The 72089-nt window shown below is 43.0% G+C and overlaps 2 protein-coding genes across 3 annotated transcripts in view; both read left to right on the top strand.

The window, feature by feature from the left end:
* LOC142150211 (hepatitis A virus cellular receptor 1 homolog) overlaps nt 1-484 on the top strand; it is a 21775-nt gene extending 21291 nt beyond the window's left edge. The window contains exon 5 of the mRNA XM_075205417.1: nt 127-484. Coding sequence (XP_075061518.1) covers nt 127-186 — 60 coding nt within the window. The 3' untranslated portion in view covers nt 187-484. The remainder of the gene's footprint in view (nt 1-126) is intronic.
* Nucleotides 485-42179: 41695 nt separating this feature from the next.
* Nucleotides 42180-66696, top strand: MATR3 (matrin 3). 2 transcript variants are annotated; one of them, XM_075210300.1, is made up of 15 exons: nt 42180-42314; nt 46600-47636; nt 49081-49142; nt 49244-49270; nt 50681-50808; nt 51491-51534; nt 52318-52437; nt 53233-53358; nt 53993-54172; nt 54292-54423; nt 61350-61396; nt 61722-62091; nt 62634-62994; nt 63490-63611; nt 64337-66696. In XM_075210300.1, the coding sequence occupies exons 2-15, from the start codon at nt 46746-46748 to the stop codon at nt 64379-64381; spliced, it is 2655 nt and encodes an 884-aa protein (XP_075066401.1). In that variant the 5' UTR covers nt 42180-42314; nt 46600-46745; the 3' UTR covers nt 64382-66696. The 2 variants fall into 2 exon arrangements, with proteins under 2 accessions (XP_075066401.1, XP_075066402.1); XM_075210301.1 differs by lacking the exon at nt 46600-47636 and having other exon boundaries at nt 42186-42314.
* The last annotated feature ends 5393 nt before the right edge of the window (nt 66697-72089 follow it).

The following is a 72089-nucleotide window of genomic DNA, read 5'->3' as shown; positions in this document are numbered from 1 at the left end:
CCAATATATTGTTGAACGAGATTTTTAAACCCAACTTAAAATCTCGCTCAACGATGGAACGATTTTGTTCAAATTCAGTAGTGTATATGCATTCACCTCACGACTGTCTTTGTCCTGTCCTCGCAGAGGCTCCGTCACTCCAATAAGAGGCGTCCAGCCCCGAGGTATAAAGAAATGCACCAATGAGCTGGCGGCAAGGGGCGGGGAATGGAGATATCACAAGAGGGATTGGGCGATGAGACGAGGATTGTGATGACGCCATTTTGCAATGCACTTTGGCCCTCCTCCTAGTCCAGAACTTTAACTAAGACTAGAGGAACTTAGTGAGTTATGTGTGATTACTCTGTAGAAGAAGAGAAAGAAGAGATGTATTTCTTCACATAGGCATCTGCATTTACATGATCTTATCACTTCTCAGTAATGTCCAGCACATTTTATCAGATATGTGATCATTTTATTCTATTTTCAACCACCTCACACTTCTCTATTTCTATTGATTCATATATCTGCGCTTTTACTTGCTAAATATTCTGTATGAAATACTTGTAGATGTGTGACAAATAAATATAAGTTTAATGCACTAGGAAATTGCGATGGGGCTTCCTGGTTGCCCCCCAGGGCTGAAACTTGCCAGCCCGCCCCTGAATGTGTCCACATGAATCAGCATTTTGATCGGGACTTTATTTTTGTGGTGTCATTGGTAAAACCACTAAAACTATCGAATCGCTAGAATATTCTTGTAGTAAGTACCCAGCCTAAGGCTGGTCAGAGTATAATCCTGGGTTCGCATTTGTGCCATTTTAACTATTCACGCAAAATGTAAATGAAATGTTACGTTTGAGGTTATTGCATTATCATTAAATACGTAGGGGCTCATTCATTTATAAATTGAAGCAATTAAAAAAAAAAGGGCATTGATGTGCATATGTTCTCAAGATTTGTTTAGCTCAAAATAATTAGCATGCAAAGGCAGCTTGACAACGCTATTGTTAAATGCTAAAGTCACAATTATTGTACGCAATACAATAATGGCATGAAGTGTCATATACACAGGAGAGAATATTGCCTGGACATTTATCAATACAATTACATTTTCAATATAACATAAATAAATGTACAAACATCTGTTGTTTTCCCCTTTGAGCAGTTCAAACGGAAATGTCACTTAAATAGTGTTAATATAAAGTAACAATAATAATTTAAGTACTGGAGGGACCAATATACAAACAGCCAGGGAGTGATGCTAATAATTATCATCATTTATATAGCGCCACCAATTCCCCAGCGCTGTACAGAGAAGATTTGTCCCTCACATCAGTTCCCTTTGGAGCTGCCAGTCTAAATTCCCTTACACACACAAATACTAGGGTTAATATTGCCAGCAGCCAAATAACCTACCAGTTTGTTTTTGGACTTTGGGAGGAAAACTTCACACAGATAAGGCCCTGGTTGGGAATCAAACCCATGACCCCAGCCTATGAGGTAGAAGTCCAACCACTGAGCCACCATGCTGATTATCATCATTGTGTAAAGTTACAGCAGCAAGAGCAGAAGTGCTCCTACACCGCTCAGCCAATCACAGATAAGAGGCAGGTCCTGGTTGGCTGTTTGGCTATCGAGTAGATGGGCTTGAGTCGGGTGCTTCTTGGGTGCAGTCCATTCTGTACAATGGGTTTTTTTTCTTTTCCATATGGATTATCTCTCTTCAGTTTGGATTTCTTCAGAACAAGAACAGAAGATGCTTTAAGGTTTTTATTAGAGATGGAGATTTTCATTGAAAATTATGGGTGTGGTATATATATGATTTGCATCAAGATCTGAAAGGAGCAGTTCAGGACATTTTATTTCATTTGAATTACAAGGAAAAATAAGATGAAATAAGAGGTCTATTTGGAATTAGATGGAAATAAAGTAGTGAACAAAGGATTGGGGGAGTATATAATCTTAACACTCTTGACCACGTGGTCTTTTCCTCCTCCCTTAAAACACTTCTCTCCCCCTTAGACTTTCAGACATGTCCCAACCTGGTGACCTCCCTCTACAACCACACCCTATCTTCTGCCCTTGACTCTGCCTGCCCCACCACTGCTATTTCCCTCTAACGTTCCAACCCCCAACCTTGGCATTCGAAATTCACTAGTTTCCTCAAATTATGTTCACGGATGGCTAAACGCCAATGCAGAAAATCTCGCTTTATGGCTGATTTTCTCCACTTCTATCCTCTCACTAATGACCTTTTATCTGCCAAATCTAAAGGCCACTACTACCTTCTCATCCTCTTAGAACTTTCTGCAGCCTTTGACAAAGATGATCACCCTCTCCTGCTTGATTCCCTTTGCTCTTTTGGCCTCTCTGACACTGTCCTCTATTGGTTCACTTCCTATATGTATAACCACTCCTTATCTGTCCCCTTATCTGTCTCTTTTCTCTGGCTCCTCTTACGCCCCTTCCCCACTTCCCGTAGGAGTCCTTCAGGGCTCGGTCCTTGGCCCTTTGCTCTTTTCTTTGTACACTTCTTCACTGGGTGATCTTATCAACTCCTTTGGCCTCCAGTAACACTCCTATGCTGATGACATCCAAATCTACCTCCCTTATCCTGTCCTCTTTTCTTCCATCCTCAACAAGGTATCCTGGTGCCTTTCTGCCATTTCTTCATGGATGTTCCAAAATTTCCTCAAACTCAGTATGGCCAAAGCCAAACTCATAATCTTCCTCCTTCTCTAGAGACTCCTCCCCTCCCGCCCTCTCCATCACCATTGTTTCTATCATAATCTCTTCACCCCAAGTTTGTTGCCTGGGGGTCACCCTTGACTCCTCCCTCTCCTTCATCCCTCACATACAATCCCTTGCCCAGTCCTTCTGCTTCCACCTCCGCAAATATAGCCCAGTTCAGACCCTTACTCTCCACTGATGCCACCAAAACTCTCATCCTCTCTCTCATTATCTCCCGCCTGGATTACTGCAACCTCCTCCTTACTGGCCTTCCCTGCCCCAGTCTCACTCCTCTTCAATGCATATTAAATGTTGCAGCCCGATTTATCTTCCTCTGCCTCCCCTTTCTGTCAAGCTCTACACTGGTTCCCTCTCTGCTTCAGAATCCTCTTCAAACTCCTCGCCCTCTCTAATGCCACTACTGCTTACCTCTCCAATCTCATGTCCACTCATACTCCTACTCGCCCTCTCTAATGCCACTACTGCTTACCTCTCCAATCTCATGTCCACTCATACTCCTACTCGCCCTCTCTAATGCCACTACTCCTTACCTCTCCAATCTCATGTCCACTCATACTCCTACTCGCCCTCTCTAATGCCACTACTCCTTACCTCTCCAATCTCATGTCCACTCATACTCCTACTCGCCCTCTCTAATGCCACTACTCCTTACCTCTCCAATCTCATGTCCACTCATACTCCTACTCGCCCTCTCTAATGCCACTACTCCTTACCTCTCCAATCTCATGTCCACTCATACTCCTACTCGCCCTCTCTAATGCCACTACTCCTTACCTCTCCAATCTCATGTCCACTCATACTTCTACTCGCCCTCTCTAATGCCACTACTCCTTACCTCTCCAATCTCATGTCCACTCATACTCCTACTCGCCCTCTCTAATGCCACTACTCCTTACCTCTCCAATCTCATGTCCACTCATACTCCTACTCGCCCTCTCTAATGCCACTACTCCTTACCTCTCCAATCTCATGTCCACTCATACTCCTACTCGCCCTCTCTAATGCCACTACTCCTTACCTCTCCAATCTCATGTCCACTCATACTCCTACTCGCCCTCTCTAATGCCACTACTCCTTACCTCTCCAATCTCATGTCCACTCATACTCCTACTCGCCCTCTCTAATGCCACTACTCCTTACCTCTCCAATCTCATGTCCACTCATACTCCTACTCGCCCTCTATGGTTTTCCAACAACCACCGCCTCACCTTCCATCTGGTCACCACCTCTCACATTCAAGCTTACTCCCGTGCTGCTCCCTATTCTGGAACGATCTGCCATGTTCTATCACACTCTTCCCCCAACCTGCTTCACTTCAAAAGCTCCCTCAAAACACATCTGTTAAGATTAGCCTATCCTTCCTCCATCTAATCCTGCCCTCCTCTAACCCTCTTCACTACCCCTCTCCACTTACTATACTTTACTTCCCCCTCACTCTTCCTCTGCTCCTTCCTACTCGCATTCATCTCTTCCCTTAGAGTTCTTGTCCACTCACCCTATCTTCCCTCTCTGTGTCCCCTGCCAATCTCCCCCTCTCCCTTAGATTGTAAGCTCCCTTGAGCAGGGCCCTCTATCCTCATGTCCTCTTCCTCCTGAGTACCTCTGCTCCTGGCTCCCTCCCTTGCCGCTGTCTCTCCCCTTCTCTTGCCTCTACATCTCCACCCATGCCCGATCCTGTTAGTGGCACCACTCTTGTGGGCTCAGGCTCACTCTCCTTCCCACTCTATCTGTGCACCTGCTCTCTGCAGAGTTTGTAATTTTTTTACTGTTTGCACCATATTTACACTTTTTGTACTTATTGCCCTTTGTAATGCCTGTATGCCATGTACCGTTACCCTATACTGTTGTCCCTTACTCTATATATGGCACTGCCGAACATTTGTGGCACCTGATGATAATAATAATAATAATAATAACATTTAATTTGATTAAAGTAATAACCTTATAGTAATAAAGTAATAACCTTATAGTAATAACCTTATAGTAATAAAGTAATCCCCCTTATAACCTCCTCCCACGCGCGTATCCAAGACTTCGCCCGCGCTGCCCCCCTCCACTGGAACAAGCTCCCTCCCTCCATCAGAACTTCCCCTAATCTGTCCAGCTTCAAACGGGCCCTAAATACCCACCTTTTTCTTAAAGCCTTTCTGTCTCCCACTTAACTTCCTACCTTATCTTCTGCCTCTGTCCCCCTACTCTCCCTCTCTCCCCTCCGTCTCTCTGTCTGTCCACCCCTCCCCTTAGATTGTACGCTCCTCTGAGCAGGGCCATCTCTCCTCCTGTTTCCACCACTTCTAACTCTGCTCTCCAGCTACTTAGCCCTCCTCCTCAAAGGTCCTCCACCCCACGTCCACTTTCGCTCCCTCCTCCCCCCTGGGGGTCTCCCTGTCTTCCGCGCCCCCCTTCTTGGGCCCCGTCATTTTCGGATCCTCCCTCCCCTTTCCCCGCCCTCTCTAGCTGTGCATTGAGCGTACTGAGTTGCTGTGTTTACTGTACTGTGCTGTCTCCCATTGTATTGTGATTTTGTTTGTCTCTGTACGGCGCTGATGTCATCACATGGATTGATTCTTTATATGTTACTTTCAAAGTTTGCTTATTTTAATTTATTAATAAATATACTTAATGTTTATTTTTATTTGGTTGTGGATTATCTTTCTTTCCTTGTCCTTTAGATATTGTGGTATATACAGTATATTGTATTATTGGGCAGCACGGTGGCTTAGTGGTTAGCACTTCTGTCCCACAGCACTCGGGTCATGAGTTTGATTCCCGACCATGGCCTTATCTGTGTGGGGTTTCCTCCAGGTGCTCTAATTAAATTATTTTTTTTAAAAAACACATACAAATAAATTGTCCCCGGTAAGAAATCATTTTTGCCCCTCAACAACAAAAACATGGTTTATTGAAACTTTCATTGTGCTTCCTGTTATATCAACATTTCCCTGCAGTGTAACTTATAGAAAGCAGCGTGTTGTATCTGGCTATTCTGAATTCAAACTCAGGCGAGTTTGTGTTTAATCTCCGGCGAGTTTGACTACAACATGGGAGAGATAGGGGTTTTAAAATCGACACAATTCACTAGAGATTGCATTTTGGAAAGTCAAAATCGTTACTTAATACACATGGCGATTTTGCACTTCAAATCGCCGGTTATCTCTCGCGATTTGAGGTGATTTTAAATCGCAAAAAAATCACAGATTGATACATTTACCCCCAAGATTACTTCTACACCCTGGAAATCTCTTCACGTCCTTTAATATTTTAAAGAAGCTGTATTTCTGCTATAGGGCAGCAGAATAATCACAATGCAAATCATGTTTATCTTCAGTTGAAGTGTATGAAATAAAAGAGTATTTGTTTGCAGCCTGTAAAGGAACTCAGGGAAAATGTGGATAGTGAAAAGTCATGCGACAAGTTCATTAAAAATGTTTCCTACGATACTTTGTCTTTATAAAACCAGTTTCAAACAAAGGCCAAACCTGGTGTTATAGTGAAGAAAGTAAAATATCTTAACGCGGCTTTGTATAGAGATGGGAGAGCACTGTACATACTGTGTAAGAGAAATCCATTTACGCCATTTGTCCGTTTTCGGAATGTATGTCATTATTTTTTTAATTGTAAATTGACAACATCAAAAAAAATTCAGTAAGTGAAAATTTAATTTAATTTTCATGTTGCAGGTTGTTCCCTACAGTCACATTAAACGGAAAAAGGTGAAACGTTTGTTGAATTCTGACATCAAACATAAAGAAGATAATGAAAACAAGATGATAATAAAAAAAATGTCGGTCACCCACTTGGATTGTTATTATTCCTATGTTTATACATTAACTTAGTTATATTTGAATAATTCAAAATATTATATTTTCAAATATTTCACTCTTGTTTGTATAAAATCTGCATATGTATTTGTTTTTAAAAAATCAGGGGGACAGAGGCTCCCACGGAGAGAAATTCCCAGGTAGACCTTGTTCATACTGAAAACAGGTCTTTCCGGGTCTCCATGGCAACATCACAAGAGGAGTTCTGATTGGCTCCTCTTGTGATGTGGTTTTTGTTTGTTTTTTCAACTTTTAAAAACCCGGGTCTCACCATTCATAGTGCAGGTGACTCGGGTTGGACCCGGAAATTACCCCACCAAAAGTCCTGAATCACCTGACACCATTCATACTGCGCCTTGAACCAGGTCATCTGGGCTTGCCCCGGCAAAAACACAGGTTTTTGGTGCAGTATGAATGGTCACTTAATTGTCTGCCTATTTCTCACATTAATTTCCTGTTGGACACATCTCTACAGTTCTGTTACATGAACAATGATCTGATCTTTGAAGTCTTCCCACAGAAACTTGGTGCTTACACTGCTTAATATGTGTAGATGAATATAGTGCGTAAATGCCAGGGTACTAAGGTTACATATCCAGGTGCTCAAAGCAGTCATGTGTCACTAGACTTAGCCATGAATGCCACTTAAACCTCTGCATTTATGAATTAATATTCTGAACTGGCTTTGAAATTCCCTGAGTTGAGCTTAGACATGTGGTCCTTGGAGGTGGATCGGGGGCATGTAAGCGTAACTGATGTACAGTATGGCCATACACACATAAGTGTTGCACTCCTCTTGAACATGTGGCCTATTCTGGGTAGACTACATCTCCAAGGAAGGAAGAAATAAATATTAAAAATAAATAGATACCAGCTCCCATGCTTATAGCCTGGGCTGGTTACCGCTAATGTGCCAACGTAGGAACTAGCACCAGGGCCCACTTGTCATAGTGGGAACCAGCCCCAGCCAGGCCTGCACATGGCTGAATTCCCCAAAAAAGCACTGGGGCTCTTCCTCTTCCCTTTGGGGTGGTGGGGATTGGGGTAATGTGTAACAGTATCTGCACTCATCTTATCATCTCACCCTACAAGCTGTCCACTCAACCCTATTCCCTCCAACCTACTCCGCTCCCTCGCCTCCACTGCATGCCCACCTCTTCAACCTGTCTCTTTCCACTGGCACATTTCCATCCTCCTTTCGCTCATCTCACCTATTCTAAAGAAACCATCTCTCGATCCAGCCTCTCTCTCCAACTACTGCCTTATTTCTCTCCTCCCCTTTGCCTCCAAACTACTTGAGCAATTAGTGTACAAACGCCTGTCTCACTTTCTATCCTCTAATTCCATTCTTGACTCTCTGCAATCAGGCTTCCGCCCCCAACATTCCACTGAAACTGCTCTCACAAAAGTGACGAATGATCTACTTACTGCAAAATCTAATGGTAATTTCTTCATACTCATTCTCCTGGACCTCTCTGCTGCTTTTGATACTGTTGATCTCCCTCTTCCTCCAATACCACCTCTATGCTGATGACACCCAAATCTATATCTCTTCCCCTGACCTCTCTCCTTCTGTACTATCTTGTGTAACTGTCTTTCTGCTATCTCCACATGGATGTCCCAACGCTACCTAAGGCTCAACATGTCCAAAACAGAGCTTATTATCTTCCCTCTTGTCAGAGTCACCACCTGCCCTCAAATCTTTCTCACTGTCAATAACACTACAATTTCCTCAGTCTCCCAAACCCATTGCCTTGGTATCACACTTGACTCCACCCTCTGCTTTATTCCTCACATCCAGACTCTCTCCCAGTTCTGTCGACTCCACCTTAAAACATTGCTAGAAAACACTCTTTTCTTACTCAACATGCTACCAAAACTTATCCATTCTCTCATCATCTCCTGTCTTGACTACTGCAACCTCCTGCTATCTGGCATTCCTGACTCTCATATATCCACACTTCAATCCATCCTAAATGCTGCTGCAAGACTGATCTCCCTCTCTCACCACTCCACATCTGCTGCACAACTTTGCAAATCACTTCATTGGCCCTCAACAACACTACCCCTGCATACATCTCAAATCTCATATCAAAATACTCTACCTCCTGCCCTCTTAGGTCTACCACTGACCTGTGTCTTGTTTCGTCTCTGATAACCACCTCTCACTCCTGCCTACAAGACTTCTCCAGTGCTGCTCCCCATTTATGGAATTCCCTACCACGCTCAATCAGACTTTCCCACAGCCTTCAAATCTTTAGATGCTCTGTGAAAACTCATCTCTTTTTTAGAGGTGACCTTATCCCCGATAACACTATTCACACTAATGCACCCTCACAACGATCCCAATTTCCATTCTGAAACAAATTTACTCCTCTTGTTTCAGCTGTGCCCTCTTCCACTTAGAATGTAAGCAGGGTCCTTCATACCCTTTGTTTTCATGTCTGCATTTATTTTGTCTACCTTATGTATGTCCTGTTTTCTCTTTTGTACGGCGCTGCGGAGCATTGTGGCGCCTTACAAATCTATGATAATAATAATAACAGTAAGACAATCATTAGTTTACTGTGCTCAACACTTTGAATGTATTTTAAATATACACATACAACACCTTTATTACAAATAAAAGCTCACCAAATCCCTCATTCAAATCTTTATTACACTCCTAAATCTATAGGCATCTTCTTTTCTTCTGTCCTGAAGTAATCCATAAGTAAACCAAGGGTTAATAGAATAAAAACCCTAAAAGGAAGATGCAGGAAATGTTGCAAGTGAATCTGCAATGAAATGAATGAGAAGGGAACTGTCTGGAGCTTGCCTCTGACTGGCAGAATTATGAGGAACCTGCTGTGATTGGTTACTCGGGTATAGACCCCACATGAGTTATGAAAGAACTTTGTTATAGCACTAAATATACCATTCAGAGTTATATAGTGAATTGAATATCATGTTAGACATGGTCTGGATGTCTCAACTAATATTTACCTTCTGCAGAAAACTGATTCATACATGAGCATTGCAAAAACTATATTTGTTTTAGTTACACAACCAATCTGTGCTTCCTGATAGTATTTCCTGACACGGCAACTCTTTCCAACTCAGTTCCTATTGCCCTCTTTTAATAGCATTATGATGTCTCAAATCATTAACACATAATATAGACCTGTGTATCCCATAAATTCCTGCTTTGTCTTGTGCTTCTCAGGTAGGATCCTGAACACTCCATCATAACAAATACTTCTTACATATCAGGCACAAGGCAGGAGAAGGTGGGACAGAAAACAGATCATTGCTAGTGTTATGACGAGTCACCACACCTCGCTCATTAGATTATTTTTCCATTGTACTTAAACGCTAGTTTTTAAGTCGCGCAATGTTAGAGCGCAGTTAATTGCATACCTGCCAACTTTTCCTCATTGGCTTCAGGGAGATTCCGGGGGAGGTTTGCGTGCGGGGCAGTGCTTGACGAATTGCATCTTTTGATGCAATATTTGCGTCATTAAGTCCCGCCCCCGCCACTTATCTATTGCTGGGGCAAGTACAGGGAAGTTGTCCTGCTCGCCCGGGAGGTCTCCCAGAAATGCGGGAGTCTCCCAGACATTCCAGGAGAGTAGGCAACTATGCGTTAAAGAAAAGCAGCTAATGAATCTCTAGAGACTGAAGTGTCTTTTACATTTCTGTCTCCATTACTGAAGTCATGTTGTCTTACCTGTCAGTCTTTGATCAAAACTTGGTCTCCATGAAAATGGCCACCTCCATAGGCATCAATACATGGACATAGGACACAATTTCTGAACAGTGTCTTCATGCCACAGATGGCGAAGCCAACCACGTCTTATACTGGCTCAAGATCAGGGAGAATGCCAGACTCTTCCGGGAGTGAGGGAGATCACCCCTATATCGGGGAGTCTCCCTGACATTCAGGGAGAGTTGGCAAGTATGGTTAATTGTCCACATTTCTCCTTTCCTCCAAATCCCAATATACTGGAGATCATGCCTAGTGATGCATGACTCTACCTGCCCTGTGAGCAGCTTAAAAAAAGTGTTTGGCAGATTAGGGGTAATTTATGATGAGCGTCGCTTTACACCTGGTCATGAAATAGGAATATATTTACGTGTATGTTTACAATGTGTATAAACGTGATCAATCTTGAACCCTACCTGCATCCAACATATCTACTAGCACAAGTCTGCAGAATGTTTCCAAATTATTGTTGGCTTACTTTTTATATCACACATTAAACTGACTTAAAACTCTGCGCAGACCAAATACAGTAAGGGTGTGTTCATATATGACACAATTAGATGTGTGCAAATTGTGAGATACGCCTCATGGTGCAACAGGTGCTGGATGCCTGTGCAACGAAACACAGTAAGTATGACTTGCACGATATAGCCGCTTGTAATTAGCTGATTGTGCATTGACAGATCCAGCTTATAATACTTAAATTGTGAGTGTTGTGGCTATATTGCATGAAGTCACTACCAGACGTCTATTCACAATACGTAGTTGACATTTCCATTTGGACTACAGCAGGACAGAAGATTCTAATTTGATTTTTAAGGGGAAAAACAGATCTGGAGTTGCTTGCATTTAATTTTATAATGAAAGTGCAACATTTGCATTTAGGGCAGCACGGTGGCGCAGTGGTTAGCACTTCTGCCTTACAGCACTGGGGTCATGAGTTCAATTCCCGACCATGGCCTTATCTGTGTGGAGTTTGTATGTTCTCCCCGTGTTTGCGTGGGTTTCCTCCGTGTGCTCCGGTTTCCTCCCACACTCCAAAAACATACTGGAAGGTTAATTGGCTGCTTTCAAATTGACCATAGTCTGTCTGTGTGTGTGTGTATGTTAGGGAATTTAGACTGTAAGCCCAATGGGGCAGGGACTGCTGTGAGTGAGTTCTCTGTACAGCGCTGCAGAATTAGTGGCGCTATATAAATAAATGGTGATGATGATGAAGATGATTAATTAATAAATGTTGTGTTACCCCCACATGGTCAAGCCACTATGGTATATTGGGGTGTAATTATACACATTTGTTACGCCTAATATATACTTCTGCACAAACACTACTGTTTTTGAGCTAGATGCATCTTGAGATATGTCTAACTCAACATATTCACGTACGTACAATATTTTTACATGTGTCTTTTACTAAGTATTGTTACAGTTCTGATGCCTTAGTCAGTATTTGCACAGGCTTACCTAGGGCGCGGAGTCTAACGGCCTTCCGGTCTTCACCAAGAACCACCGCAAGGTAGGGTGGACTTTGCTGCCGAAGAACCGCAGGTTGCGGCCCCCAGGTTAGCCTACTGACGTAAGGGAGAAGGCTCTAAGTGATGGGTAGTCAAACAGGCAATATGACAAAGTGATGTAAATACAGGTACTAACCGTGAATTCCAGGGTTTGAAGGTCTGGAGCAGTAACCGGTTAGATGAACGGAGTCGGTTGAGTGCGTAGCAGGAGATGGGTCCAGAGGAGTAGAAACACAGCCGGGTCGGTACACAGGAGATATCAGGTATACGGTGCCAGAGGGAAATCCAGAGAGTAGTCAATAACACAGCCGGGCCAGTACACGTGATGGTCAGTCCAATTCGCGGTGCCAGGGATTAAGCCAAAGAATAGTCAGGTCACAGCCAGGTTGGTACACAGGAGTAAAAGGAATATGGGAGTACACAGGGAGCAGGGTCACAGGAGTCAGATACACAGGAACAGGTAGCCAGGAACAGGAAACACATTGCTCTGACACAGGCAGCGTGTCAGAGCAGGAATAAGTCACATGACCCCTGCTGCGAGAATCCGGAAGTGCAGCGGCGCCATCAGGGAGAGCACTCACCGCTGAAGATGACAAGCTGCCAGACCCGACAGCGCAGCGGAGCGGGGAACAGGTAAGATCCTAACAAGTATGTTCGGGGTGCAAATGGGTCAATCTATAAATGAGCCCCATTGAGAGGAGTTACCCGCTCACTAATTATGCAACCACCTCTTTCACCTGAGGAGCCGTTATCAGAACAGGTATCGCAGTGGCGCATCTTGTTGTATAGACTTCCCCATGCATCATTATCGAGGCAGTTACCCTTTTCTTGTATTGGGTGATGCGATAACAAGCCCCATGTTTTTGACAACATTATGGCTTTTCCCAGTTTGATAAATAGGCCTCATTGTCATGCAGTAATAACCCGTGTAGACCATTAGATATTACGATCACGCAAAATGAACGTATTGTGATTTTTAAAAAAAGGCGTGTAAATCGGGCATACGCACATCCGTATTCAACTACAAGCGGATCAGAGGAAATGTCTCTCAATGAATATGAGTCTAGGTATGCCTTACATATATGGCACTTGCCGCATTGAGACAGACACAGCAGGATACTAACAAAACATATCATCATCATCACCAGTTATTTATATAGCACCACTAATTCCGCAGCGCTGTTCAGAGAACTCATTCACATCAGTCTCTGCCCCATTGGAGCTTACAGTCTAAATTCCCTAACATACACAGACAGAGAGAGAGAGAGAGAGAGAGAGAGAGAGAGAGAGAGAGAGAGAGACTAGGGTCAATTTTATAGCAGCCATTTAACCTACCAGTATATTTTTAGAGTGTGGGAGAAAACCGGAGCACCCGGAGGAAACCCACGCAAACACGGGGGGAACATACAAACTCCACACAGATAAGGCCATGGTCGGGAATCATGACCCCAGAGCTGTGAGGCACAAGTGCTAACCACTAAGCCACCGTGCACCATACGTTCAGTAGATAGTCCCAGCAGAACACACATAAAAAAAAGTTTCAATTAATATCACCTGTTAATATAGTCATTAACAGATTGTTTTTTGTTATTTCAATAAAATACATTTATCAGGATGCTATTAATGTCTACTGTACAGAAAATGCATTTTTACAGTTGTTCTTGATTACAAACACATGTTGTAGCATGCATACACAGCCGTCATCACTAGTAATCAGCACTTACACCCGAACTGTAACTGGTGCAAGTGATACAGCTGAAAATCCTGTACCTGAGAGATGCCCAAAGCTTGAATCGGACAAATGTGCATGCGCTCAACCTTGGCACTCCCCTACTGTACAATGAGAACATGTATACATCCCTACCCTCCCTGTTCCACTCTTCAAATCGTAGGCTGTCGGAAGTGTTATTTACATGAGAACATGAATTGCGTTCTTTGGCGTATGTGTCTATTTTGCGCATGTGCATGGTGAAAAAAACGCAAAACATGCCAGGTAAATGGACATACATTCCTTAATGAATCAGGCCCTAATCGTCTAACTCAGGTGGAGGTGGCGATGTGTCTAAATAAACTAAGATTGATGTCATGTGACACAGAAGGAACCACCCACGTGTTCTAAAGAAATAAAGTTCAGTAACAGACAAACCACTATTTCTCCTAATTATGGCCAACCTTCATATGACTGTCATAAAGATGGAACCAAAATCTGAGCCTGAAAATTATAGAGAGGTAAAAGTAATAATTGAATTTCTTCATTGTTTATTTACAAAATAAAAGCTTGTCCACAGATCAGACAGTTCTTTTATCAGTAACAAAAGTAGGTTGTATTACCATTCACAAATGTCAAATTACAATTGGCTGAGATGGCATATAGGCGTGTCTTGGTCCTTTAGGCTCTCCTGTACACAATGGAGATTTTGGAGAAATTCTTGCAAAAGTCTTTGTTCACCAACTCTGATTAGAAACATCTGTTCTTCAAATTAACTCTTTCCAGTGCTGCTCACAGCTCTGTCCTCAGCTCACACGAACAGATCAAAAAATAACACATTGAATAAAACAAGACAAAAGAAATCTATATATATTTCTTATTAATATATTGGCTTCATCCAAAATTTACTTTGACACCTGAAATTAGTTGTGGATAAATATTTAAGGAATGTGATGCTATTCAGAAATATGTTGTAGAAAATAAACTTTTAGCACTGTCTTGTGGGTGCGGAATACTGTATATTCAGAATGATCATGTAATAAATGCACATGTAAGAACCCTTTGGTTACATATGTGTGGGAGACAGAAGTTATCAATGGGAGGGTATGACGGATAGTGTGGGTTGGGATCGGGTTTTTTTTAAAAGTAGCTCACTCCAGTCCCCGTTAGTGTGCATTTAATTTCAAGTTCATCTGCCTTTTTAGTTATCCCTAACCGTGACTGTTATTGGATGTTTAGACTTGTGCCACAAAAGTAGTTCATGGCGGCAGTGAGACCGAGTGAGCAGATAATCAACGTTAGTCTGAGTTCCAATAGTGAGACTGGAGAGATGCTGAGTGTGTAGGAGCTTAAAAAAGGAGATAGGTAGTAAGAATAGTAAACATGACCTGTCGAGGTATCGAGTGGTAAGGGCTGAGATGCCCTGGCAGAGATTGAATGAGAGCAATGGCAAGCTGCAGAGACTGGCAATGTAGCTGGTAAAGTAAAGGTCCAGATGAAAAGACTGTGCACTGCCCCCATGTTTATTTTAACTGTGCAGGACCAAGTAAGAAAGGAAAAGTAATAAAGTGAAATTATTTCATTAAGAGAGATGGTCTAGCCCAAAGGTGTACAAACTTGTAGGTCTGAAGGCCTCATTGGGAGAGAGTACTCATTTGAATGGGCCGCATTAAAACTTAACTTGCTTAATTTAATGCTGGAAAAGAGAAATCTCTTAGCTGTTATTCCATAGCTCTCAACATACTACAAAACCACACATGATACTGAAATCCAAACGAGCTTATTAGGTTTTCAAGAGAAGTGGTATAGGTAGAAAAGAGGAAAAGAGGAGAGGACCAAGCACCAAACCTGTGGTGATCCAACTTAGAGGAGAAAAGGTGGATTTAACGTAATAACAAACACTGAAGGAGTGATCTGATAAGTAGGATGAGAACCAGGATAGGACTGTGTCCTGAAACCTTGAGATTGTAGTGTTTGTATGAGAACAGAATCGTCAACAATGTCAAATGCAGTCGAGAGATCCAGGAGAATTACTGGTCTTTAGATATAGCAGTGCTCAAATCATTGACCAAATTAGTCAGTGCAGTCTTTGTAGAATGTTAGGAATGAAAGCCTGACTGAAGATTGTCCAATAGTTTGTGTGAGAAAAGGAAGTCTCAGAAGAGGGTTGGCAGGCCTCTCAAGAAGCTTGTAGGGGCATGTAAATTGAAAAATGGGACTGTAAACTGAGAGTTTGGGTCAATATTCGTTTTTTTAGAATAGGAGTGAAAACCACATGCTAGAATAATTATGGAAATATACCAGTGGAGAGAGAAAGAGTGCAGATGTTAGTTAAGGCTGGGGTAAGCACAGGAGGCAGCAATCAATTGATTTATTAAAGGATAGGGTCAAGTGGATAGGTAGTAGAGTGGGAGGAGAAGAAGAGAATATATACGTCCTCTTCATTTGAAGGATGTAATGAAGAAAAGGTGCCAGAATTTGGGAAAGGAATGAGCAGATTGTTATTCGAAGAAGTTGATATTGTCTTGTATCGGACCTTGTTAGTATTGTCCTTGAAGTAGAAACCAAGATTAGGTTCACTGATTGTGGTCACAGGATTGGGGTGGTAGGAATGAGAACAGATTTAAACATATTAAAGAGCCATTTGGATGGGAGATTGAAAATATGTTTGACTGTGTTCAGAGCTTTTTGATAGGCAGGTTAGGTAAAATATATTTGAGGAAGTCATGAGAAATATGAGAATTTTGCTGTTCAATGCTGTACTGCCAGATCTGGAGTGGAAAATGTAGATACTGGGGAGAGAAGTTTTCGTAGGGGTGAAAAGTTGTTGAAAATTAATGCAGTTGAGATTTCTGCAGGAATGAGGAGGATTGGTGGAGTTAAAGTGCAAAAAAAGTTAACATGGTGGAAGAGAACTAGCTGGTGATAGGGGGATAGCTGGAGAGGGGGAAATTAGTATTAAAGAATTCAGAACACTGAACAAAGTCTGTAGAAGACAAGGTCAATGCAGGGGTCATCACGATGAGTAGAAAAGTCAGTTCAGTGGTAGAGGCAAAGAGAGGAGGTTAACAGAGTAGTTCGGAGGCACAAGAAGAATGTGAATAATCAACTGGGATGTTGACATAACCCATGATTTGGGGGAAGGTGTCAGATGGTAAGAAATTACTAAGTCTATGCATCCAGAAAGTACCTTAAAATATGGGAACATGAGCGATGGAACAGTTAGTAGAACTCTGAATATGCAGCCTGGGGAAAGGAGAAGTCCATCTCTTGGTCCTTGTCTCCTATTACTGGTAGTGTGGGTGGTCATGAGAAAGGGCTGCAGGAGAGGCAGTATATGACTGTGTGAGCCATGTTTCTATTATTGCTAGAAGGACGAGGATGTTTTAGCAGAGAAATTTATATATATATACCGTTAAAGGACCTTCACCTACACATGCTTTAGTCAGATTACACATCCCCCTATCTCCCAACCACATAGAACCAGGAGTAGTCAGTTGTCTTTATTCTACATAAATGCTGAAAACCAGTTGTATGAAGTAGCACAACACAACCTCACAATTTACATATCAAGGAAAGTCACTAATTCCTGAACAAAGGCTCACACACACCTGAACTAATGTAGACAACTCTGTGATTGTTACACTAAGAGAATGCTGAGAGAATGCTAATACATTGATATGGGAATAAATGTATGGGAATGATTAATTTACATATAGTTCTCTCTCCATTGACTTCTAAGAGGATAGGATGAAATATCACTATCTCTTCTACTATTCCCCTCATTCCTGCATGATTCTAGAAAATAAGGATACGCACAAGGGAGAAGTATGGATATGGGAACACTGTAGGACAATGGGAAGAACTGTAATGGATAAGTAATCTGAGATATGGATATGGGAATAGGCATATCGAAATGCTTGATATATAATGATATATGAATACTGACAGCAGGGAATTGTACACATACATGTAGACGTGAGGACTGGAGTCGTAATGGAGACAAAAGAAGAGCTCAGTAATTGAAGTTAATGTACCTACACATCATCATCATTTATTTATATAGCGCCACTAATTCCGCAGCGCTGTACAGAGAACTCATTCACATCAGTCCCTTCCCCATTGGAGCTTACAGTCTAAATTCCCTACTATAGACACACACTCACACACACACACACAGACAGACAGACAGACAGAGAGGGAGACAGACAGACAGACAGAGAGGGAGAGAGGGAGAGACTAGGGTCAATTTTGATAGCAGCCAATTAACCTACTAGTATGTTTTTGGAGTATTATATCATATATGTTGAACTGTTATATGTTCTGTGTATAACATGTTATTTTAAATATATACCGTAACATTCTTAAGTAAAAGATACTACTGTATACATATATAACTATGCGCCCCTACACTATATCCAATATTTTTTTCCCATGAGGATTAAGGTGTTCCACCCTCCTTAAATTTATCTTGGAAATTCCGTAAAAGTGTTTCATGAGTCTATTTGAACCCTACACATGGTACAAGGTCATTTTTAAATCTTTTTTTTTAATAACTTTATTTATAAAGTACCAACACACAGTGTATACATACAATGTAGAAAGCCATAGTAGGCCAAAATAGGTGATAGCATATACATCTGGAAGGGGCTGTTTGACAGCCCTGGTCCTTACACAAAAGAACGTACAAGAAAAAGGTGACAAAAAGGCAAAAAAAAATACACGTACCATTATATGGTCTGAATTGTATCAAACTAATAAATACCAAACCAATGAGTGAGAAATCAGAGTGTGTGGTCTATTTTCTGTAATGTAATAAGGGAGGTAGGGACAAGGACGTGTGTGGGGTGGAAAGGGGTAGACTGAGACAAGACATGGGACTCCAGGTAGCTAGCATCCCTCTATTTGAGGAAAACAGAACCCAGATATAACATCAAATTTGACAGGCTTTAAGATGAGGGCTGAAGTATCCTGAGCGTTGGAGCTGGTGTCGTGTGAACTGGAGGGGCTATTATATATAAACCAATCGCACCAGGTTTGGGAGAATATGTGGGATTTATAGTTTAGGTATGTCAAATTTTTTTCCATTGATGCCAATAACCATATTTTATTGATGAGGTGTTGTCTAGATGGGGGATCCGATATTTTCCAGTTCTTAGCCACTAGTCATCTGGCTGCATTAAGGATTTGTATGGACAGCTTCTCTGCATATCTATCAAGAGCCTCTAGTGGAGAGCCCAAAAGGAAGGACCAGGGACATTTGGTAATTTGAGTCTGTGTATCTTCACTTATTAGAGCAGCCACATCATCCCAAAACAGAGCAATCTTTTGGGCAAGACCACCAGATGTGGAGAACCAACCCTCGTTCGCGACACCCCCTCCAACATTGATCAGATGTGGTCCCGTATATTGTTTTCAACCGAGTCGGAACAAGGTACCACCCAAAAGAGATTTTGTAAGCGTTTTCTTTCACACGAGAGGAGATAGAGGTTATTGAGACTCGCTCTCTGATTGTTGACCAGGTGTCATTTTTAAATCTTTAAACATTATAATCAGAGTTTTCACTTATGTATTACAATATATATGATGCTTATCCTCTGTGAGGCTTTGTGACACAGTATATCTGCTCTCCAACAAGACACCAAAAAGATCTTCTGTAACACTGATAAGCCTTCACTATGTTATTACTTGGTACAACTCACTGAACTTATCTATCTCACCATTGAATGCCCCTTATTTCTATTGATCACAAGTAAATAGCAGTGTTAAATAGAAAGGACCGTGGAATAAAGCCTGTCCTAGACTGGACCTTCTTGCAGCTTTTGGGGGGGGGGGGGGGCGTGACTCCCATGCAGTTGGTCACCCCAGAGTAGCTGTAATCAGCCCAGGTTATGAGCGCTGTTACATACTTTTGAGGTGGCTTTTATTTATTTTGAGGATGGGGTATATATTTACTTTCTATTTCATTGAAATACAATTAAACCGTCAGTCACCAGACTTAAAGAGAAAGGAGAAGTGAAAGGCTTTCAATACTTATGTCAGCATTTTCAGCTATATATAATTCATTTGAAAACGGTCTTATGGTTACTTCCAGTTCGTTTAACATTAAACCCTGCAACAAACTTCCTCTATTTATGATAAAAATGTTCAATAACTTCATCGTCTTATGGTGTCGAAAGTAACTCCTAAACATTTCAAAGAAAGGGTAAAACATTATGGGAAGCTTTATCTGATATTATCAAACTGCATTTATGTAATTAGAACATTGGCATTAATTATGAGGTTTCATAATATATTTTACTGTGCAAGAAAGACATTCCTGTGGCACCGCAATGGGTATTAATATTGCCCCATTATTCACAGTTACTTTGTATTTTAGCAGCATTGGTTTGTAGTGCTTTTTATCTCAGAACACCTCCTTATACTGGCATGATTACATTACAAAACACCTCCACTCCCCTCCTCACATCATGACAGTGACCCTCTCACATGAGGCCCTAAATTACAGAAATGGACAGGTCACTCACTTCCACAGTATCAGCAGATTAATATCCTAAAATGATAGTTGCTGATGTGAGTATTCTGATGACCTGGTTAAAAGTTGTTCTACTGGTCCCCATCCATCCCAAAACTGGTTAGTCATTGACGAACAGGATATGTAGATTGAAAACAACAGGTGATTGGACACTAGACAATTTCATCTAAAAATATCTATTTTTAAAGTGTCTTTATTATGATGGTTGGTTATTTATTGGATGGTTATGATGTCTTACTCATACTGGCATTTTTTGAAGGTCGGTGTAAAGGAGGAAGTCCAAAAACAATGTTTGAGCTAGTGACAAGTTGCCTTTGCAGTCCCCAATTGTTGCCAAATAGAGAACTTCAGGAAAACAAACCCCACCAAAGAAGTTAATCAGTAAGCCAAAAAATAGTTTAAAATAGTCTGTAACTATTTTTTAGTCTGTAAATAGCATGAACCAAATCAGTGGTATATTATAACTTTCAGGGTGTTCAAGTAACATTTTACAAATTTACTTTTTTTTTTGCAAAGAAGGATTTTTATTGGTTCTGCAAAAAAGATTGCTTTAACAAAACTGACCACTAGAGTAAAACATATTTATTAATACAACAAACAACCTCTTTTTGACCAACTGTGGGACCAGATGATAACGCTATAGGTCTTCCCACTGCATTTGAAATTGGGGTTTTCCAACTCACGCCTGTGGATGTGAAATAACTCTGTACAGTAAAGTATAAGACAGACAGATTGCAAAATGGGCTTGTGCTTCCTCTGCGTGGCCGTGACTGCCTTGTCCATCTCTGGTAAGACACCAATTGCTGTTTATAGCAAAAATGTAGTTAAAATTGTACAGATGGTTTATTTTCTTTAAAACAGTAAAATGTACTTATATGTAATAACTAGTTTGTGGTCCTACCTGTACTAAACTCTACAGCTTTAGAATCAAATATATGGTTGAATTTTTTTATTCTCAGCCTTTTAGAACTAATAATAATTATAATACCTGTATATATGGTGCAATTTTATTAGCAATAAAACATTCACATTTTCAAGCACAGAGGGGGTCATTTATGAAAACTGGTGCACAGGAAGTTAGGACAAAGTGTTCCGGAATCCATAGCAACCAATCAGATTCTAGTACAGGTTAGAAAATGGAAGCAGCTGGCTGGTTGCTATGGTTACAGCACCTTTTCTACACTGTTATACGCTATTACTAGTGCACCAAATTCCATAAATGTGCCACATTATGGTTCTAATGTTGTCCGCTGTATGCAGATAGGAGATATTGCAGTGTGTGGTTCAAGATAGTTCATATAGGAGACACGCGGTATAAAGAGTTTTCAAATTAACCGATAAAGCAAATTTTAGATGTTTTATGGATTCTGCTGAGCTAATTCTTCTGACCCCATCACACACACAAAATACAACGCACCATTTTGCAGTTTGTGATTGGGAGGGGAGTGGCTGCCACTGTATAGAACTACAGTGAAAGTCAAAGTACAATTTAAGACAGCTAAAACTACCATAAGCACTGGTTCTCAAGGAGAAGATACCATTTTCAATATTGCTCACACACTTACGTACCTCACAACTGTCCCGATTTTAGGGGTCTTTCCCATTGTCCCGCGGGTGGAACTTTTGGGGAAGAGAGAACTCTAATGGTCAGTCTAGTGCTTTAGGGGCACATTTATCAATATTCACATAAAGTGAAAAGTAGTTTTCAATCCTTATCGCAATGATAAGGATTGAACTACTTCTCACATTTATGTACAGCCCTGCACAGAAACAGCAGTTCCGAAAAACTGCTGTTTCAGTGATAAAAAAAATCATACTTACCCCCCTCTTTGGAAGCGCTGTCTTCGGGTCTTCTCTTTACTCTTCAATTGCGCATGTCCAGTTCCAAGAACACAGATCCCCTCTCTGTCTCTGCAACTATCGTTGCAGAGAGAGAGCGCTGAGTGACAGGGAGGGATCATGTGATCATGTGATCCCTCCACACATGCGCTGTACAGCTCTGCTCTCCGGAGCAGAGCTGACAGCATTAGATTTCTTCAATTAGGATGATGTACACCAGCTTCAGCTGGCGTACATTAACATGACAAGTTCCCGAAAAAATTGTTTTTTCGGGACTTGTTAGATTGCGGCCAGGAGCAGTCACCATTCTGTTGAATGGTGACTGCTCCCAAAAACAAAGAGGAATGCAAAGCAGCAGATATCCATGATATCTGCTGCGATGCCCCCTTAATAAATTTGTGGAGGACACTGTGGGACCTTAATGACCCATTAAAAGCACTATCGTGCTTTATTAAATATGCCCCTTAAAGCGCTAAGCAGCCCTCTGGGTGTGGCCACACCTCCATCGTGATATGGCCACACCCCTGTCCCGCTGTCGGGGACTGACATGTTGAGAGGTATGCACTAATATTACTTGTCCCTATCACCACACAGAACGTTGACATATTCGTACAGAACCACGCAGTTAAATGTAAATTTTAATAAGAATACACAAAAAATTCTTTAGCCCAAAACATATTCATATACACAAGTGTGAATCCCACAGGTAAAATATCAGCCCTACCTGCAGTGTGTGAGCATACCTAAGAAATTTATGGTTGTCAGGGTTTGCTGGGACTAGTAGTGCCACAGTAAAAATATTCTGATTTCTGACATTTAAATATTTATTACCCTAAAACCCACCAGACACGAGTGTTGGGAAGAGTCCTGATGCTTTCAGCATGGGGCTGTTTGTTTCAGATATAAAGCATACATTAGGGTTTATGATTAGTAACTTATAAAGGGATGTATACAGTATAGTACACTATAATAGATGGATGTAGGTTAAAAATGTATCTTAGCTATCATACACTTAACTATAGTTTTATTTGTGTGACGTGTGGATGTTATTTATTTGCAGAGATAAGTAGCTCGATACCATCACCCAAACCAAACTCCGATTCTCAAGATGATTTTACAAATGAACTGACAATTGGTAAGAAATGACTGAACCTTATAAAAATAAACAGCACCCAATGGAGGCACCAGGACCCCTCCAATAATTGTAGATATCTAAATACTATTTGCTGCATAAATGCAACAATCTTAGTTTGCAACACTTTTATTTATAGTACAATTTGTTACTGCTCCAGACTATTATTGGGACTGGTTAAAGATTTAGGGGTAGGGCACACTGTTTTTTTTTAATTACTTTGAATTAACATTTGCAAATGGACCGACCATAACAGTACTAAACTACTGTACTTTCAGTCCCATTTGTACATTCAGTCACCCGCAGCAGTGTTGATTTAACAAATAGGTAAAGACACTTTAAGTTAAAATAACAATGTTTATTTGTTTATAGTATAGTACAGAATATCCCCAAGAAGGAGGTTCTCCTTTGCAGAAGGCGGTATCTACTGGCCACAGCTGGTACTTCCCTAGAAAAAACTTGTGTTTTCCTAGTGGCTTGTAATAGGAACCAAACTATAGCTAAGATAGTTAGATCTGTATATAAAGAGGCATACACAATAAAATATAGTATCACAGAACGGCATGTTATAGTAAAAGGTATAAAAGAGCAACACATCTTAAAATCATTATTTTACAGACACAATATGAGTTTTGCTCTCTAAGACCAAAGGCATCTAATGTATAACAGCTGTCATCCCTTCTCAGGGTGATAGCTAGGCCAACCTCTAGCAACTCTTGGAACGACCACCGAACTGTAGGACTGGGTGTGCAAATACCTGCCAGGCCGACTGCATGGTTCTGCTGGTAATCTGCCCACTATGTCTTATCACTGACTTACAGGCTCGCTAATGACTACATTAAAACCTTAGAGCAAAAGAAATTACTTCTATTATATGTGTTTCCTTTTCTTTTAGTTGAGAGTCCTGATTATTCAGGTTCTGGTCTAACCGATGACGAAGATAATAAACTTGACAAAATCTTTCAAAAGACAGTAAGTATCAGTACTTTAAAAAAAAAATTCTCATAAAAAAAAAATGTTGCCATGGCAACTGTCCAGTCCAATTCTATCAAGAATATTTAATGATAATGTGGTTTGGACCATTGCACACCTCCCAACATTGGAGTGGAGGATGTCAAGACTGGCCACATCATGATCGGGATGTGTACATTACACAGAGGTGTGCCTAGCACTTTTGAAGTGTTAGGCTGCCCCTTTACCCCCCTACCTCTAATCACACTGCAGCACGCACCCGATTACTGCTGGTTTTGCACAGTTTTGGGGATGGGGAGATACCTCCCAACTTTTTGACCCACGGGCAAAGCTGTCCCAACCAAGATGGCGGGACAAATTGGGACCACCTAAAACTGGACAGTTTGGAGGTGTGCTGTTGTAATGGTGTTACGGCATTTAAAGGTATTTTGACCTAATTATGCCTACAACAGGGGATTGCATATGGTAGGCATCTTTTTGAGCTACGTCTCGGGCACACATAGTGGTTTATGGCTACATCCCCAATCCCTGCTCTCTGTCACATGCCTGCCTCTGTGACCTGGCCCCATCAACCAATGCCATCAGACCCACCACTAGTCACTATACCATGCCCCCCAAGCAACTGTAGGAGAGCAGAGTTGGAAGAGAATTATTACACACCAACTGAGTAACAGGAAGGCTCTGGGAGGGGATGAGGTAATTAGGAGACAGACTAAAACTGTGACACACTACTTGGGGATGACTTTGTATATTACGTCTTAACTGACAGCTTGTACAATCAACTGAGATCTGACATTTGGGGGCTTATTTAAACATATAGTGCCAAGAACAATGATCTCTTGTTGCAACCAATCTGGTGTCAGCTTTGATTAGACTGACTATACTATACTGATATAAGCTGACTTGCAATTGGTTGCTATGGGTTATAGCGCACAATTGTTTTAATGTTATATTTTTTTTTTCAGGATAAGACAGGGCTTTCTTTTGGTACCATAGTTGAGAAAAAATCTCTTTGTAAGTCGTGAGCATTGAAAAGGGATTGAAAATAAACTTTGTCTGAATTTTTCCACTTCCACAAAATAATTCAACCCATGAAATTCCCCTACTTTTGTTCTTTGAACACTTTCAAGTGTACCAAATAAGTGTATTTTATTAGAACTTTGCTCTGTGTTTTGGGCCATTACAAAAAAAAATATTTTTTTTTTTTTACTTTTTGAAAACTTTATTGGTATAGCATGTATACATTTGCTCTACCACTATGAGTACCGTCATGAAAACTGTTAGCGTAGTTACCCATCTGTATGAGCTCATCTTCTTGCAGAGTTTTCTATACAAATGTCTCCGGTTGTGTTCAATATGTTTTTAGTGCTTAAACCATGCGCCTTCATTGTATGCTCTAGATATCTGCTGAAGTGCATGGGCTTGTGGACCACCATGGGGACGGTTACGTATATACAGACGTTTACACAAGCAGTGGGTAGGAGAATTTAGCATGTTCCTAGAAAATTACAGAATAGGCGCACTAGTGCAACGACGTTTGCAAAGCAGCTCGGAAATAAAATTTCAATTTGAAAGGTGTGGAAAGATCACATTTCTTAGTGATGCAATGTGTTTTTGTATATTTTCTTACAATCAACTTACAACTTGTATAAGATTTTACTATTCTTCTTCTTAAATAATAAATGAGATGAGCAGGTTTTCAAAATATAATATATAATTATTTAAAATATATTATGCATAGATACAGCCATACTGGACAAAGCAGACAAACGCCCAAATGCCAATTGACAATCTGTATTTGATTAAGTCATTCTTTTATAGAAAATGTTACTCATCATTACTTAAAAACACACCTTCCCAGCTTATATCACTGCTGGCACTTTAAGTCTCTATCATTGCCATAAACATTACTGTAACTTGCTAAAGCAATCTTGGCCCAGGTCAAAGCTGTCATTTCATCATTAAAGTGACATGTTCTTGGAGGGGTCTTTTGGAAGGGTCTTCTTGACCTTAGTTGGAGCAACAATGTCCTTGGCCTTGTCCAGTCATTGTGAAATAATGGAAATGTATTCTATTGTGTAATATGTAGAGTAAAGGCCAGTATTTTGCCTCTTAAAAGCACAGACACATACAATTAGATTAGTTCTGTATTAGTAATATATGTTTATATTTGATATATATATATATATATATATATATATATATATATATATATGTGTGTTAATTATTACCACTGACCACAGTATCCCTTTATGAGGCTACTAGACCAAAATATGAGAAAATATTAGAAGGCACATTGTCAGGGTCAGCTTTTGGGGGGTGTCACTGCACAGGGCCCCGGACTTAACAAACCCATAATAATGAAGAAATACAGCAGGTCCTTCTTGGTTTGGGGGAATGTAATGCAATAACTTCACAACACAGAGGAGGAGACAACTGTCTGGCCTATCTAGAAGTTAAGGAAAAAGAACTGATTGAGGGTGGGGGGTAGGAAGGGGGTGGCAAAGGAAAGAGAACAAGAGAAGGGTGAAAGGTGTAAGAAACCGAGCGGGTGGGGGAGACAACTAGAGATGAGGGAGAAATGAGAGAGAACCAGAGTGTCGGGAGGACATAGAACCGGAGGGAGACAGAATCAGAGGATGAGGAGAGGACACAAGGGGGGAAGGGGGAGAACACGGCGGAGGACCAAGTGATCCAGAGAGGGTGCTGGGGAGCACCAGAGGATGGGAGAGAGAACTAGAAGATGTGAAGAAACGGGAGGGGGGGGGTCCAGAGAGGGTGCTGGGAAGCAGCAGAGGATGGGAGAGAGAACAAGAAAATGAGAAGAAGAAACGGGGAGTGCGGAGAGATCCAGAGAGGGTGCTGGGGAGCACCAGAGGATGGGAGAGAGAACCAGAAGATGAGAAGAAACAGGGGGGGGGGATCCAAAGAGGGTGCTGGGGAGAACTAGAGGGTGGGAGAACCAGAGGATGAGGAGAGGAAACAGCGGGGGCAGAGGAGGGGCGAGTGGTGGAGGGCTGAGAGATCCAGAGAAGGTGCTGTCAGAAAACTGGGGTTGGAGAGAGAACCAGAGAGGGTGGGGTGCAGGAAAGAGAACCAGAAAGGGGGTGGGGGATATAAAGAGTGATGGGTAGAGAAGAGAATGAGTCAGAGAGGGTAGAGAGAGAATAGTAGAGGGTGGGAGAAAAGAGAGATCATCTACATATCTACTATAAATAGCATGCATGGAAAAGATAAAGAGAGAACCATGAGAAGGGGACTGTGGACAATGGATGTACCAGTAGCCACATCCCTCCAATGGGCTAAGGGAGCTCCACAATGGATATCGCTCAGGGTTCAGCATTTGCAAAGGTTACCCTGCACCTTGTAACATATTTATAAAAATTCCCATACTATGAAAGGAGCTAAGATGATTGACATTTTATAAAACCATGTCATCTACCTCATTGCTAGCTGTTATCCTCTTTTATCACTAACTTTAGATGGCTTCCTACTGTGTCCATTAATCTTCCTTGTAACAGGAAGCCGGTATTGCATAAAGGAAAATTCAACTTTTCCCTCAATCTACATCTCAAATGAAGATGCAATGAAGATTTTACTTATATATTTGTGTCTTTTGCTATCCACCATTAATATTAGAGCTACATTTAATAGTCCTTTAAGGGAAAACACTGGTAAGTAGGAATTGCAGCCACTAACCTGTTTACTATGGCTAATATGCCACATGACTGATTGTCATTGCTCTGTTATTTCAGACAGAAGATCAAGGTGGACAAATACTAGTGCCCTGTACAATGTATATTATTGTAGTACTTGTTCTCCTGTCTCTCTTCGGTATGGCAGTGGCTGTTATGTACAAATGTAAGTTTTCAAGATTCCTAACATTGTTAACTATTTAGCATTTTACTCAAAAGAATAAGGGACTTTTATGAAAACTGCTACACAGGGAATCTGTGGTGTTGCCCCTAACAGCCAATCAAATTTTAGCTGTCATTTATTAAGTGTAGTTTAGAAAATAAAAGCAAATGTCTTATTGGTTGCACTGAGCAAAATCACAGATTTTCTGTGTACTGGTTCTCGGATATGGGGGTAAATTTATCAAGCTGCGAGTTTGAAAAAGTAGAGATGTTGCCTATAGCAACCAGATTCTAGCTAAAGTTTTGTAGAATGTACTAAATAAATGACTACTAGAATCTGATTGGCTGCTATAGGCAACATCTCCACTTTTTTAAACCTGCAGCTTGATAAATTTACCACCTTCTTTTCTCATATAGTTAGGTTCAAAAGAAAATACATAAGAAATATAAATAAAAGAATTCCAAAAATACAATTAACAGCATATTCAGAGCATAATCAGAGCAAGTTACACGTACTTTTCTGGTATTAAATAACCAGGCAAGCAAAAACACTTAATAAATGCTTAGCTAAAGCAGTTGAAATACATTTCTGAGCGTGAATGATGTTTCTTGATGTTGGGTTGTGTCAATATATTAATGAAAATATACAAAATGTATATAATTGTCATCTTTTCTTCAATAATGAACATATACAGCGCTGGGGTCATGAGTTCAATTCCTGACCATGGCCTTATCTGTGTGGAGTTTGTATGTTCTCCCCGTGTTTGCGTGGGTTTCCTCCGGGTGCTCCGGTTTCCTCCCACACTCAAAAAACATACTGGTAGGTTAATTGACTGCTATCAAAATTGACCTTAGTCTCTCTCTCTCTCTGTGTCTGTATGTTAGGGAATTTAGACTGTAAGCTCCAATGGGGCAGGGACTGATGTGAATGAGTTCTCTGTACAGGGCTGCGGAATCAGTGCCGCTATATAAATAAATGGTGATGTTGATAATGATGAAAGAATTAAAAATATATAGGGATAATGTTTCATGCCCTGTAGATTATGGGAATGATAGAAGTCATACCGTATTCCAGGACCACACAAAGGACAAGCCTACAGAGTGCATTCATAGAAGCCTTTAAACTCCAAGGTGGTGTTACGAGCTGCGGCGGTGCCCAGCCACCACACTCCCTCACAGTCCCTTCCAGGGCTCGTCCCTGCTGTTGCCTAGGCAACGGTCGGGACGCTGAAAGACATAGCGCCGCGTCCCGGCAACGGAGAACAGCCGGGCGCGTGCGCAATTACAGAAACTAGCCTGTGGGCTAATTAGGAATAATTTATTTATTAGGCATAGGCTGGGGGCGGTTTCAGAGCTAGGCTCCGATTGGTCACATTGAGTATTTAAGGCAGGGAGGGCTTAGCCTCCCTGCCGGTTATAGCTTCCAGACTTCTGTGTTGCTGCCTGCTGCTGTGCTGTTGGTGTTAACTTTTGGACCTCCGTTTGCCGTGTATGACCCCTGCCTGTACCATGGACTTGTCTTTTTGCCTGTGCCCTTGACTTTCTGGCTTGAACCTCTGATAATGCTGATTTGCTCGTGATCCCGACCTCTGGCGTGTTTTTTGACGATTCTATCTAGCAAGTGACCCCTGACCTCGGCCTGTTCTTTGGATACACTGTCTGCAATAACCCTCTGCTCCTGGGTTCTCCACAGCTGGTACACATCACACGACCCTCTGTTAGTCTGCGGCCAAGTCTGTCCCCAGCACTAGGGGCTCCAGTGAACACCAGACTTTCAGAGCAGACTCCGGATGTTGTTGTACTGGCTGGAGGGGTTCCTGACAGATGGCTTCTAAAATCCAACAACATTATCTCTTATTATGTTATAAATTATAAGTCAAGAAAAAGTGAATGAAAAGTAGGAAGATGCAATGTGAGAGACATGTGGTGAATTTAAATTTCTACTGCATACATTTGTTGTTGCGTTTTGCCAAAGACTTTAGTGCATTTTCTTGATGCTTCTTGTGTACTTGTATTTAAGAAAATCCTAACCACATGTCAGATTTCAAAAGTGTTAAGTGATGAAAAGGATCACGTTAGTGAAGCTCTTTAAGATGTCATGTTTTAATAGGGCTTGTTACTTTAGGAGCAGACTGCACTGTGGCAGAGGAAACACAATGGAAAACAAGGAATGAGATGAATACTTTCATCATCATCACAATTTATTTATATAGCGCCACAGATTCCGCAGCTCTGTACAGAGAACTCATTCACATCAGTCCCTTCCCCATTGGAGTTTACAGTCTAAATTCCCTAACATACACACACACAGACAGAGACAGACTAGGGTCAATTTTGATAGCAGCCAATTAACCTACCAGTATGTTTTTGGAGTGTGGGAGGAAACCAGAGCACCCAGAGGAAACCCACGCAAACACGGGGAGAACATACAAACTCCACACAGATAAGGCCATGGTCGGGAATTAAACTAATGACCCCAGCGCTGTGAGGCTGAAGTGCTAACCACTTAGCCACCGTGCTGCCCTTTTTAAATCAAATTTGTTTTTTTTGTTTGTTAATTAACGTTTAAAATATATACACCGATTACAACTACTGCATAATATTGTGTAGTTCGACCTTGTGCTGCCAAAACAGCTCTGACCCGCCAAAGTATGGACTCCAGAAGACCTCTGTAGATGTCCTGTGATATCTGGCACCAAGACGTTAGCAGCAGATCCTTTAAGTCCTGTAAGACGCGAGGTGGCCTCCATGACTCGGACTTGTGTTTCCAGCACATCCCACTGATACTCGATTGGATTGAAATCATCAGAAATTGGAGACCAAGTCAACTCTTTGCAATGCTCCTCAAACCATTCTTGAACAATTTCTGCAGTGTGGCAGGGCACATTATACTGCTGAAAGAAGCCACTGCTATCAAGGAATACCGTTGCCATGCAGGGATGTACTTGGCCTGCAACAATGTTTAGCTAGGTGGTACATATCAAAGTAACATCCAAATGAATATCAGGACCCAAGGTTTCCCAACAGAACATTGCCCAGAGCATCACTCTGACTCCGCCGGTTTGCTTTCTTCCCATAGTGCATCCTTGTGCCATCTCTTTCCCAGGAAAACAACGCACACGTACCCGGCCGTCCACATGATGTAAAAGAAAACATGATTCATCAGACCAGGCCACCTTCTTCCATTGTTCCATGGAATTTTTCAGCAATTTGTGCTGCAGTTGCTCTTCTGTGGGATTGGACCAGATGGGTTAGCCTTCACTCCCAACGTGCGTTAAAGAACCTTGGGCACCCAAGACCTTGTCGCTGGTTGTTTGTATGCCGTTCATTGGACCACTTTTGGTAGGTACTAACCACTGCACACCGGTAAAACCCCACCAGACCTACCACATACACAATTGTTCAACAAGCAAAACACAATTAGAAGAAAGGGGCTTACTCAGCAACCGTGCAGTGAAGGGATTATCATGAAAAATAATGTTACAATTGCTGCTTTGACATCACAATTTACCAATGATATTTATGTGGCATTGAAATCTATAATTTATTACTGTTCACGTTTTTATAACATAATATTTATAATGTGCTCATCTGTTTCTCTGCAGTGTTGAATAAACGAACACACAGTACCAGAGATTGTTCAGAAAGACAGGAAAATAATTACTCAGTGGAATAAAAGTCTTCTGCAAGCCACTTGTCTACAAATAAAATAATACGTATGAAGAGAGACTTTCAACTGGCGCTAAGGAAGAGAATATAACAATGGAATTTTGAAGCAAAATAACATCTTTAAACTATTTTATTATTTTACTATAATTTTTATTAAGTACATAGCTAGATTTAAAAATGCATTAAATAATCTGCTTGGACGACACAGGACTGCTTATATTTCCTATTAAAATTACATACCTCCTCAGAATAAATTAAGTATTGCCCATTATTCTCCCAGACTACTCCCCAAACCCCCAAACCATGGCCAATTGTCAGAACGCCATGTCTCTATGGCTACCAAAAATGATGACAATATTGTGAAAATCGGGATTCTTGGAGGTATGCAGAAGTACTGGTAAAATAACTGTGCTGGAAATTGTAATGTGGCAGGCCAAAATGATGCGTTTTCAGTGCCCTGTCCCTCCAACACTTGTAACTTGATCTCCCCTCTAGGATATCGTAGACGGAAGATTTTAAAAGTTGGCAAGTATGGGAAGCACGGTGGCTTAGTAGTTAGCACTTGCCTCAAAGCACTGGGGTCATGAGTTCGATTCCCAACCATGGCCTTGTCTGTGTGGAGTTCTCCCTGTGTTTGCGTGGGTTTCCTCCAGGTGCTCTGGTTCCCCCCACACTCCAATAAGATATTGGTAGGTTAACTGGCTGCTGGTAAATTGCCCTTAGTCTCTCTCGGTCTGTGTGTGTAGGTTAAGGGATTTAGATTGTAAGCTCCAATGGGGCAGGGACTGATGTGAATGAGTTCTCAGTTATAATTAGTGGCACTATATAAATAGATGATGATCAACCCCATCTAAATTACCATACTGAAAGACCATGGTGGGGAGGACTTCAATGTATTGCAGCAAAGAAGGTCAATCTGCCAATCACAATATGGCAAAAAGACTATAATAAAATAGTTTTTAATACTAAAGTTACCATTTTGTGTTGGAGCACTACAGCTCCCAGCAAGACAAGGCTGGGACAAGGCCATTAACAGTCTGGGTACGCTGGTGCTTGTAGTAATCCAAGCACCAGCATACCTATGGCTGCCAAGGCATGCTGGAACTTGGGGAACCACAAGTGCCAGCATGCCCTGGCACCCACGGCTCAATGTGACCTGTGGTGCTCCAACAGAAATTTTAAAAACACCCACCCACCCGTGCAATGCTTACCAACATCCACGGTCTTTCAAAATAAATCTTCTTTTCTTACAGCTTGTAAACCCAAAATAATCCTCTGGAACATGCTTGTAAAAAATAAAAACCATGTCAGACGACGCATACCAGCTTCTGTACGGAGAAGCTGCCACTGCATAATGAAAAACTTACACCTGCTAGATCTATTTATAGTTGGGACTTCGCCTTGTACTGAGGGATCCAGCCCTGTGCTGACCAGCCTGGGGGTGCTTGTCACTATGCACAGGGTGCCCCACACTGTAGGTTCCCCTGCTATAGTGCCACCAGCCCCAGCTATGAAAGCCTAGTGCTGCTTGTAATGAAATGGGGGGGGTGGGGGGGACCACATGCATTTTCTTTCCTCGATTTTGCTAGTGCCGGCACTATGCTGAGGGGTGGGGGAGGTCACACTGTTTCTTTATTTTTTAACTGTTATGTGCTACCTGGTCCGTCGATGGTCCACCATAAGTGCTTAAACTAGACCCCAAGCTGGAGCAGGTGATGCGACAGAAATCTAGCAGAGAAGGGTGACTCAGACATGGCTGGGACCGCCCTTACTGTACATTGCCTAATTTAATCTGTACATTTTCTATCCTAAATCTTAGGCTGTAGTAAGTGCCGTTTGCGCTCATAGATGACTTGGACGTGGCAGCTTTTTTGCAGAGGAGACCCCCAAAAAACGCACATACGCAGCTTAATGACTCACGCCCATAGGCGTTAAAAAACGGTAGTTAAAAGATTAAACAAAACTGTGTACTTTGTCTTAAATTTTTAACAGAGCATAGAACTTAGAAAATCAGTGTTCCTGCCTCCAAAGATATACTGGTACGTTAATTGTCAAAATGAACCCTAGTGTTTCTGTGCCCATAGAGAATATAGATTGTAAGCTCCACTGGGGAGGAAGTGATGTCAATGATTAAATATTTTCTGTAAAGTTCTGCACAACATGTATAAATAACTACTAATTAATAAATAAATAAACACTTGTCAGGAAGAGTGTGTGTGTACAGGGTTCATTCACTTTTACATTTTTTTCCAGACCACCATCAGTGTTAAAATGCATTTATAAGCTCCTGTTGAAAGCGTTAAATGAATGTATATGTGCACTAGCCCTTACAGTAAATGCCAGCTAGTCAAAGCTCACTATAGTCTTTTGCATCGACTATACTAACGTTAGTTCCTGTTAGCAGCTGCCACCAAACAGTAGCATTGTAGAGTGCAGACGGTCAGTATAGGCCAAGCATTGGGCTGCTGTTATTATGGAGCTATATAGTGATATAATGGGACAATATATGTGCCATGATGAGGCTATGTATGTTGGACATGTACTATTCATTGGCATTTTTGAGTAATAGATTGTCATTTAGGGCTAGAGTTACTAAATTGCGTGTTTGAAAAAGTGGAGATGTTGCCTATAGTGTCGAAGTCAGCAAATTGGATAAAGTCATTTCAATTAATATTGAGCAAACTTGGTTGTCTTTGTCTGAAATTATGCGTAGAGCACGCTATGGCGTGGAAGGGCATATCCAGCCGCAACACGTGGCAGTAACAAGGTTTTACACTTTTACTCACATTTACACGAACACACACACTTGTAAATAGTACACATTAATTGTAGTTGCAACACATAGTTATTTATGTCGAAATATAGTAGTATTTATGTTTACAAAGATAAGATATATGCATCTAAGTGAAACCCAAGGTTCAGGTTGCAGGAACTGTGTCGTGTTTAGTATCATTTTAATCCCCTATACATCAGCAGCTGTGCAGTTCATTCGCCGAAGAGATCGCACATTGCATACTCTAGTTAGTGATGTTAGGGAATAAATGTTTAAAGTGATACTGATTATAAAATGCTAATAGACTAGTTGAAACTGGGGTCTTGGCGGGAAAGTCGGAGCACATCCCCTGGAGAGATGACCCCCACCTTTGGATATTTTGGTTTGAACTGGCCTATGACCTACAGTGCTCTGGACCTTCCTGAAGCCTGGACCATTAGAAGCAAGCCACATCATTTGCATTCTTTTACTGTATTTCTGAATGCATATAAGCAGGAGCTTTGGGCTTAGTGACCAGTCTTCCTTGACCACAGCTTTCAGACCTGAATGACTGTTCACTGGATCCAGAGTGGCTGCGATAAGTAACAGCTGTACTTCTTATTATTTCGCTTGCATTATTCTGCTACTTTTGGATAATAAATTACTTTGTGCTTTGGAAACACAAATCGAGATTTGACAATCATTATAGGATAGCGACAAAACGTGCATGTCACTCACCGGACCGTGAGTGCCTCTGTTCTTGTGCGTGGTTCTCTCTCCTTCCTGCCGGCGCCTGTCCTGAGCTGCGGCCGTTCGTCATCTTGATAGGACTGCGCATGTGCAGGATCCCTGAACTCTTATGACCTTGCTTTTAACTTAATTGGTGGATCAATCACCTCTCCCTATTTAAGGCACCTGTGGCCTTTGTATCGTTGCCTGATCTTGATTCTCACTCCCTGTGAGTCTCTGAAGGTGTTCCCTGTGTCCTGCTCGTGTCTTCAGTTTCCTGCTGGATTACCTGCTCTGTTCATCGGCGGTTCCCATACCCGCTACAGACTCCTAGCTCTCCTGCTCGTGTCTTCTGCTTCCTGCTTGATTACCTGCTCTACTCACCGGCGGTTCCCATACCCGCTACAGCCTCCCAGCTCTCCTGCTGTGTCTGCACCGGGACAAGTCTCTCTACTCAGCAGCGGTATGCATACTTGTTATTGACTATTAACTGTTATCCTGCATATCTGCCTTGGACAAGTTTCTCTACTCAGCAGCGGTATACATACCCGCTATAGACTATTAGCTGCTATCCTGCATATCTGCTTTGGACAAGCCTCTCTACTCAGCAGCGGTATACATACCCGCTGTAGATTATTAGCTGTTACCCTGCATATCTGTTTGGACAAGCGTCTCTGCGCTCCAGCTGTATACATACAGCCATAGACTATTACTATTACTCTACTTACCCGCACCTGGACAAGTCCTCACCTCCTCGCAGTGGTACAACTTGCTATCCGCAGATCACTGACTCCTCCGCTACCTACCTGCACCTGGACAAGTCTTCCCATCACAGCAGTGGTACAACTTGCTATACGCAGACCACTGACTCTCACGCTACCTACCTGCACCTGGACAAGTCTTCCCATCACACAGTGGTACAACTTGCTATCCGCAGACCACTGACTCCTCCGCTACCTACCTGCACCTGGACAAGTCTTCCCATCACAGCAGTGGTACAACTTGCTATCCGCAGACCACTGACTTCTCCGCTACCTACCTGCACCTGGACAAGTCTTCCCATCACAGCAGTGGTACAACTTGCTATCCGCAGACCACTGACTTCTCCGCTACCTACCTGCACAAGTCTTCCCATCACAGCAGTGGTACAACTTGCTATCCGCAGACCACTGACTCTCCCGTTACCTTCCTTCACCTATTCACGTCCGCCTGGCTCTTCTTGGTTGATACCTGCCTCTGCACTATAGTTGCAAGTCGCTGACTTTCCTACCATTATAGCTGCGAGTCGCTGACTCCTATCTACTCCATTGACATTCTCTCTCCACCTGCTGTTGTTATAACGTTCCTACTATTCACCCTACTGCCCAGAGGATCTCTGGTAAGCATTATCATCTGGTGAATCCTGGGTAGAACTCCTAGTGCCCGTGACAGTGCATAACAATAGCAAACAATCAGAGTCTAGCTGTCATTTTGTAGAATGTACTAAATAAATGATAGCTAAAATCTGATTGGTTGCTATAGGCAACATCTCCACTTTTTCAAACTCGCAGTTTACTAAATATATCCCTTACTTTTCGTTATACTAGAGCATATATTCTTCACTAAAGGGAGTGTGACCAGCATTTACTTTTACAGCATATTTCCCTAACCAATGCATTTTATCGGGTGTGGGTAAAAGCCGGAAACCATAGGAAATGTATTGAAAAAAGCCTGAAACCATTGTCACTCACCGGACTGTGAGTGCTACTTCTCGTGTGTTTAGGAACCGTGGCCGTCCACCATCCTGAGGGTCTGCGCATGTGCAGCCCTTTCAAACCTTCAGTACATGTTCCTTTTAGTTAATTGGCTGATCAGGCAACACTCCCTATTTAAAGCACCTGTGGTCAATACCTCGTTGCCTGATCTTGGAGTCTCATTCCCCATGAGCCTCTGAAGGTGTTCCTGTGTTTCCTCGTGTATTCAGCTCCTGCTGATTCCTGTTGTTCATTTGTGGTTTCCAGACCACTTCAACTCTTCTGTGTTTCATCGTAACTGCACCAGCTGATTCCTATCCGCTGCCTCCGTGCTTCTACAGTTTCCAAACCACTTCAACTCTCTTGTGTTTCATCATGACTGCACCAGCTGATTCCTATCCGCTGCCTCCGTGCTTCTATAGTATCCTGCTCACCTCAACTCTCCCGTGTTTCATCGTGACTACACCAGCTGATTCCTATCCGCTGCCTCCGTGCTTCTACAGTATCCTGCTCACCTCAACTCTCCCGTGTTTCATCGTGACTACACCAGCTGATTCCTATCCGCTGCCTCCGTGCTTCTACAGTATCCTGCTCACCTCAACTCTCCCGTGTTTCATCGTGACTACACCAGCTGATTCCTATCCGCTGCCTCCGTGCTTCTATAGTATCCTGCTCACCTCAACTCTCCCGTGTTTCATCGTGACTACACCAGCTGATTCCTATCCGCTGCCTCCGTGCTTCTACAGTATCCTGCTCACCTCAACTCTCCCGTGTTTCATCGTGACTGCACCAGCTGATTCCTATCCGCTGCCTCCGTGTATCTGCAGTGTCCTGCTCATCGCAACCCTCCAGTACTCATCGTGTCTGCAGCCAGCCGATCCGCTGTCTAAGTGCTTCTACAGTGTACCTGCTTGTGTCAACTCGCCTGTCTGCATCGGATCAACGCTCCGCTGCTTTCATCTCAGCTAGACCGCCTCAACTCTCCCGTGTTCTCCAGGTGTCCAGTTCTATATACTACTGCTTCCTGAGTATTGTTTACATCCTTGCTGGTCTACCTACCGTGCGCTGCACCTACTTGGTTACTGCTTCCACCCTTCTGGGACTTCGCATCCTGCCGGCCTCCAGCCGTTCAGGTATCCCTGCACCTCTCTCTGACAACCTGATCTCCTGAACCACGGTATGCATACTTCTCATTGACTGTGCTGGTGTATTGCATATCTAGCTGGACTGAGTTGTTCTCCTCCGGAGTTTCATATCCACTGAGACTATTGCTATCATTTGACTGTGTTACCTTTTAGCCTGGATAGTTCTTGTGACTTTGTATATTTGTGCAGTGCTGCTCAGTTATTATTATTTTGTGCATATCATTGTGGGATCAAGTTCAGTGTGCCCGTGTATACTCTGCATTGCATTTATCTCCCCGTGCTCCTCCTCACTTATATATTTCAGTGGTACAACTTGCTAGAGGCAGACCACTGTTCCCTGTTTCCTGAGTCACCAGTTTCCAGTATCCTTTCACATAGCAGTGGTACAACTTGCTAACGCAGACCACTGACTCCCCGGATACCTTCACCTGGATTCCATTCCTTCACCCAGACAGCGGTACAACTTGCTATACGCAGACCGCTGACTCTCATCACCTCCTCGTTACTCCTGGACATTTCTCCTCACTATAGCAGTGGTACAACTTGCTATACGCAGACCACTGACTACCCTCACGTTTCCTTGTCCATCCAGTTCCTCGTGTACAGTTATCTACCTATTACCAGTGCTGCTAGTCATAGACTTTCCTCGAGCATTCTCTTACCATCTGCTGTCTCCTGTTCCGTGATCACCCAGCTACCAGAGTACCATATTACCAACTATACTGCTCTGGTAAGTCTATCATCTGGTGATACCTGGGTAAAGACTCCTAGTGCCCGTGACAACCATATTAAATGCATTGAAAAAGCCGCAAACAATGTAAAGTGTATAGAAAAAGCCAGAAACCATATTAAATACATTGAAAAAGCTGGAAATAATAGAAAATGTTTTGAAAAATCCACACAAAAGCCAGATACACATATCTAAACACACACACTAAATTCACACAAAAGGCCGGGAGCCATAGCAAAGGAATTGTAAAAGCGACAATCGTAGCCTATAAAGCTTTGGTGTTTTTTTTTATGTTTTAATAAACAGAGGGCAAAGTTTTGAGTTATACAGCCTACAAATTCTTCTTTTTTTTATGTATATACATGTTTTTATTGAATTTGTAGGCAGGCAAATATATAAAATATATGGTAAAACATGTTACAATCTTTGGAAGCATAAATGTACAGTCAGCCTACAAGTAAATATAACTTTTACATTTTAAATGAACGAATGTTAGGTCCGATATTGCATTAGTGCGTACGCTCCCACGATCATGTTCTATCATACCAAAGCCAATCGTATAGTTTCATTTGAGTTTTTAAAGCATTTTCTATAGTTTCCGACTATTTCAATACTGACTATGACTTTTGAAGCCTTCCCTCCTGACAATGTGACAAGTATATTAGGGGGCGTGGTGACACAATTGCTAGGAAATGCCCAAATTAATGGCATCGCATAGCGAAGGGCCGGGCTTAATGGCACAAAAGTGTCAGTAAGCCCCGCCTCCACTGCGGTCCAGGAGGATGGCTACTTTTGGGAATCTCACGGAAATTCCAGGAGAGTAGAGAAGTATGTACTATGGTTTCTGGCTTATTTAATATGATTTCCAGCTTTTTCAATATACTTTACATCATTTCCAGCAATTCATTAAATATGATTTCCAACTTTTTCAATATACTTTACATGGTTTCCAGCAATGCATTTAATATGGTTTCCGGCTTTTCAATACATTAAATATGATTTCTGGCTCTTTCAATACATTGAATATGAATTCCGGCTTTTAATATGTTTCTGGCAATGGATTTAATATGATTTCCATTTTTTTTCAATACACTTTACATGGTTTCCGCCTTCTTCGATGCATTTAATATGATTTCCAGCTTTTTCAATGCATGATGTATCAGACTTTTACCCTTTCCTTCTTATCCTATCATGCCGCACTCCCCCTCTTCATTCTTGCAATTTTACACCTTCTGAACCACCAGATTAAGCAAATTTAAACCTGCAAAATATAAAAAATAACACGTGTGCTGGATTGTAAGGTGCCACAGATAGCTACACACAACACAAAGCAATGACAAGTGACTGCAATGTTGAGTGCGGCTTATTATTCATTTCTGAGGAAGCTTTTTACGAGCCACTGGTGGATATGTTCAATGCAGAAGAACCAGAGGATGGATGGACCATATGGGTGAGTCAGAGCCGTAACGAGGGCGGTGCGACCGCCCAGGGCGCAAGGCATGGTGAGGGTGCAACACCCGCCCGCCCTTTACATGTCAGCTGTGAAATGGCAAAGTGGTCCTGCGGTGCTGGCGCCGCAGGACTACTTTGCCCATTGAAGACAGCCAGCGCGAGTGTGACAGCTTCCTGCAGCGTCCTGACGTACAAATAATGACATCAGGACGCTATCAAAACACAGGCGACGAGGAGCCGGCACAGAAGTTAGAAGAGGACAGAAGTGAGCTGCGGTGAGTAAAAGGAGAGGACAGAAGTGAGCGCTGGAGAGGACAGGAGCGAGCGCTGGACAGGAGCAGGGGCTAGAGAGGACAGGAGCGAGCGCTGGACAGGAGCAGGGGCTGGGGAGGACAGGAGCGAGCGCTGGACAGGAGCAGGGGCTGGAGAGGACAGGAGCGAGCGCTGGACAGGAGCAGGGGCTGGTGAGGACAGGAGCGAGCGCTGGACAGGAGCAGGGGCTGGTGAGGACAGGAGCGAGCGCTGGACAGGAGCAGGGGCTGGAGAGGACAGGAGCGAGCGCTGGACAGGAGCAGGGGCTGGAGAGGACAGGAGCGAGCGCAGGACAGGAGCAGGGGCTGGAGAGGACAGGAGCGAGCGCTGGATAGGAGCAGGGGCTGGAGAGGACAGGAGCAGGGGCTGGAGAGGACAGGAGCAGGGGCTGGGGAGGACAGGAGCGAGCGCTGGACAGGAGCAGGGGCTGGGGAGGACAGGAGCGAGCGCTGGACAGGAGCAGGGGCTGGAGAGGACAGGAGCGAGCGCTGGACAGGAGCAGGGGCTGGAGAGGACAGGAGCGAGCGCTGGACAGGAGCAGGGGCTAGAGAGGACAGGAGCGAGCGCTGGACAGGAGCAGGGGCTGGAGAGGACAGGAGCGAGCGCTGGACAGGAGCAGGGGCTGGAGAGGACAGGAGCGAGCGCAGGACAGGAGCAGGGGCTGGGGAGGACAGGAGCGAGCGCTGGATAGGAGCAGGGGCTGGAGAGGACAGGAGCGAGCGCAGGACAGGAGCAGGGGCTGGAGAGGACAGGAGCGAGCGCTGGACAGGAGCAGGGGCTGGAGAGGACAGGAGCGAGCACTGGACAGGAGCAGGGGCTGGAGAGGACAGGAGCGAGCGCTGGAGAGGAGCAGGGGCTGGAGAGGACAGGAGCAGGGGCTGGAGAGGAAGGTGTGTGGAGTGAATGGTGGGTGGGTCTGGAATGGAGTGAGGGGTCTTGTAAGAAGGAGTGAGAGGTCTGGTGGGGGGGTCTGGAGAGAAGGAGTGAGGGGTCTGGAGAGGAGGGAGTGGTCTGGGGAGGAGTGAGGGGTCTGGAGAGGAGGGTGTCTGGAGTAAATGGGGGGGGTCTGGTGAGAAGAGAAAATATTAATTATATAATAATAATTGCTATTCAATTTGAAGCCATAATTTGTGGGGCTGATGGGGGAAATAGGATTTGTGTTAAATGGAAATATTAATAATTTTATGTCAGGGATGTCGAGAGTCTGTTTGTTACATATGTAGGCTTTTAATTTAATGTTGGGAATGGTGAGGAATAATTTGGCTTAAATCAATAGCATCCCCATTAAATGGGATGCTATTAATTTAATGGTGGGAGCTGGTGAGGGGTGAAGTAGGTCTATTAATTAGATGGGAATGCTACTAATTTAATGTATGGACTGATGCGTGGGGTATGTCTGTTTATTAAATGGGAATGTTATTAATTTAATGTCAGAACTGGTTGAGGGGGGGGGGGGGGGGCACTAAAATGTCTAGTTACGACTCTGGGGTGAGTAGAGGGTCCAGTGAGTGGGAGGTATCTGACAAGTATACACTGAAAGTTCCCTGCTGCATTAACCCTACACACAGATATCAGTATATAGCTGGACCCTCCCTAACATGTACATGTACTATGTGCAGCCTGTGTGTGGGGACAGAGCTCCCAGCATGCCCCGCGCCCTCTGTGGAAGGCGCTCCAGCAGCAGTGTGGGGACAGAGCTCCCAGCATGCCCCGCGCCCTCTGTGGGCGGCGCTGCTCCAACAGCAGCTAGTGAGGCGCCCACAGACCGGCCACGCCCACTGCGATCACGTGGCGCTCACATCGCCGTCCCCATCCGGAACCGGAAGAGGTAGGGAGACATTTTCCAGTGCTCGCATTTTTCGATCTGCGCGGCTGCATCGTGTGACGGTGGCGGGATATTCCTTTGTGCCCGGAGAGTGAGTGAGCCAGGAGACAGGTGAGAATACCGGGCCGTATGTTCTTATAGTCACCCGGCAGAGCTGCGCCATCGCCCCCCCAGTAGGCCGCGGCTCTGGCGTCCATTTTAAAGCGTTCTCTGTAATGGAGGCCAGGAGCGGCGGCGGCGGCCCGGGCCCCAGCGTCCCCCCGATGGGCTCCTATGGCGGTTTCCCTGTCAGGAACTGTATTGCTCATAATAACGAGACTGATATTTAAGTAAAATCTGTACAATATAGATAAAAGTTCCTTCTGGTGTTACTAAGCTGCATATAATGTACACAATATGGGGTTTAGGCCATTGTCCTTTTACTATTTCTTATAGCCTTTCTCCCCCCAAGACTGCTCCTTATTTAATTTTTGTTCCCTACATGTCCCATGGTAACAAGTCCTGGATATCGGTGACGTTTATATTAGTATTTTATTTTTTATGAATTGATAGTAACTCACAGGACAGACGAGGCTGAAGTTATCTTATTCGTTTCTAATTTATGCTACAGCTTCTTATTCAGAAAAGCTTATTTCTAAAGGATTAAATCAATTTGGATCACTGAGTCCACATCAAATTAACACTACAGGGGGTCCCTTATACAAACTGCATTAGTATTTCACCTGACCCAACAAGGTTAGGGGCATGAAATCAGATGGCAAAGTTACCATATTTTATCATTTTGAATAAGTAGCTGCAGTTTTTCAAGGGTTAAATGCCGCTGGGCCACCAATTTGCTGGTGGGAATTGACACAGGGTGGTCGGTTACATATAAAACACCTGTATTTTGCCTGGCCCAACACTGGTTTGGGCATGAAATCAGGTGGCAAAGTGGGCACGGATGGCATTTTGACCACTTTGCCATCTGATTTCATGCCCATAACCTTGTTGGAGCAGGCAAAATGCTAATGCATTTTGTATAAGGGACCCCCATGTAGTGTTAATTGATTTAATCCTTTAAAAATAAAGTTTTCTCAATAAGAAGCTGGAGCATGAATTAGAAACTAATAAGAAGCTGGCAGAATAAGAAGCTAACTTCAGCCTCGTTAGGATAGGGTGTCTTTGTTGCTTAGTAGTAAAGGGTTTTTCCCAGGATTCTTTGTGAGGGTCTGGATTGTGCCAGTGGGGGACACACAATAACTGGAAATTAATATTCTGTATTTTGACCATTTAGTCCATTAGAGTTAGTTTGGTTTTGAGATTGGATATGTTTAAAAAAAATCTATAGGTTTTTTTTAAAAAAAAAAAAACGTGCAAATCCTAATCCAGTTTCAGGTCTCATTCCTGTGGGCTCAATTGTGTGTATTATACTAGTGATTGTAGTGGTACTGCACATGTAAACTGGTCTGCAAATGGAAACCATTGATTCCAATATGGCCACTGGCGATGTTTCCCCAGTTTTGTAGCATTGCATTGAGCAGGCAGCATTCAAAACAATTTGCATCTATCAGATTCATTTTCTGCAAAAAATAGCTGTGATGGAAACTCGCCATATCAATTGCAAGATGGTGCTAATGGATGCAGCAATCCAGCTGTGAACTTCTGGTATAAAAGTGTCTCCCTGTTATAAATTCTGTGTCCTTATTTCAATTGTTGCAATGTATGTGGGTTTGAGTAATGTAACTGGTCTGCTCAGGGCACAGATTTGGTGGGAGGGGATAGTCACAGCCGACATAAGAGGGCTTATTATAGAACAGACATCTATCAGTCTGTAGGTTAGGTTTTTACAACTAAATGATGCTTAAAATATTATGTTAACTGACCTGACCATATTTAGCATTTGATCTTTGTGCTAAGCTGACCTTCAATGTACACACAATGTTTCAACAGTGCACAACGGGATATGAATACTGCATGCTCTACTTTACACAGCTATTTCTGTGATCCAGCAAAAATCTTTTGTGCATTAAAGGTCTATGTAGCAAGTGTTTCTTCCCTATGCTTGGGCGAGTTAGCACTCTGTTCAATTTTATTTTATTTTTTCCCTACTTTCTTTACACATCAATGCTGTTCATATCGAATATTCAAATTTATATTGTTTCAAAAAATTAAACTTTTTGCTTCAAAGAAATTTTAAGAGAACCTGCAATACAGATATCATCCCGATGCTCATTACACTCAGGAGGCTCCATAACATTGGATTTTATGACTCGAGTTGTGATCCTTTCTTCTAAGTCGTCTTTTCACACTAATCTTTTGACTAGTTTTTATACACTTGTCGTCTCAATCATACATGCAGCTCACATGACTTTGGTGGTGCACCTTTATAGGCCAAAAGACTCCAAAGGTTAAAGGACAGAAGTAGTGTTGGCTGGTGTAAATATAATTGAGTGCTCTCTGCAGTTTCCAATTCTTGCCCAAGGCATCCAGAATCCATATCTCACGTTTATGCTATTTTGTTCTGAGTTGGTTTGGGGCTTCTTCACCTCTGTTCTGTCCCTCTGTCCTTTCCACTTTAGGATGATTCTCTATCTTAGCTTGTGCCCTCCCCTCATTTTATTTCTTTATGTATTTCTTCAAAGTTTATTTCACTTTGTAAATGAGAACCAGAAATTATCTTCCATGGAAGCATTACTTTTTATTGTCCCTCTACTACCATTACCAACAATGAAAGCATTGTCACGACTATCGAGGAGGTAGAATACCTTCAAACTGACTTCCACCAGCCCCTGAAACCACCCTCACAGTACAGCAGTTATTTTTGTTCCAGTGGTTAAACGGTATGGCTAGCTTCTCTTGTGACAAATTTATTTTTGAGTCAGTTGAATAGTGGGGTGTTTGTGGTAACTATGTGCTTTGAAGTTGTTGCTCCCTAAATCTGGGCTCAGATGCTGTAGCTTCAGTCTTTCTGGTTTGTGTTTCTTCAATTGCCCTTCACCCACTGGTAGTCACAACATTTGCAATTTGTGTCCTTTTATTTCTCTGCTGGTTCAGGCTATTTTCGTGCATAGGGTCCTAGGCTTTATTTATATTCCTGCACCTTGTAGTGTAGGGAATTCATTGTTTGTTTGACTGATTGGATGATTAGGTTCGTTGTTGCAGTGTTTGTCTGTTTTGTGGTTTTCTTCTTTTTTTTTTTGTTTATAGATCTTTAAAGCAGCACAGCAGTGCCATGAAATAAAGGGGCGAGGGCCCTGCTACAGAACATGTCCATTATTTAACCAAATGCTGTAAAAACAAAGCAACAAAAAGTCCATGTGACACTGCATTAGCTCTAGGATGTTCCAACTTTTTGGGTGCAATTAGTCTGCCCTTGCAGTGGATGCTTTAATCTTTTTGCTTAACGCCTCCTTTTGTTATAAGCACTTAGGTCGCTGCCCTCTCATTTAGCTTTATGCACCTTTTTACATGGGATAAATTTTGTTGTAGTTTTTTTAACTGTTTTACATGGCAACTATTAAGGTTAGGAGGACTTTCTATGATGAGCTGCACACAGTTACTGTAGAATACTATGCAATTGTATATGGTTTTGAACCATCCCTTTGGTGTGTTTTAGGACTCTACTTGCATTGTTACTGCTGTAATGAAGGGGGTAGGGTGACTTGGTTACTGGTGGAAACTGATTACTTTGCAGATGTTCTACTTCTTCAGTGACTTGGTATATTCTAATGGTTTATTCTTGCTTGAGAATGAGGTCAATCATTGCTGCCTCCATCCTTGTAAAAGACAGTTGACTTGTATATATTTTATGCAAATTCTGCAACAAATATCAGTTTTATTGCTTCTGGTGCAACCTTTTCTTCTGGTGCTTGTACTAGCAGGTAATCGGATGTGTTCATTTCAAATTCGTTGCTCCAGCCTCACCTGCCCCTTACTAGTTTTAGATCAGACACACTATCTTTTAATCAGTGTCCAAATTTCACTCACTTTTTAAAACCAGCTTTAGTGTCTCCTTTTAAATGCCATTTGGGCAGTTTTCCAGATCCATATCCTTTAACCCTGCTGGGTTGTGTTTTTGTTGGGGTTTTTTTTTTGGAACTCTAAGAATACTCTCCACACAAGTGCTGAAAGTCGTGTAAATTTGAAATGCACACTTCCTTTAAAAAAATCTGTTCTAATCAAAAATCTCCATTTTAATGTCACATTTCATGTTTAGCATTCCAGTAAATCTTTGTTTTCCATTTCCACTCTGATTGTCATCTAGTTAGCAACACTTCAATTGTTGCTGGATTCTTAGTTTAAATTACATTTTTTGGAACTATTGTATTTTCAGAAATGTGTTTACAGTTTTAATCCTAACTTTTGTTAAAATTATATCGAAATTTGTATTTGACTAAAATTACTTGTTTTTCTACAGAATTGTTTGGCGTCTTTCTGATTCAAGAAGATCCTTCAAACCGTGTTTCCAATTACCACATTCTCACAAGTAAATATACTTGTTGTGGGACATTCTCATTTTTATTTGCCTTGCTTCTTTTTCGAGAACCAGAAAATAGTGCTACAATGTCCAAGTCATTTTCTCATTCATCCTTAAGCAGAGATTTAAACAGAGATCTGCCTTCCCATCACAGACGTGACACTTCAGGAATGGGTCTTCTCTCGGCTAATCAGTCCTTAAACCTACCATCCAGTCTTGGACGGATGAGCCAAGGTTCAGGTCGACTTTCCAGCTTGATGAACCTAGGTTCGGTCTCTAAATTAAGTCAGCAAGGCTCTCATAGCATGCTCTCTTCTAGTTCCTCTTCTCAAAGCTTACCATCTATTTTTAGCATTGGTAACAGACCTGGACCCCCTTTAACTTCTCAACATAGGGGCGAACCTGATCAGGCCAGTAAAATTTTGGCCAGCTTTGGTCTTAACTCTAGGGATTTGGATGAATTAAGCCGCTACCCCGAGGAGAAGATTACTCCTGAAAACTTGCCACAGATTATTCAGCATCTTAAAAGGAGGAGGTCAGAAGATATGGCTATGTTAAGTTTCAGAGAGGGCAGATCTTCTCGAGAGCCATTAAGAGTCTCTAGCGATGCCTGGGATGACACAAGACCCTTCAGAAGAGAAAATTTTGATGATCGTTCCTCTGGCCTCGACCCAGTGGTCGATTACGACCATGGGAACCGTTCTCGAGATCCTGCTTATCGCGATAGACTGGATTTTGAGGACAGATTAAGAGATCGGGAGAGGTTTAGAGAAGACAGCTTCTTATCTGATGCCTCTTATCGTAAGTTTGATAATGAATATGAACCCATGGGTTACAGTCAGTCACAAGAAAGATCTGTCTTTGAAAAGACAAGAGGAATGCCTTCGAATAGAAATATTGATGATTTCCATGGACTGTCACCCAAAGACTATCCTCATCTCTGTTCTCTCTGTGATATGCCAATTCATTCTAAGCAGGTGAGTTATTCCTAGCTCATTGTCTGTTGTAAAATTTGCATTCTCAAGTCTCATGATCTTGTATTTGATTTCTCAAAACACTTGAAATGATTCATTCTGTCTTTAACAAAAAAAGAATTCTTTTTTTTTTCTAGAATTTCTTTAGCTAGGTAAGTCATGCTTGATTTGTTCTAAAAAAAAATACCAAACTTGTTCAAATGCGCACTGTCATCCGCCAGATAACCATTCAGTCACACAACTCTATCCCAAACTTTCTTTCAAACAGAGTTCTCTCCTTCTGAGGCCTATAAGAGGTATTGCTTTACAGTTCAGCCCTATTTTATGTGCAGGCATGCTCCGCTTTAAGTACATGTAATCCACTTCTAAATGTGAGCGTCAAATCGTGGAAGCAAGCTTAAAATACAGAAATATGATGTACATTAAATATTCCTATGCAAAGTAGTCATCGTTGGATTCCTGATCTCTTATGATCTTTAATTTAAACAAAGCTTTTCAACCAACACTTTCTAATCTAAACCATGCACGGCTGGACCAATGACTGGAATCACATTACCATGATACTTAATAGGAACCTTTTTATTTCCTCCCTGTTACTTTCTGTGAATACAACCAAACCTGTCTCCTAGAAAAAATGTCAGACTTCTTTTCTTAACTTCTCCTAGGATTGTCCACTCCTGTTTAGGTGAATCTAGGCAATCCCATTTGTGTAAAAAGTTAATGCAGGTTTATGAGGGAAATGTGTATATGCTAATATATAGAATTTGAATAAAGCTTATATCTTTCTTTGGTTATTACAACTGCCGAGACCTATTTACGGTCTGCTAAGAAAAAGTGGATATATTTAAAAGCAGTTAAGTAAATTAAAGAATGACCGAAGAATCGTCAGGAGTAATTAGTAATTGTGCGCTTAATAGATATTAAGGGCTTCACATCTTCCCAAATTTGTTTAGCTGTTAAAGGAAATGTGGAATGGTAATATCAATTAGCCATAACTTTATTGACCTAAAAGTAACTTGGTCATATTTGGGTCTTCTTGGAAACTGTCCTTCAGCAGAATATTCTGAGATCTGATACTTGGCCATACAGTCTTGTGGCACACAATCGTAATCCTTCTCATCTTATTTATCCGGGTTAGCTTTTTGTACCTTCTTGAAAGAAGCATTTTGAAATCTAGTACGCTGAAGGTGGATATTTTTTGTTATCTTGCTGCAATGTAATTGCAGGAAGACCCTTAGTTTGTAATGTGCTGTTTTAGTCTGCCAAATTGGGATATTTGTCATACGGTTGAAACCTGAACAGGCTTATTTAATAGAATTCGGCGAGTAAAATCTGCCGTAAGACTTAAAGGCCTCGACTTGACCCCTGGGGTACTTGATGGACAGCACTCTAGTCTGTAGCGCATAAAACTTGAATGCCTGTGATACTAATTTTGCCATTCTTGCAGTTTTGGAATGAACATATTAGTGGCCGGACTCACAGAAGACAGCGCCTGCTGCTGCTTGAAATGTATGTCGAATATCTTTATTTTTTTCGTTAATGTAATTCTAAAATAAAACTATAGAGCATTCATCACTGACACTTTGATTTCACTTTTTCCCACTTTTTAGTTATCCAGAGTGGAATGGACATGGACTGTAAGTATGAAGAATATTCTATCATGCATCTAATTGCCTGAAAGCAGACATGTACTGTTAATTGTTTTCTGTTTTTAACAATCCTTCAATTACAATTCAGTATATAGTCTTTTCACTTATACTATAAGTTGTACTTGTAGAACTGAATATTTTTCAACTCAGATTGAGTCACATTTCCATGAGGTCTTTTTTTAAGTATCCTTCCTGCCTAGTCTAATGGTCATTTTCTCCATGCCCCTTCTCCTGGCCCTGCTTTTGGCACTGTTTATCACCCTCTTCTGCACACCCTTCACTCCATTGGCCTTTGTGACACAGTTCTTTCCTGGTTCACTTCCTATCTATCGGACCGTTCTTTTCACTTCTGGCACATCCTCCACTCCCACTATCTGTTTCATAGGGCACTAATTTGCTCATTCTGCTTTCAGTACCATCTCTACGCTGATGACACCCAAATCTATCTCTTTCCCTGACCACTCCCCTTCTATACTATCTTGTGTAACCAGCTGTCTTTCTGCTATCTCCACATGGATGTCCCAAAGCTCAGCACGTCAAAAACAGAATTTATCTTCTCTCCTGCCCGTGTCCCCACCTGTCTTCAAATCTCCCTCATGGTCAATAACACCAATATTTCCTCACTCTCCATAGCCTGCTGCTGTCTTGACGTCACACGTGACCCACCCTCTGCTTTATTCCTCCCATCCAGATCCTCTCCCAGTCCTGTCAACTGTACCTTAAAACCATATAAACAGTACGCCCTTTCTTACTCAACAAGCCACCAAAACTCGTATCCATTCTCTTATGTCCTGTCTTGACTACTGCAATCTCTTGCTCTCTGGCATTCCTAAGACCCATGTTTCCACATATCAAAATACTCTCCCTCCTGCCCTTTTACATCTACCTCTGACCTGCGCTTTGTTTCATCTCTGGTAACCACTTCACTTCGGCCAACAAGTCTTCTCCCGTGCTGCTCCCCACTTATGGAATTCCCCACCAAGCCCAATCAGGCTTTCCCACAACCTTCAAATCTCTAGATGCTCTCTGAAAACCCATCTTTCACATTAATGCACCCTCACAACTGTCCCAATCTCCACTCTGAGCCATTCTTGCTCCCCTTGTTTCAGCTGTGTCCTCTTCCACTTAGAATGTAAGCTCTCTAATGAGCAGGGTCCACCATGCCCTTTGTTTTCATGTTTGCATTTATTTTGTCTACTTTGTCCGTTTTTATGTCATGTTTTCCCTACTGTACAGCTCTGCAGGGCACCGTGTTGCCTTATAAATCTACGGTAATCACTTGTTCTCTGTGCTGTGTAATATATTGCTCATAACCTTTTCCCTAACAAATAAAGATCAGCTTTCATATGGTCTTACGTTACTGCATAAAAATAATAAAAAAAAAACAAATGTTTGCAGGGGCGACTCTTATATGCTGCAGCAGTCGACAAATCCGGCACCTGGGATTTTGGGACCTCCACCACCATCCGGGATGCATATGGGAAGTGGTCCGGAAGGTCGACGTGGAAGTCACAGGGGGCAGCTAGGTGTGTGACATTTATATTCCCAGTGAACTTGTGTGCATCTGTGTTCTGCATCTAGATAGAACTGTTTACTGTAGCAGTTCACCTGTCTCCTCTTTCCTGGACTGTTGGGTGTCCATGATTACACTGGGCCCCAGAATTGGGTGCCATGTAGGCTGAGTCTTGTGTCCGCCTTTTTGTTCTACATGACTGCACAGCCTCATGCTGATGGTGATCCAGGTCCCCACGTCAATACTTATTGTCCTGGAGCATTCTGTCACAGGGTAAACGTAGGACATAGCGTGCAGCCTATTACCTGTTGGGGACTCAATATAATTGACCCCCAACTGTAGAGTTGACAGAGACCAACATAGTTGGGATAAGTGGGAGGAAGGATGCTGTTCTCAATTGTAAATATAAAAATCTAACTTTAAAGTGGATCAATCATCTATATGCACTGGATGCCGCCATATTGTGGTCTGAGCCAAAATTCATGAGAATGCAGCAATCAATGCATTTAATGTTTTATGCCTCATTGCTGTTCCTAGTGGGGAATTCATAGGCTTAATATTTGCCCCGGTTCGCTTTCCATTATATTGGTATCCTACTTTTGTTACTGGTGACGGAATTAAATTCATACTTTGTTTTGTTTTTTATTTAATGTTGTAGTTCATGTATTTTTTTATTTTTTTTTTCCAATGTGCAGGAAATGAAGATATGCCTGGACCAAGACATATGCAGAAGAGACCGGTGTGTACATCTTCAGTGTGTTCAATGTAATGCAATGCTGATGCCAAAAATATGGTTTCAAAAATACATTTAAATTGTGTAAAAAAAAAAAAATTTAACCGCTGCCTAGGTGACAGCAGTCAAACATTGAAGGAATTTTAATTTTTTTTTTTCTATTTCTCCACTTAATCAGTTGATCCCCAGAAAGCTACCCCATCTGCTTTAATTGACTACTACTGAGAACGATACTAAATGGGTCCAGGAGCAGGTTTTCGGGGGGACGGGTGGGGGTTTGTGGTTTTAGGTAATCATCCTGTGACATTTAAGCATCACTGCATGGGATCCATGACACTCATGAGAACTCCATTTTTAAGGTTAATTTAAGTTTTTATAGTGAAGGTGCTAAAAGGGTTGGTCCATGTCTTCTCTGTTCCTGAGCAGTGTTCGATCGCCTTTAATAGTCATGACAACCCCAGTTTGAGCCCTGGAACAAGATCCTTTATTTTCAGGTAGTCTGTGATCCGCTGTGCATTCTAGTATGATGTAGATATGGATCAGGAAAAAGTCCTGTCTGCCATCTTCTGGGAGACCTCTCCAAATTTTTTTTTTTCCTCAAATATCATATCATTTGACTAATGTGTTTGCAGGCACATTATCCACCATGTATAAAACATTGCCCTCCGACATACATACTGTATTACTGCACAACTGTAAATACTTCTATTAGCAGTAAAAAAAATATATATAATTTATTGCGGTTATGCTCAAAATGTTTGTTGTTTTTGTTCTGTTTCTTCCTTTCAGGGGAGAGTTGTTCACATCATGGACTTCGAGCGCGGAAAGAATTTAAAGTACCAGCTTCTAAAACTTGCAGAGCCATTTGGCGTGATTACCAACCATTTGATTTTAAATAAGATGAATGAGGTATGTAAATCTGTAAATGAATGCTAGAATAACGTGTTTTGTACAGTTGCCATAATGTATTAAAGCTTGAAAGAACCTGCCATCATGTAGCCCTTTGTTAATGTACTTTGTATATTGGTTAAAGTTGCACTACCACTATTGTATGTGAGCAGCAGGGTGGCTCAGTGGTTAGCACTTCTACCTCACAGCACTGGGGTTATGAGTTTGATTCCCAACCATGGCCTTATCTGTGTGGAGTTTGTATGTTCTCCCAGTATTTGCGTGGGTTTCCTCCGGGTGCTCTGGTTTCCTCCCACACTCCAAAAGCATACTAGTAGGTTAATTGGCTGCTATCAAAATTGATCCGTGTGTGAGAATTTAGACTGTAAACTCCAGTGAAGCAGGGACTGATGTGAGTGAGGTCTCTGTACAGCGCTGCGGTATTGGTGGTGCTATATAAATAGCTGATGGTGATTGCACCTCTCCCACCATCTGCCTTTGCGTTGTGCGATTAGGGCACAATCATAGTGTTTCGTAGTAAGGTTTAGATGTATTTTGCAGGTGTAAGCGCTGCTGTCCATAATAGGGTGGCACAGTGGTAAGCATTGCTGCCTGACAGCGCTGGGGTCATCTATTCGATTGCAACCAGGGCCCTATCTGTGTGAGTTTGTATGTTCTCCCTGTGTTTGCGTTTTCAAAGACTTTGATAAAATCGTCAGTTAAAGCATTAAATCTGTTTAGCAAATGTGTTTTCTTGTGTGAATTCCATTATGCATGATGAAATGCTTAAATATAATTTATTTCTCCCCCCTACAGGCATTCATTGAAATGTCCACTCCTGATGATGCACTGGCGGTAGTGGACTACTACAGTTCAAATCCCGCTTTTATACTTGGGAAGCCGGTTAGAGTCCACTTGTCTCAAAAATACAAACGTATTCGGGTATGTGTCGTATGAATGAATTCACATTATTTCCGTAACTTGCCTCTTAATGTTCAGTACAGGTCCATATGTGTACCTTGTTCTCAGCTTTACTGTATGCTTATTGGAACGTGACTATACATTACCTCTAGGTTTACAAAGCACTCATATACTGGAGGCTATAAATAAGATTAAGTTTTCTGCTGTCATAACATTTTAACCATTGCTTTTCTGTATCACTAAGAGTGAATTGATCTGTAGGTGGCAGTGACACGCTACCTGTTTATAGCCTGTCATATCTTTCAGTATTTCTCTCCATGCTCCAAATCATTGTTCTTTAACATTTCACAATATAATATAAAGACATGAACTTACAGTATACATTTTATAATGTAGATGATCCCTGCATAATTAATATCTTTATAAATTGTTTGAATTTGCATAATTGTGAATGAAATATGCAGATTCCCATTCATTTGCTGAAAGTACAAGAACTCTGGTGCTTTGCCTGATCTTGCATCCTTAATCTATAGTACTGAGCTGAGAATCAATGCGTTACCTGGTGTCTTGTGGGGAATTTTTCTCCTGTATCTGCTACTAATAAAATACGTTTATCTAATTGGTGGTTTTTGTTTTCTTATTTCCAATCTTTAAGAAACCAGATGGCAGGAATGATCAAAAGCCTGAACAGAAACCTGAACCAAAACCAGAAGTTGGACGTGTCGTGCATCTTAGTAACGTGCCCCATTCTGGCTATTCTGATGCTGCAATCGTAAAGCTTGCTGAGGCATATGGAAAAGTGAAGACCTATATATTAATGAGAATGAAGAACCAGGTAAATACTTGTTTAGCAGATCAACGTTTGGGGAGACGATCGGACAAGTGTCTTTAAAATATTCCTTTGGTTGGGTTTTGAGTCATACGTGGAAACTAAGTGATTCTTTTTGTTTGTAGGCGTTTATTGAAATGGAGAAGCCTGAAGACGCGCATACCATGGTGGAACGCTGTGCGAAGACTCCTCTGGTGTTCCAGGGAAAGACTGTGAAAGTAGACCTTTCTGAAAGATACAAGAAGCTTGTTCTGAGGGTATGTATTCAAATATTCCCATAGAGTGTAAGCAGGACCTTCTCACTGCTTTATCTGTTCATACCCAGTTTTGTTTTGTTACTGTATTTGTCCCAATTGTAAAGCACTGCGGAGTGAGCTGGCGTCATGTAAGCAAATTAAATCTTTTCTGAAAGATTCTGCTTGTATTCTATTGTGTAGTATTACTGGACAGAAAGGATAGGATAACACTAATCTGTCTATCACCCATCACCAAGCTTAATGTCCAAGATCTTGTCTTAGTCCACCTTACAGAAATTCCAGTCGCCCCACAAGACAACTTGTTCCCATCATGCATCCTCTCCCTATTGTTTCTCTCTGAGGGTGAAGTCTCTTCCTGTCTCCTACTTCACAGCTAGATCCTAATACCTGAAAATGTTTGAGCCTTTGTTCTTTACATTCTCTTCAGCTCTTAATGCTGTAATTTTATCTATCAAACGTTCTCACATTACTGTCCATCCATTTCTTCCTCAAGCTTTAGATTTGTAATTCTCCCTTCAGAAGTTAGTTTAGTATCTGGATGATCACATTTCTCTTTCATCCAGTCTGGGGGACACTGCTTACCATGGGTTGTGGAGGGGAGCTTGGGAGTTGGCACCTAACTAGTTAACTTTAGTACTGCCTACAGTCCCCTCCCCTCTGCAATCCCCCCCGCCTCTTCCTCCTCAGTTTTTTTTAGGTGCCCAGGAGTTGGGCAGTGTTTTTTTAGTACTTAGTGTAAATTTTAAAACTTTTTTATTTCTTTTATTTGATTTTCTTTTTTATTTCAGGTGTGTGTTCTACTATAGAGAACACACTCACAGCTGTGCAGCGCAGGCATTCCCCTGTCAGATGAGAGCCAGCGGCTCTCACTGACAGGAACAGGAGAAGGAAGAATGGGTGCCTGATTTAGGAGTGACAAGCGGTCTCGCGGACCGCTGTCACTCCTCCAGCCTCCCCGATACCCGGCGCTGCCATTACAGGCATAGAGCGCCGGTTATCGGATACTTAAGATGTCCGGTGGCCATCTTGGATTTCATCAGTCGGAGCTACGGAGAGAGGAGGAAGGGGCCTATACCAAGTTCCCCCCCTCATACATAGGAGGGGGGCATCGGGTATCTTTCGCTGCGGAGACCTCAGTCTTGGAGGTCTCCACTACTCTGCCACCATCACAAGGAAGATTTTTTTTTTTTTTTTTACAAGTCTTCCGCTGCAAAGACAGCATTACTGATAGGGGGGGAGCTTAAGCATAGAGTTCCCCCCTCCTCCTTCCAGAGAGATGGTCTAGCCCAGCCTTCTGGCGCCAAGAGAAGCCCGGGAAGAGTGAACAGAGCTGAGGGAGCAGGCACAGGACACTGCTGTTGGACTTCTCCCCTTTGTGGCCTATGGGCTAAGTATCTGATTTATTTAAACACATAATCTGTTTTGCTGTGCACACACTGGGCTAGTAAGGGTTTACATTATAGTCTCCCTACTTGCCTATACATATACATATATATATATATATATATATATATATTATATTGTGTTTAAAAATAAATAAATAAAAATTTACAAGTACAACTTTTATGACAAGATTAGTTGGTTACTTGTTCACTCTGTTCTCTCCGTGCATTACTCTCTCTCTACTCAGCTAAATTTACCAATTAAGTCTGTGTGTTTGGTGTGCCTTCCTTTATAAAGATGACAGATAAGGGAAAGGGCCCTATAGCAAAGTATTTCACATGTTCAAAATGTCATGTAAAATTACCTTGTGGGCAGAAGGACCCTTTGGCACTCTGCTCTGTCTGCGAGGCAGGGCTCCCCTCTGCGCAAACCCAGCAGATTTCAGTCCCACTGACGGAGGAGCCTGGGTGGCCTCCCTGACACAGTCTGTTTCCTCCCTAGCACAGATGGTTTTTCAATTTAATCAGTTGCTATCTACTGTGGCTACTTCGGTGCCTAATAATTCTAGTACTCGATTGGGCCTCCCTGTTACCACAGGTTCTATTGGAACGTTTATACCAGGACCTTCCTCTTCTCATACAGACCTAGCCCCTGTTCCCACAGAACCGGCATGGCCTACAGCATTTATAAAGGGTTTGGATAAACTAAACCAGTTACTTGAATCCCCAAACATTCCACCTACTGAAAGGAGGCCTAGATCTGATAATACCCTTATGGTCCTTTCAGACTCTGAAGAGTTTTCAGAGGAAGAGGGGGAAATTATTTCTGATCCTGACCAGGTTCAACCTTTGGGACAGGAAAAAAACTCTAAAAGCCAATTTATTAATGATTTGGTTTTAGCAGTGAGACAGGCGTTGGACCTGCCAGAACCGGAGGATACTACTCCTAGAGACAGAAGTCTCTTTAAGAAGGCCAAAAGAAAGGCTATCCGTTTTCCCCCTTCCGCGGAACTTAAGGATATTGCAGAAGGAGCCTGGAAACAGCCTGATAAGAGGTTCTCTGTTCCCAAAAGGTTCTCTTCCCTGTACCCATTGCAGGAGGAAGATGTCGTTTACTGGGAGAGTATTCCAATAACCCGATTGGCCAAGCACACTTTACTCCCAGCTCCAGGTTCTGCATCTCTGCAGGATGTCAATGATCTCAGAGTGGAATCCCAGCTGAAATCTAGATTTACGGCTGCGGGTTCTTCCTTTAGGCCCACATTTGCTTCGGCTTGGGTGGCTAGAGCCATGGAAGCATGGGCAGACCAGCTGGCAGAGGCCTTACAGGACTCTGATTTACTTCCCCTGGTTTTGCATTTGAAGGAGGCATCAGGGTACCTTTATGAGGCGGCCCAGAACATGGCGGCTGTATCCTCTTCTATTCAGGCTGCATCTATTTCAGCAGGAAGAACGTTATGGCTGAAATACTGGGAAGGAGACGCGGAATCAAAAAAAGTCAGTGGAAACCATTCCTTTTTCTGCAGCAGGTTTGTTCGGTCCGGAATTGGATACCCTGATCTCCCAGGCAACGGGGGGGGGGCAAAAGTACTTCCTTGCCGGTATTCCCTAGCAGGAGCAGAAACCCTCGGGTCAGCTGCTTTCGTCAGCCTTTTCGGGGGACCTCCTTGCCTAGAGGACAGTCCTTTAGAGGCAGACAGCCCAATTCTCAAGGCTCCTCTGCCAGGGGGAGATCCTCGTTTGCAGCTAGACGCCAGGCCTCCAAGACCCAGGAAAAGCCTGCGTCCTGACGACCACTCTGTTCTCCTGGTAGGGGCGCCAGTGGGTGGACGTCTGTCTTTGTTTCAGAAACAATGAGCAGCGTCCTCCCAAGATTCTTGGATTCGGGGCATTATATCAGAGGGTTACAGGATAGACCTGCTGGGCCCGGTTCCACATCGCTTCTTCATGACCCCGCTCCCCCCGAGATCCATCAAGGCAGGCGATGCAGGATTGTGTCACCTCTCTTCTTTCTCAAAGAGTTATCTGCAGGGTCCTAGATTACCAGAAGGGACTGGGGTTTTATTCAAACCTGTTTCTGGTCAAGAAGCCGGACGGCTCCTTTCGTCCCATCCTAAACTTAAAGGGCCTCAATGTGCACTTACGGGTGGACAAATTTCGGATGGAATCCCTAAAGTCAGTGATAAACGGATTAGAGAAGAATCAGTTTATGGTGTCCATAAACATAGAAGAGACTGATGTTGGAACCAAATGGGAATATGGAGGTATGCATCTTTTAAGATTCTTGGTGGGATCCTTCTACTATCCGTTTCGGGCCCTTCCCTTCGGCCTCTCAATGGCACTGAGGGTTTTCACGAAGATCATGTCCGTTATGGCAGCATGTCTTCACCTTCAAGGAGTTCAAGTCGTGCCCTATTCAGACAACCAGCTCATCAAATCCTCCACGGAAAATTGCTTACGTCATCACTTATCCCTCACCTTGGCGGTTCTCGAGGGCTTTGTGTCAACGCATGGTTTTCCTAGGGCTCATTATGGGCACCAGCCAGCAAAGGATGTTCCTGCCTGTCGAGAAGATCAGTTCTATTCAGAGTATTACTACTCAGGTCTTGTCCTCTCCCAGCCCCTCAATGCACTTATGCATGCGGCTGCTGGGAAAGATGGTGGCCTCCTTCGAGACCACCCCCTTCGGTCGAGCCCATTCTCGATGTCTTCAGTGGGATCTGTAGACGAATGGTCAGGATCCCACCTACGTTTGGATCTCCAGAGAATCTCTCTATCTCCAGGGTGAGAGATTCACTTCAGTGGTGGCTGATTCAGGATCACAAGACAGTGGGCAGGTGTTTCGCTCCATGGTCTTGGATCATAGCCACGACGGACGCCAGCCTAAGAGGTTGGGGGGGGGGGGGCGGTAATCCTGCACCTCAGGCTCCAGGGACTTTGGTCGGTTCAGGAATCTGCCCTATCCATAAATGTGCTGGAGTTGAAGGCAATTCTACTGGCCCTCCGGGGGGCCCAGTCCCTCCTCCAGGGCCATCCTGTCGGAGTTCAGTCAGACAATGCCACAGCCGTGGCATATGTCAACAGGCAGGGAGGAACCAGCTCAAATTTTGGTTTGGGCAGAACAGGGGGAGTGGTCACTCCATCCAGAGGTTTTCCAGTCCCTGGTTCAGAGATGGGGTCTTCCGAACATAGATCTCAGGGCCTCCAGACACAACAAAAAGGTTTACAGGTTCTGCGCAAGGGCAAGAGACCCCTTAGCGGTGGCTGTGGACGTTATGACGATGTCATGGAAGTTCAGGTTGGGATACCTGTTTCCTCCGATCCCCATGCTTCCTCGCGTACTCGAGTAAGGCAGGGAGGCCTGCCAGTAATTCTAATAGCTCCTTCATGGCCGCGCCGAGTCTGGTATGCAGACATAATCTCTATGGCGGAAGGACAGGGTTTCCATCTTCCGTCTGGAGACGACCTTCTTCTGCAGGGTCCCTTCCGTTACCAGAATTTACCTCGGCTCAGTTTAACGGCATGGCTGTTTAAGCTAGCCTCTGGAGGGCTAGAAGTTTGTTTTTTTTCCTCCAGCATGGCGAACACTATGATGCGAGCCAGAAAGCCGGTCTCAGCTCGCACCTATCTCCGATTTGGAAGGCCTATATCAGATGGTGCGAAAATAGGACATGTCACAAGTCCTCCTTTCGTCTTCCTCGTTTATTGGCTTTTCTTCAGATGGCCTGAAAGCAGGCCTTCGTTTAGGTTCCCTAGAAGTTCAGGTATCGGCACTTCGTTTTTATTTCACCCGAAATTAGTGGATTTGCCAGATATTAGGACTTTCCTTCAGGGAGTCTTGCATATTCAGTCTCCCTATGTTCCGCCTACAGCACCGTGGGATCTCAACCTGGTGCTGGACATGCTTAAAGGGCCTCCCTTTGAGCCATTATTTGTGGGAGATTGAAGTGGTTGACCTGGAAGGTACTCTTTCTTTTGGCTATTGCATCTGCGCGTAGGGTTTCAGAATTAGGAGGTCTGTCTTGCCGGGAACAATATCTGGTTTTTCACAAAGGACAGAGCGGTTGAGAACCCTCCCTTCGTTCCTAGAGAGTTTCTGCTTTCCATCTGAAACAGGAAATTGTAATTCCGGTCTTTTCTCCAACTTCCCATTAGGATTCAGAGTCTATTGAAAAGTTAGATGTGGTTAGGGCTCTCCGCGTTTATGTCAAAGGAACTTCTCTAATGAGGCGTACTGTTTCCTTGTTTGTTCTTTATGATGCTAATTAGAGAGGCTAGCCAGCCTCCAAACAGTCCATTGCAAAATGGATTACGGCTACCATTAGGCAAGCTTACATAAGGCGAACCGTCCGGTGCCAGAGAGACTTGCGACCAATTCTACCAGATCGGTAGGGGTGTCTTGGGCATCGAGATATGGGGCTTCTGCAGACTAGCGTTGCAGAGCAGCCACCTGGTCCTCTGTCCACACCTTTACAAAGGTTTTCCAGTTTAATATATTTGCTTCCGCGGATGCAAATTTCGCTCGTAATGCTTTACGAGCGGGGCTTTCAGTGGTCCCACCCTTAGGGAGCTGCTTTAGAACGTCTCCATGGTAAGCAGTGTCCCCCAGACTGGATGAAAGAAAAGAGGATTTATGTACTTACGTTAAATCCGTTTCTCTGATTCCGTCTGGGGGACACTGCTTACCATGGGTTGTGGAGGGGAGCTTGGGAGTTGGCACCTAACTAGTTAACTTTAGTACTGCCTACAGTCCCCTCCCCTCTGCAATCCCCCCGCCTCTTCCTCCTCAGTTATTTAAAAAGCCCCAAGGAGATAGGTCAATCAACCAAGAGCATATAGAGGAAAGGCAGAAGGGAGGGATCGCAGTGTCCCCCAGACGGAATCAGAGAAACGAATTTAACGTAAGTACATAAATCCTCATTTAATTGCAGAAGAGTGGAGAGAGCACAGTTAAAGAGCTGGCTAACTCCATTGAGTGTCTTAGTCTTGATTTCTTCCCCCTACTTGAAACTTAAATTTAGCACAAAACTGGTGTTTCCCAACTTCTTGTGACATATCCTAAGCAATGTAATCTTCATGTCCTACTCAATGGGGCCATGTGTTTCACTTTCCATATTCAAGCCTTTATTCTCATGTTGCCTTTCATTAAGAATCTTCTAGCTCTAGAAAGCAATAGTGCAGGTCTCCTTTCTTTAAATCTCCCTTGCCACCTCTTGTGCCTTTTTTTTTTAAAAGGCATTGTTTTTTATTTGTGTATATTCTACAGTATTGGGGTTATTTGTAGTGTTCTATTATGAACAGAAAGCTTACAGGTGAATAATTGAATATATTTTGCTTTACTCTCAGCAGCTGTTCCTTTATCTTGCCGGGGTGGTTGGAATGAAATATTTCAGAAATATGTCAAAAAATATTCTAGTTATAGTTCCCTCTTCCTGTTTTTAAATTGTTTACAACAAAATATTTTACAAGTTAATACTTCTATATTTATTAAATAGATACTTGTACAAGGCTTGCTTCTAAAAATGGATTTTTATTTTTATATAGATTCCAAACAAGTCTATTGATCAGCTGCAACACAAAGAGAAAAACAGGTAAACTTGCACATGTCATTATACCTCCAACTACAGATTCTGCTGTCTACATTTTGTTCACCTCTGCTTTGTTTTGTAATTAATGTTGGCCAAATAGAAATGTTCCTTCTGCTGTAATTTATTTACAACCAACCACCTTCCAAGAACATTTCAGGATGCGTGTGGTGGGAGACACTGCTGAAAGATGTTGATTCGATCATTGGTCCGAGATGGTTCCATTTCTTGGCAAATAGAAACATTTTTGCATCAAGTTCCCGTTAAACCCCCCCCCACCCCTCCAAACACAAAATCTAAATTGTTTTGCTTTTTTCCCCCCTCTAAATAGAAAGAGAGCTCATTCGCCAGACCGCAAAGATGGCACTAAAGAGAAGCAGATAAAGACGGAGAGCAGCCAGAAAGCCGAGAGCACTGAGGAAGAAAAGGCTGCATCCGCTCAGATTGTCACCACCGATGATAACGACCTGGCCAGTGAGGAGACTGATCAGAAGGATATCGTGACCGATTCCTGTGAGCCCGAGCTTGTAGAGGAAGACGAAGCGGCCGCTCTCATGGAAACAAGTAGCTCTGTAGGCGATGATGCAGAGATGCCTGACATAAGTGATGTGGATCCAAAAGACGTGGGGGAAGAGAAGGCTGAGGTGCAAGCACCCACCTCTTCAACTCCTATTGTCAAAGTAACTGAGGACAAAAAGAAGGTACGGATTTTTACTCGTACATAGTACAAAATGTGAAGCCCTGTTATAGTCAAAGCATCCTGTTTTATGTGATTCTGACAATGGAGTTGGTCTAGAATGTGTAAGTTCTGAGTTTTCCAACAAACCAATGCAGAAAGCATTCTGCTGGAATTGTCCTGCTGTTATTAGTGTGTGGTCACTAAGCAGTGCATGGCTTTCCCTCCATCCATCCCTTGTTATGCAGATCCCTTACATGCCTTCCTGACACTCTGCAGTGTATTAAACCATATCTTTAGATTAATGACACCACAGCTGCTCTGTATAGTATTTTCCCAGTGCAGAGAGCACAGCAGATATGTTGCATCCCGTTTAAGCAAAAAATAAAACTCTAATTACACACGGCGGAAAGATGGAGAAGCTGAGGACACGTACAAGCAAGTTATACATGTCTGAAGTTAGACCATTAGATGCATTCCGTTCATGTGACCTCTTTGCTGCCCACCTATGATATAAATGTGCACATTCCTTTAGCAACCATTAACACTTGCCTATTTTCCATTAAGAGAGCACAACGCCGTTACCCTGGAGATATGGAGGACTTTGTAACGCTTGACGAAGTCGGTGATGAAGACGATTCAGAAAGTCACAAGTTGAAGTCTGTTGCTGATACTTTTGCCGATGACACGGCTAAAACGGAGTACAGCTCGTTCATGACTTGCACGAGCGTGGAGGAGGCGGAGCAAGAAAGCGACGCTGTGACACAGGACCTAGCAGAAAATCAAGAGTCATGTGAAGCGTCTGAACACACGGAGACTCAGGTGGCTCTGGACAGTGAGAGTGCAGCCGAAACAAGCGCAACTGAAATAAATACATCAGAATCATCTGAGTACACTCTTGGGCCTTATCAAGTCGATAATCCTGTTGGTAAGATTTTCTTTTTAATCTTGCTTTGTTCCAAAGACAGTAGCTGCCTCTCTTCCTGAATTGAAGGGGAAAGGGTTAGCCGGTATGTGTTAAGGAGTTATAGGGCACAGTTGAACATAATGTAAACTTGTTGAGCTTGATACAGTCGAATGACAGGTGTTTTAATGTATGTATTCTGTATTGGAAACTAGCGGAGATCAGAGAGCCCCATGGCAGCCATATATAAAATGCATTATCTGCTCACATTTGCATGCTAGAACGCCGCATATTTTGTTCTTAATCTAGGTTTTCCAAATTAAGTTGTCGCTGTCTACACACTTTGGGGGCAGTCAACCCAATGTTCTAGTATCACTGTAATGTCGCTTTTTATCACTTATCTCGTGTAAGTGGCGTCGGAATAGTCTGCAGAGCAGATAAGCTTTGCCCACGTTACCAGTTGGCATGTTTTGGTTTTTTGTTTCTTTTAATACTGACTTTGCACTTTATTTCCTTTAGGAGTGGAATATGTGGTTCCCAAGACTGGCTTCTACTGCAAACTCTGTTCATTATTCTACACAACTGAAGATGTGGCGAAAGTTACGCATTGCAGCAGCTTGCCTCACTATCAGAAACTGAAGGTGGGTTTGTTGGTGTCTGTAACATACAGCAGTTGTAACTTAGAACACCTAGGTATACTATGCTGTATGTGACAATGTATTACCTTCTGTAAATTATAAGAGTATTGTCGCCAAGAGTTGAATCTCTATAAAGGAACTAGTTTCTGGTCAGACGAGGTCCAGTAGAAACCACTAAACACCATCCCTCCGTCCCCCCCGTCCCCCCCCCCTCCTTAGTATCTGTTTTGTAAATATTGTGGAATGGAAGTAATATTCTTGTAGGACTATTCATAGTTTCTATGCTGGTACTGTAACCAGGCATCTTGCAGAATTCACCCCTCAGTTCATTTGCCATTAATCGTATTTGCCTATAATCCTCCCCCCTGAGCTCTCCAGTTAATCTTGCTCAGCTTTGATAATCCTGTCATGCGTCAATAGTTTGTAGCTCGGCCTAGTGACAAGAGAAAGGTAGCATCAGATAACAGTGTAAATGATTCATTGGGGGAGGCAGAGAGGACCAAAGCTGTCAGTGAGCAGGTGAAGAAGTAGCGGGCGCAACCCTGTAATGTTGCTTATAGCGTGAACAGAGGAATAGCCTAAAACAGTCTTTTATCTAATCACAAGAATGATTGTTTGGAAAATGAGTCCCTTTTAAACGCTAACTTAAGTGAACCATAATGATCGCTGTCTGTGTATATTTATAAATCATGTTTTATTAAATGTCCATTTTTATTTCCCATCCACAGAAACTGCTGAACAAGATGGCAAAGAATCCTGAGAAGAAAAACTAAGCAGTGAAAGGATTGTTTGTTTGTTTTTGTCTTTTTATTTTCCAACGTAAGAATACTAATTGTTATGTTTCAATGCAGTTAAAGTACACACGTTTTGTTTCATTATGAAAGACCAATAGAACAGTTTTATGTTTGATCGAAATATAGCTATAAATTCCTCATTTGTTACACGAAGGCCAAGACTGTTCCTCTACACTTTGATTTTTGAAAGTACTCGTCTACACCAGTGATGGTCAACTTGTGTTTTCTCTTTGGGACATTAAGTAAATGTTTTGCATACATAAAAGCTAGGGAGGGGGGGGGGGGATACAAACAGCTTCTGGGACGCAAATTGGGTACTACAAGGTTTACACAGTGGAGGACGGTATTTTGTGTGCTTGACCAATATTCGGATGAATGCGATTTATTTTACTAGGAACTTGCGATGTGAACAGTATTCATGAGGCCCTGTTGCTACTAGGTGGAGAGATGGCGTTCTCTGGAATCTTGGTACAAGTACGGAAGAGCCACTTCTGTTGTGTCCGACAGGCACTCTTTATAAAGGGATTTATATAGTCCAGAATATTCAAAGCTAAAGTGAGAAATAGAATGTTAAGTTCGTGTTATGTTTTGTTTCCCTATGGCCAAATGACCAGATTTTTGTTTCTGTAAACAGTGTTTCTTACTGTGGAACTCTAGAAAAGTGTTTTCCCTTTCAGTCACCATGCCATGGCGTTCCCATAATATGCGTTTATTTAGAACAGTTTCTAAATAAATATTACTGTTTCTTGCAAGCATACGTTTTTCATTGACTCGTATTTATATAATTTGATTTTTTGATGCTTTTTCTGCGCACATAAAAATACTGCATGTCTACAGTATATGCTTCTGCGTTATACTCCTGGCAGATTTGTGGTGGTGTTGAAGTCAAGTGGGTTTTTTTCTTGGATTAATATTGGGAAGCACTAACATTCCTTGTGTCCTCTTGGCTTCTATCCAAATGAGTGTACATATCTAGCATACCAGACGCTGCTAATGGTGAGATTGATACATCCGCCAATGTTAACATTATGTAGCATGACATATGCTATTTTTCAGCACTTGTCATATCCTGCAATAATGCAATACCCTTTTTTTGTTATGACTTGTCATGGACACAGGTTGAACTTTGCAGCTTGGTTAATATTGGGACCAGAGACTTTTCAATCGATGGCAGCTGGCAACGTTCCGCTGAATTCTCAAGTGTGGTGAATGTAGTCAGACTACATCTTTTATAGAGATCATTGAGAACATTGTTTGTTTTCTCTATCGAGAGGAAACCCAAGGACTAAATACTACAAACCGCATTCATGGTGCTCTCCGGTGTTTGGAATACTGTCAGTGAACAGTCTTAGATGTGAATGCAGCTGAACGTTGCCAGATGCCACCTCTTCTATTGTATGCAAAACCTTACAATGACTGGATCAATCCGTGGGTTCAAGAATGAGAACCAGTTAGTGCCGGCTTCTGTCAAAAAGGATAAATGTAAAAAAACTGCATTGATTTCATTGCCAGTATTAAAGGGTTTTTGTAATTTGCCTTTGAAGTAGTATTCTATTATGATGTTGGAGCCGCTGTTGCTTTAGTTTTGCTGACCCCTCCAGATATAACTTATCATTGCTGGTTGATATGCTCAGCAAGATCTAGCAGCGTGGCTACTGAGGGTAACCTGATTGTTAGGCATACTTTTGTCATTTCTATGTGTCTAACAGCATTTCAGAAGAGGAAATTATTCTAAACTCAGCCATACCACTGACACATTTTAAGGAGTCCGCATCTTAAAATTGGGAAGCTCTGACATAGTTGAATTGGCCTAAGCAAGTAATGTGACATGCGACTTCTGGTTTCATTGGACAATCACATAGTTACTCTATTATTCATCCATTAAACACAAACGTCTCATTTTTATCTTGTCGGTGTACAACTTATGTAGATACTAGCATGACTAGATGTTTTTCGTATACAGCTAATGTAGGCTTGGTATGTACAACGCCTCCCATTTTGCTTTTGCCATTAGTTTGTCTACTATAACATGTGCTTGTTTTGGTTTTGTTCAGCCTTTGACCAATTTTGTATAGGGATTTGTATAACTGCCCAATGTTTAGTTAAGGCTTGCTGTGTAATGTTGCAGTAATATTATACCCCTTGTGTGGTAATGGTTACTAGAAGCTGACCTTTTTATTATCTTTTACATACTTAAAGTATTGTAGAACATTTTCTGCACATAAACGAACAGCTACCATCCGGAAACTATTATAGTACATTTATGAGCCAATAAAAGTTCCATATTTGATTTAGCGGAGTCTTGTGTGATGCATCTGTTTTGGAAACAGGTGTTTATGGGAGCACCTACACTATAACTTACCACGTACGTGTAATGGAGGCAAAAATTGCATAGGCTGTGGTAACACCATTTTAAACGCACAACTACAACCTGAAATCTTGGGACCATTTTACCTTAAATAGGACCAAATGTGAATTAGCTCTGTTATTGCACCTTTTCCATTAATCTGAAAGTATTATATGGTTCCATATCTTCTATCTCTTGCAGGAATATCTAAATATTACCTAGCTATATTTTTGGGAATAAATATCTTTTTACACCAATGTCTTTATTTGTGTTCTGACAAGATTTGCTGTGTTACATTTTCATAGCGGATTAGGCTTGGTGAATTCATGCACACACTACCAGTAATAGTGTAGAGATGTCAGGAGAGGAGTCCATCTATGGCTGCATAGCTTGTGGCAGGACGTTTTCTCCTGGCAACCAGAGCAAACTATTGTTTTAAAATTTGTCCAGGCAGATGTGTTGGGCTGCAATCGTCTCTATCGAACACTTGATGTGGGGCAGATGTTGAATACAGAGAATGAACATGTGTAAAAAAAAAAAAAAGTGCTGGAAAGACAAGAGCCTAATCTTTACATTTCATAAAATGCTTAATGGCTGCTATCCTTTCCTTACCTTATACTCTTACCGTTTTAACCATAACCATAAATAAAAACACGGACAACTTAAATGTGGGAAAAGTAACACGGAATTATTGCCAGGTATGGTGGTGGAGAAAGAGAGCAGTCAGAGTCGACATCCGCCAGGCCAACCAGGATGCCCCAGCCTTCCATGGGACATCCGCAAACGGGGGACAACCACATTACCCCAAGGCGCACATATCTATCTCAATGGGGCCACCACCCTGGGCACTACAGAACCCTCCCCTTTTCTAGGTGAACGGAACCAACCACAAGTCAACCCGGTTGGGAAGTACTTGGACCGAGACAGCCTATTCCATTTGAAAACAGCTGGGTTAAGCGTACCCGATACCATCATGTGCCTTTACCACTGGCCGTCGACTACTGCGATTTCCGGCCACGCCAGGATCCTCAAGAGCCGCGGCCCGCCACCACACCTCCAAAAACTCCCGCTATGCCCTTATAAATATTCTCAAACAAACGCATGTCTTCCTCATTCAGATGAACACCATCAGACCGATAAAGACCAGGACTCTGAAAACGTATAAGCGGATGTTGAATACGCACTCCACCAATCGAGCAGTCACCGAGGTCACCTTTTTCCGTACCTCATCAGCCACACTGCCTTCCTTAAAATATCTCAAAGACAACCTATAGGCACTATATCCGACCAGCATATTAACAGGACAGGCCAGGCGGCACGGACCCAAGCCAACTCTGACTGAATTACAAACTCCAAATCCACGGTCCTACCTCTACCCAAGTCACATCCTCCCAGATGAACAACCAACACATGAGGCACACCACTTTTGGCAATCTCATCTACTAACAACTTACGAAAACCCATCCATCTTAAACTCCTCTGACCAATCCACTGAACCACCACCAACACCGGAATAGCTGAAGTATCACCTATAGTCCTATGCAAAGCAGCCCAATGCACATACGAGTGTCCCAACACCCAGATCAGCCGCGGGGTCCTGTGTTCTGTAAAAAGGCAGTGAAAAACAAGATACATGTTAGCGACCATATACCAGCAACACTTTCAGCTGCTGGAAATAGAAAATTAAAAAGAAAAGGACCAGTATGGCCCCCAGATTCTATCCTGCACACCCATAACAGGCAGCTCAGCAGACCACCACACAAGAGGTACACATTCTCACAAGTAGAAGATGGAAACAAAGAGGGTAAAACCTCATGGAGCCAAAAGCCAATCATGGCCCCACTTTAGAGGGGAAAAAAATGGACAAATCCCTTCGTGAATGAGTGCCAAACTGCGCACAATCCACAGCCGTCAATACAACTGAGAATTGGTATCTGGTAAGAGGAGAACCATCACCAGGCACCAACCAAGGTAGAGCACCACTCTGTCTAAGGGAGGCAAATTGGCTGATTATTACAATAGGGCATACAGAGCAACCAACCCTAGGGACCAATGTAACTCAGCGCCCCCGTCCTAATTGGTCAGACTTAGATTTCCTCGCCTTACAACACCGAGCTGCTAGATATTACTACATGTTAGCCGAGCATGCCCGATAGGGGAGAAGTCCGAGAGGAAGCCACTAGCTCGCTCACCCGCAAAGCGCCAAAATACAACATCACAAATGCAGTGCAAAACAAAGCCACCTCGTAGCTGTCCCTAGCAATACCAGGAATAGCGGCCAGCATATTGCTTAACAATGAATCACTAATAGGCCTTCTCTGGTCCGGAGGATCCGGTCTTTCTCTTGCTCAACCCCTAAGAGCCTTAGAAATAAAAAAAAACTTTTTGTGTAATCCTCACCTTTCATCCTGGCAAAAAATTATATCCCTGCCAACAAACCAACCATGGATGCCTTAGACTTGCCTGCCCAGACAAACGCAAGCATGCGCTTGTACCCACCTTCCTTACAGCCAAGGCCTTGGCTTCGGAAAGAGCACCACTCCGTCCAGGCAGCTCGATATTTACTCCGAGTTGAGGGAGCCAGGGGGGAGGCTTTGGCCAGCCCTTCTATGTTGGCTTGACATTCTGCCATACGTAAGAGGGACATGGCACACCCATTAGGGAGGCCCCAGGAGCCAAGACCCTAAATCTCTCCCATCTGTCCCCTAGACAACGCATCAGCCAACTCATTCTCGAGTCCAGGCACATGCCGAGCTTAAAAGGATATATGGCAGGCCAGACAGCACCAAACTAACCTACGCAGGAGCGTAATTACCGGAGGGGACGTGGACCTTTGCCTGTTGATCGCCTGCACTACACCGAGGTTGTCACACAAAAAAACGACTTGCTTCCCAACCAACCAACCAACCTGCCTGCCCACAACTCCACTGCCACGATCACAGGGAAAATCTCAAGTATTGTCAGGTAAGCCGTCCACCCGGACAACACTCACTCCTCATGCCACGTAGCGACACACCACTCTCCAGCGAAATATACCCCAAACCCTACTGATCCAGCCGCATCTGTAAAGAACTCCAGTTCTGGACTGGACACCGGAGGGCCAGGGCATACCCGTACTCCATTGAAATCCTGCAAAAACAGGTCCCACACCGCCAAATCCTCCTGGATTTCCTCCGAGAGTGAGATTCGACCTTGAGGGCGCCTGCTCCCCGCTGTTGCCCTCTCAAGCTTACAACAAAATACCCGGCAGGCAAAATTGAAACGTCCCAATAACGCCTGGGCCTGCACAACGTCACTCCATTCAAGCCTAAAACCTTGCCTATAGCTTCCCGCAGATTACTCACTTTGTCGCTTGGCAAGCAGCAGAGGCCCCGGACAGTATTTATCTCAATCCCCTGGTACGATAACCTGGTGGTGGGGCCTTCAGTTTTCTCTCCGGCCACCGGTACTCCCAGGGAATGGAAAAGAGCCTTTACAGCATGTGCCTGCAAGTCTCATCCCCCCTGCCCCAGGCCCTACCACCAAGAAGTCGTCCAAGTTGTGGGCGACTACGTGGTGGTCTGTGCCCGCGCAGATACACCAGTACAAAAACGAACTGAAGCATTCGAAGAATGCACAGGACACGTGCAACCCATAGGGAGGCATCTGTCTACATAATAGCCCTCCTTCAGCTTGAAACCCATAAGAGGGAAAGAATCTGGGTGAAGTGGTAACAAATGAAAAGCCGACTCCACGTCGACTTTCCCCATCAATGCCCCTCCACCGAATCCTCGGACCATGTCCAGGGCCGACTCAAAGGACTGGTACGTGAAATTTATCTGGGATCACGTCGTTCACCGATGCGCCTTGTGGAAATGAGAGATGCTAAATGAGTCTAAATTTCCCCGCCACCTTCTTAGGAACCACCCCTACCGGGGCCACCACCAAGTCCCGATACGGCGGGTTCGGAAAAGGTCCACTCATGCGCCCCAGCATCACCTCTTTCTGAACTTTCTCTTAACAAAACCTCTGGGAACAAACTAGCCGATTTCAAATTCCCCACTTTACCCGACTGAACCAGCCCCTCGATAGGAACTCGAAACCCCTCACTAAAGCCTTCCCTCAAAAACTCTGCCTCCATCCTATGAGGATAGCGGCTAAGCCATCAGCCCAGGCTCGCCAAATTAATCGGTGATCCTGCCTTCACCAGTGCCGGGCTGGCCACTTGCGCCACCTCTTCTATCCTGCTTGTCGCATGCCCTTGCAGGGTGCCCTCCCCCGCACTTAATGCATGTATGGGCGAATCTACATCCTTGCCCGTGAGGGCAACTTGATCAGTTGAACAGGAAGCAGCGGCCCTTGCTGAGAAAGGGCGCGTTACCCTTCATCCGCCCTGTCTGCCTCCGCCACGTTGCACTCGTGGCCCCAGCCCCCCAACCCTCTTGGGACACCTTCAACCATGTCTCTACATCTTTATATCCCAACATCAGGCTGGCATGTCCATCGTATTTCTCTCTGAAAACCTCATCGTAGGCCAGCCACACCCGCGGACGAGAGGACACGTACATCTCATGTACCATATGCAGATATTTTAGCATATCCATCCATTCGCCAGGGCGCGTCTCTAAATAACAGGCCGCAAAGAGGTAAGCGCCCGACAGCCAGTTCTTATAGGACTTGTAACTGGCTTCTCCCCCACCTCCCCGGGCCATGTCTGCTGTCACCAATTTTTTGCCCTGCTTGGACACTTCAAACATGTCTACAAATCGCTCCCTGTCAATTCTACTACGTATTGACTTCCTGACCCCTTGGAATATACCTGTGGTCGCGCAGTGCACAATCTCATCCCCCGTGAGCCTGGAGCCCCCGAAATGCCTATACCTATCTGCCGCTGTGCGCTCTGACTGTCGAGGAACAAAGCGCTTCCGCAAGTGCTTCACTAACCGCTTTTGACTACCTTGAGAATCTGAAGAAGATATGCTATAGCTACCAGACCCCACATATTGCTCGTCATACATATCAAATACATTCATCTCACCTTGCTGCACGGACACGCCTTCAAAGCCTGTCCACTGACCTTCCATCTAGGCCTCAGCCGAGGCCTGCCACTCCCGAGGTACGGACCTATCCCTTCGACCACCACCGAAAGCGCTGCCATCTGCTGGGAGAGACATGTTACTACATGACGCCTGAGACACAGAACCAATCGACAAAGAGCGCCGCCCTTGACTGGAAGACCTGCGAGCCTCCTGCGCCACCCTGCTAGCCCTCTCGCCCTGCCTGTCCGCATCAACACTCCCTTGCGCTGATCTACTTCTGGATCGCGACCTGCGGGACCTGGAAGCCACCTGTCCACTACCC

This window comes from Mixophyes fleayi, chromosome 4, assembly GCF_038048845.1.
Source record: "Mixophyes fleayi isolate aMixFle1 chromosome 4, aMixFle1.hap1, whole genome shotgun sequence".
NCBI lineage: Eukaryota > Metazoa > Chordata > Amphibia > Anura > Limnodynastidae > Mixophyes > Mixophyes fleayi.
Note: the sequence above shows the minus strand (reverse complement) of the source record. Positions and strands in the feature narration are given on the sequence as shown.

Bases quoted from the DNA above. Each gene is read 5' to 3' on its own strand.
- MATR3 (XM_075210300.1), top strand. From the start codon at position 46,746: ATGTCCAAGTCATTTTCTCATTCATCCTTAAGCAGAGATTTAAACAGA. The intron at 53,359-53,992 runs GTATGTGTCGTA...CCAATCTTTAAG, and splicing joins AAAAATACAAACGTATTCGG to AAACCAGATGGCAGGAATGA. The intron at 61,397-61,721 runs GTAAACTTGCAC...CCCTCTAAATAG, and splicing joins CAACACAAAGAGAAAAACAG to AAAGAGAGCTCATTCGCCAG.